Consider the following 71513-nt stretch of genomic DNA (forward strand, 5'->3'; position numbering starts at 1 on the left):
AGTTGTCAACAGGAGAATTTTTTGAAAATAAAGGAGATAAAGAAAAAAATATTTAGAGCTAGCACATCCCTACTTATTTTCTCACCATCCCACTATCTAGCATACAGAGAGCTTTTTTCTGCAAATGGAAAATTTCACATGAATATAGGCAAATTGGAAACCTAATTCAGTGATGACACTATTTTCGCACTTTTTAAATTTCTTATGGTATTGATAAAAGATATATTTGTTCTAGTAGTTGTCTTTATATATTAATAGTGCCTTTACACACCTTTCTTCTTACCACTTTACTGTCTGCTTTTCAGTCTTCACTGGAATGCTTTGACGGACACATATTAGCTATATAACAAGAAATAGTCTTTTACCATTTTCCCTTTTCTCTCTTTTTTCCTATATCTTAATAACATTTTTTCAACTTTATCAGAACCTATGACTTTTGCATGTTTTTTCTACTCACATTTCCACTCTAGTTTTAGTCTTAATTCTACAATAAAATATATTAAATTGCCATCATTAGTCCTTTTGCTAAAATTTCCCTAGTTGTTTGTAAGTTTGATGAAGCTACTCTTCTGGTAGATACCTCAGAAAAGATTCCTGAGTACAGTATTATTCCCTGAGTTCCTGTACATGTAGAATTATTTTTATATAGCTTTGATTCTTAATGAATAGCTCAACTGAAAGTAAAATTCTTGGCTTGCACTTTCTTTCCTTGAGTTTCTTAAAAATGTTGCTTCACTGTTACTTTGCTTTGTACATTGCTATTGAGAAAGCTAATGCCAGCCTAATTTCCTTACCCTTCTAAGTAATACTGTCTTTTTGCATGGAGGCCCTGGGGAAGTTTTACTTTGTCTTTAAAATCTAAAAATTTTACTATACTATTAAGAGTCTAGAGTTGATTACTCCATTCCATTGTTCCAGGCATATCATAGGCCATTTCAATATTTAGATTAAGGTTTTCTCTTATTTCCAGAAAGTTTTCTTGAAATATAGTTTTAAGCATTAGATCTGTTTCATTGTTTTATTTTTCTTCTTCTTCAAATATACTTTCATTTATTCTTCTTTCTTGAAACATAGTTTTAATATTAGTTCTGGTCCATGAGTGGTAGTAAATCTTCTCTTTCTCCTCCTTTGCCTCCTCGTCCTCCTTCTTCCTCATTATCATCTTCTTCATCTTCATTGTCTTCTTCGCCTTCCCTCGCTCTTCCTCTTCTTCAGTTTTACAAATGTTAGATCTGCTTTGCCTCTCTTCCAATTCAATCACTTTCTATCTGACCCTTTTACTCCTGTCTTTCTCTCATTGTTACATTCTTGGTTGTTTGCCTACCTTTATTTAATAGTTTTATTAAAATTTCCAGGTACAAATGGCTTCACTAATAAATTTTACCACTGCTTAAAGAAGGAATAATAGCATTTATGTGTCTAATTCTACATAAACTCTATCAGAAAAGAGAAAATAAGGAAACACTCCTGAACTCAAATGGCCAGCACTGCCCTGATACTAAAACTCGAAAAAGACCTTTGCAAGAAAACTAAAGACCACTATTTTTTATGAATATAGGATACAAAATTTATCACCAAAATATTAGCAAATGAAATCAAGTAATCACAAGAAAGATTATTCATTATAACCAAGTGCAGTTTATCTGTGCAGTACACAGCTAGTTCAACATTCAAAAGTCTATTAATGTCATTCATCATGTCAGCAGACTAAAAAAGAAAACACGCGATCATCTTGACAGAAACAGAAAAAGCATTTTGAGGAATGCTTTTAATCAAATGATTGACATCAATTCATTATTTGTAAAACCTCAGCAAACTAAGAATATAATAGAACTTTCTCAAGCTGATAAAGATTACGCTCAAAAAAGCTACAGCTAAAGCTAACCTAAAGCTTCATGGTGAAAGATTGAATACTTTCTTCCTAACACACAATAAAAGGCATGAATGTCTTCTTTCCCCACTCTTATACAACATCAAAGTGAAGATCTTCACCATGGCAATAAGGAAAAAAAAAAAAGGCATACAGATTAGAGAGGAAGAAATAAAACTGTCCCAATTTGTAAACAAAATTGTGTACATTAAAAATCACAAAGACAGCTTGGCCAATGTGGCAAAACTCCATCTCTACCAAAAAATACAAAAAATTAGCTGGGCATGGTGGCATGTGCCTGTAGTCCCAGCTACTTGGGAGGCTGAGGTAGGAGAATCACCTGAACCCAGGGACCGAGGTTCCAGTGAACTGAGATCACACCACTGTACTCCAGCCTGGGTGACAGAGTGAGACCTTGTCTCAAAAAAAAAAGAAAATGATAAAGAATCTACAAAGGAACTACTAGTAAGCTTAGCAAAGTCATGGTCAATATATAAAAATATATAAATATATAAGTATGTAAAAATCAGTTGTAATTCTATGTACAAGGAATAAAACAATTCTAATTATAAGTTGAAGTTTTTTAAATACCATTCACAATAGTGCCCAAAATATAAAATACTTGGGTACAAATCCAAAAAAAAAATGTGCAAGATTTATATACTGAAAACTATAAAACACTCATAAAAAATTTTAAAGACCTAAATAAATGTGAGATAGACCACATTCATAGATTAGAAGACTCGATATTGTTCAGATATTAATTCTCCCAATTTAATAGATTTAATGTAAACCCTTTCAAAGTCCCAAAGACTTTCTGGTAGAAATTGATAAGAAATGCCAATGAAAAGACAAAACAATTTCAATATGCAAAACAATGTTTAAAAGGAACAAAGTTGGAGATGCACCATCCAATTTCAAAATGTACTATAAAGTTGCAATACTTAAGACTGCATAGTATTGAATAAAGGATGGACACATAAATCAGTGGTACAAAATATACAGTTCAGAAATAGACTCACATTTACTTTGGCCAATTAATTTTCAACACAGATGTAATGGCAATTCAATGGAGAAAGAATAGTCTTTTGAACAAATAGTACTGTACTAATTGGGTAGCCACATGCAAAGAAATAAACCTTAATTCATACCTTACCCCATAAAAACTAACCCAAAACAAATCATAGACCTAAACTATAAAACCTAAAACTATAAAACTTCTAAAATTACACATAGAAGAAAATCTTTGTGACTGTAGCAAAGATTTCTTAGATATGACACCAAAACACAATTCATAAAAGAAAAGATTGATTAAATTGGACTTCATCAAAATTAAGGACTTCTGCTTTGCAAAAGACACTATTAAGTGAACGAAAAGAAAAACTAGGCTGGGCACCATGGCTCATACCTGTAATTCCAACACTTTGGGAGGCCGAGGCAGGAGGGTTGCTTCAAGCTGGGAGTTCAAGACCAGCCTGGGCAACAAAGCATGACCCCAGTCTCTATTTTGAAAAGAGAAAGGAAGAAGGCGGAAAAAAAAAAAAAAGAAAAGCCCACAAACTAGGAGAAAATATCGGCAAAACACATTGGACCAGGCGTGGTGGCTCACGCTTGTAATCCCAGCACTTTGGGAGGCTGACGTGGTCGGATCACCTAAGGTTAGAAATTTGAGACTAGCCTGGGCCAACATGGTGAAACCCCATCTCTACTAAAAAAAAAAATTTATATATACAAAAATTATCAGGGCATGGTGGCACACACCTGTAGTCCCAGCTACTCAGGATGCTGAGGCAGAAGAATTGCTTAAACCTGGGGGGTGGAGGTTGCAGTGAGGCAAGATCAGGCCACTGCACTCCAGCCTGGGCGACAGAGTGAGATTCCATCTCCAAAAACAAAAAAACATGTCTGATAAAGGATTTGTGTCCTAAATATGTAAGGAATTATCAAAACTCAACAGTAAGTAAACAAACAACCCAATTTTTTAAATAGTCAAAACATTTGAACAGACACTTCATCAAGGAAGATGCATAGGCAGCAAGCAAGCATATGAAAAGATGCTCCACAGAGTACATCATTAGGAAAATGAAAAATGAGACCCTAAAAAGAAACCAGTACAGCAGGACAGAAGGGAGAAAACTAAGAAAACCAAGAGGTGATGAGGAAGCAGAGCAACTAGAGCTGTCACACGCTGCAGGTGAGAATGTCAAATGGAACAGCACACTCAGGCAGCTTGGTGGGCCAGGCCCAGGGGCCCCCTGCTCTGTGTAGCCTGGGGTGGAATTATACGGTTTGGCTGTGTCTTCACCCAAAATCTCATCTTGAATGGTAATCCCCATAATCCCCACATGTCAAGGGTGGGACCAGGCAGAGGTAATTGGATCATGGAGGCAGTTTCCCCTATACTGTTCCAGTGATCATGAGTCTCATGAGATCTGATGGTCTTATAAGCGTCTGGTATTTCCCTTGCTTGTACTCTGTCTCTCCTGCCCTGTGAAGAAGGTACCACTTCTTTTTTGCCTCCTGCATGATTGTAAGTTTCCTGAGGCCGCCCCATCAATGTGAAACTGTGAGTCAATTAAACCTCTTTACTTTATAAGTTACCCAGTCTCGGATATTCTTCATAGCAGTGAGAGTGCGGACTAATACAGGTAGCAAGCATAGGAAAAGATGCTCCACATAGTATGTCATGAGGAAAACACAAAATGAAAGCCTAATAAGAAACCAGCACATTAGGATAGAAGGAAGAAAACTAAGAAAACCAAGTGCTGATGAGAATGCAGAGCAACTGGACTGTCACACACTGTGGGTGAGAATGCCAAAGGGTACAGCACACTCAGGCAGCTTCTCATAACGTTCAAATACAACCCCACTTACTTACCCAACATCAACAAAAACTCATGTTCACAACAGAAAATCTGTATGGAAATATTTATAGCGACCTTATCCATAATCATCAAAACTGGGGAAAATCCAAATGTTTTTGGATTTTCCAAAACATCTAAACTGGTGAATGGATAAACAAACAGGTACATCCATACAATGGACCACTACTCATTGATGAAAAGTAATAAACATGCAACAACGTGGATGAAACTCAAATGCATTATACTAAGGGAAAGAAGCTGGACTCAAAGGGCAATTACATTCTGTGTGAGTCCACCTATACAGCATTATAGAAAAGGCTAAACTAATTGCACTCTAGCCTGGGCAATAGAGTGAGACTCCATCTCAAAAAAAGAAAGAAAGAAAGAAAAGGCTAAACTATAGGGACAGAAAACAGATCAGTGGTTACCAGGAAGTAGGAGCTAGAGAGGAGTGACTTAGAGGACACAATGGAATTTTGTGGATAATGGAATTTTTCCACCTCTTGATTGTGGTGACAGCTATGTGACTGCATGAATTGTCAGAACTCACAGCACTGTAAACCAAAAAGGGTGAATTTGTCTGTATGTAAATCATACCTCAATTTATTTAAGTGTATGACTTTCATATTCTTCCATTAACACCTGGAAACATTAAACTAAAACATTCCTACATAGCACTTACATAACTTATCATTATAACCTACATGCAGAAGATATTTCTATTTTCTCAGGACAGAATATTGGTTTTTCTGAACGAAGGACTGAAAACTGAAAGAAAATACTATCAAGCCCACTTTGAAACTTTCTCCTGCTGTGAGGAAAAATTGCCTATAAATTGCAAATCACTGTCCTTCATCATTTCTCTTCACACACAAATTGAGCAGTAAAATCCTCTTTCTTGTTTTAATTTCAGCAATAGTTCATTTGCTTCTGGGAAAGAATTCATCATAATCAATCTGATTATTTTCATGTTTGCTAGCAGGTTGTATGATTTGACCAACAGTCATATGGATAATTTGAAATATTTGTTTGTTCATATCAGTCTAAACATAATCCATTGTGTTCTGTAGCAAAGTAATTCTTTATGCCTGAAAAAAACAATCAGAATCATCTGTTTTAATGAAAACTCCCCTGATACAGGATAAAATTCCTGTCTTAAATGGCACTGAGTAAAACCAACCTGAAGAAATAATCACCAAATGACTGAAGACACAAAACACCTACACGTGAGCCAAACTGTGAAACAGAATAAAATATAAATCTATCACGCACTTATCTCATCTCAGAGAACTGCTGAGCACTCAAGCGCTTCTTCTTCTTTTTGCCTAAGTGGGTGGAAATGTTTTCCTTTCATTTACTGGAAACAAAAGTGATGTAGCATCAGCAGATAGACTATGAAATGAAACATTTAAAAAAAAAAAAAAAAAGATAAGATGATGCCTAGTTAAATGTAAACAAGGCACACGACCGGAGACTCCATTAGGGCATGAATTTTGCAATCAAAAACTGTATTGGGGGCTGGGCTCAGTGGCTCACACCTGTAATCCCAGCACTTGGGGAGGCTGAGCCCGGCGGATCACCTGGGATCAGGAGTTCAAGACCAACCTGGCCAACATGGTGAAACCCCATCTCTACTAAAAACACAAAAATTCGCCGGGCATGGTGGCACGTGCCTGTAGTCCCAGCCACTAGGGAGACTGAGGTAGGAGGATCACTTGAACCTAAGAAGTGGAGGTTGCAGTGAGCCAAGATCACACCACTGCACTCCAGCTTGAGTGACAGAGTGAGACCCTGTCTAAAAATAAAAATAAAAAATTGTATTGGGAAAAATGTAAATGTGGAAGGAAAAGGTCAATGATCCTATCAAGGACAGAAAGAGCACACAGCACATGCCAGGACCCACAGGGCCCAAGAGGCAAGACAGATAGGACAGTCAAAAATACAACAAGTTAGCGGTGGAACGAGGACAAGAGAAGTCAGCTCAGTCAACCAGTGAACAGGAAAAAACCAGTAAGTGGAAAAGAATTCATAAATTGTAAATAAAATCAAAAATATGATCAATGTGAAATAAATAATTGTATTTTTGGAACACTCCCTCCCCAAAAGACATGTTTTGACATATCATAAATGAAAAAGGTTAGTAGAGTGAAATGTTTTCTCAATTCGTCATTATGTTAAGAGAAAATTTGTTATTAAAAATTCCAGTTTGGACTAATTGGACTTTAGGAAGGTCCTTATGGTCAAAACAGAGAAACAGAAGCTAGAAGAAGCATCATTGAGCAGATTATTAGCCAAATCAACAATCAGCCAGGTGAGGTGGTCCCAGCCCTTTGGGTGCCCAAGACAGGTGGATCGCTTGAGCCCACGAGTTTGAGGCCACCCATGGGCAATATGGAAAAACTCTGTCTCTACAAAAAAAAAAAAAAATGCAAAACTTAGCCAGGTGGCGTGGTGGTGTATGCCTATAAGTCCCACCTACCCAGGAGGCTGAGATGAGAGTATCCATTGAACCCAGGAGGTAGAGGCTGCAGTGAGCCATGATCACACCACTGCACTTCAGCCTGGGCAAAAGAGGGAGAGCTGTCTCAAAAAAATAAGTATATAAATGAACAATCTCCTAAGAGCGCTTAACAACAGCACAAATTAGATACAATTTGTCTGTTAGACAGGTCTCAGGTGTCTGATCCCAGCCCTGTCTCAAAGTTTGTGTCTGTTCCTCTCAGACAACATAGACAAGAACACTGATCGCATGGTTATTAAAGTCGCATGTGGCATAAAGTACACAGAGATAACCAAATGATTGATTAAATTTACACCCAAAAAGCCCTAAATAACCCATAGCAATGGGGCAAATCTAACATGATGAAATTTAAAAAGGAATATATTTCAGGTTCCTCACTTGCTTCAAAAACATAAAACCCACTCGGGTCAAAAATAACTCCACTTACGTGGTTTATATAAGATATATTATGTGGCATATGTGGCTTATCAGAAGTATAAGCAAACATTCCACAGAAGTTGAGAGTATGATGTCCCAGCCTCATTCAAAAGCAAGGAAAGGGGTGGTCTGTTCTCTTCTGCACTAGGTGGGCCACACCAGTGGCTGTGTCTGGCTCTAGAAGTCACATTCCAGAAAGATGATTTACAACCTAGCTTCTGTTAAGGAGAGTTACCAGCCTAGGGGACCACTGGGTTACATAAAGAACTATAAGAACAGAAGATTGACTGGGGAAACGAGAGACCTTCCGGTATTCCAAGTTTTAGCCCATAGTGAAAGTGTTAAGATTTGCTCAGCATGGTCCCCAGAGGGTGAAATTAGGGCCAGTGGGTGGCAAATGCTAGAGAGCCAGGTTTTAGCCAGGTATAGGAAGACATTTCCAAGGTAGGTGTGGTCCCTATAATCCCAGCACTTTGGGAGGCTGAGGTGGAAGGATCACGTGAGCCCAAGAGTTCAAGACCAGCTTAGGCAACATAGTGAAACCCCTTCTCTATAAAAACATTTTTTTTTAATTAGCCAGGTGTGGTGGTGCATTCCTGCAGTCCCAGCTACTCAAGAGGCTGAGGCAGGAGGATCTCTTGAGCCCAGGAGGTCAAGGCTGCAGTGATTACACCACTGCTCTCCAGCCTGGGTGACAGAGCAAGACCCTTTCTCCAAAAAAATAAAAAAGAAAAGAAAAGCGAAAAGAGAAAGACATTCTGACAGGGGTGCCTCAAGGTAAAACAGGCTGCCTTAAGAACTGGGAGCAAATGGCCAGTTTCTGGACACATTTCTGCAGGGACTCCAAAACCACAAAAGAAATATTTTAGATGAGGGCTGATGGTCATTTGGGGTTAGGAACCTAAAGGTTCCTCTCCGTGCTGCTTGTGTGCATCATGTGCTCTTCACCCAATATGTCCTCTTTTAGACAATACAAACAGCAAAAGAGAACTTGTGTTGGCTTCTATCCTGCTGTCAAAATCTGGTGCGGGACATAACCAGTTCTAAAAGGTAGCATTAAACTTTCAGAGAAGTCAAGAAAGGACAATGGGGGCCAAGGGCAGAGGGAGGGCCGCTGGAGACCAGACATCACCCACCGCAGCCAGAGGATGGGAAGGACCCACCGAGAAGGGGGGTTCTGCCCAAGGCTGCTGCTCCCTTGCTCCTCCACGCTGAGTCCGACGGCCTTTCGCTGCCCACCCTCTGTCTGCCTCTTGCTAACTTTTTTGGTTCTTTAAGCTGTTGGCCTAAATCTCACAAATAGTGTGTTTCTGTCTTTTTCTTTTATTATAAAAACATAACAGAAAAAAAAAGGGGGAAAGACATAGAAGCTAAAAAAAACAATCACATCATGAACTAACACTATTTACCCAATACAAGTCATCTGAAATCCCCTTCTCCATCTTCGGGAAAGCTTCGCTCTGAATGCTAATGGATTTGCCCTGAAGTACCCTGGCTCTGATTTCCGGAGCATTATTTACTACTGTACATGGTCACGACAGTTCAGTCTATTTCAGTCCCACAGCGTCGCTGAGTATTTCTCTCTTCCATACCTGCTTTAAAAAGTTGCATCTCCGCCGGGCGTGGTGGCTCACGCCTGTAATCCCAGCACTTTGGGAGGCCGAGGCGGGTGGATCACGAGGTCAGGAAATCGAGAACATCCTGGCTAACACGGTGAAATCCCGTTTCTACTAAAAATACAAAAAATTAGCCGGGCGTGGTGGCGGGCGCCTGTAGTCCCAGCTACTCGGGAGGCTGAGGCAGGAGAATGGCGTGAACGCGGGAGGCGGAGCTTGCAGTGAGCCGAGATCGCGCCACTGCACCCCAGCCTGGGCAACAGAGCGAGACTCGGTCTAAAAAAAAAAAAAAAAAGTTGCATCTCATACGTGAATCAAAGCTAATCTTCTATTCAAATGTGCAAGTCTTCAAAAATTTTTATTGAAAAGTCATAGTTAAACACAGTAAAAAATGCAAAAATTATTTTAAAATATATAATGAAGAAAAAGTCTTCCTCTCAGGTCCCAATCCCCATCCACCTTCCCCACAGGCACAAGTGATGACCAATTTCCTGTATTAATCTATGCATAGATTATTTCTTTATTTATTTTTGTTCATTTTGAGATGAAGTTTTGCTCTTTACCCAGCTGGAGTGCAGTGGCACAATCTCGGCTCACTGCAACCTCCACCCCTCAGGTTCAAGTGATTCTCCTGCCTCAGCTGCCTGAGTAGCTGGGATTATAGGTGCCCACCACCACACCTGGCTAATTTTTGCATTTTTAGTAGAGATGGGGTTTCGCCATGTTGGCCAGGATGGTCTCGAACTCCTGACCTCAGGTAATCCAACCACCTCGGCCTCCCAAAGTGCTAGGATTACAGGCGTGAGCCACCACACCCAGCCTGCACAGATTATTTCTAACACGATATGCAAGTGCATGTGTATGCTCACACATGCACACATATACGTGTGCATGCATCAACATGTGAACACTCTTCTTCACGTAAATGGAAGCAACTCTTACACTGTTCCGCTCTTGTTTTTGCACTCAAGGTCTGCTGTGCTACACCTGTCACTATAACACCAATTAACTCACACACCACTAGCACGCAGAGGAATGATGTCAGAGAACCTGAAAGTTGTGTTGGTTCACAGGCAATTTTTCCTAGGCAAGGGGAGCTTAGCTTTGAATTACGAGAGCAGAATTAGAACCTTCAGCAAGAAAGGAAATGGCTCTCCACATGAAGATCTTTCAGTAGTGTCTTAAGAAAACGTAAAAGGAGTGCCTGCACGGCCCCACAGAGGGGCACCCCACCTTGCCAGTGCTCACCTTGTCGGTTCTGGGCTTGCAATGAGGTGTAAATCCTTCAGTGCTCATGTGCCTGTCATCCCCAAAGCAGCATCCCCACGCCATTTATCATTAGTAGAACTATCATCCCCTCAAGCAGTTTCAGCTCCCCTGAGCTACCTGCCTGGACTGCCCAAGTTACCTCCCTATGTACCAGGATCGCTTCTGTCAATGCTCAGGTTTGGAAGTTGCACATGTCTTGAGAGGGGTCCCAATAACACTGCCTTGTCTGTAAAGCTGGTTATGTTTAACCTGTGCCGGGCAGAGTGCATGTGATAGCAGAGAAGGCTGCATCTGGGGAATCCCCCATGAACTGGTACAGGTAACTGGTGCAGGTCACTGGTGCAGGTCACTGGTGCAGGTCACTGGAAAGTCTTCCTCACAGTTGCTCCATAAATTAGCTATGTACTTCAATAGTCTCCAACCAATACCCATCTAGGCTGCATGCAGTGACTTACTAATTAAATGATGCTGTAATTAACCTAGGAAGCTGTGGTTATGAACTGAATTGTGTTCCCCTCCAGCATTCATAAGCTGAAGTTTTAACTCCCAGTACCACATATCGTGACTGTATTTGGAGACAAGGCCTTTAAAGACATAACGACGGGGCTGGGTGCGGTGGCTCACGCCTGTAATTCCAGCACTTTGGGAGGCCGAAGCCAGTGGATCACCTGAGGTCAGGAGTTCAAGACCAGTCTGGCCAACGTGGTGAAACCCTGTGTCTACTAAAAATACAAAAAACTTAGCCAGGCATGGTGGCGGGCGCCTGTAATCCCAGCTACTCGAGAGGCTGAGACACGAGAATTGCTTGAACCTCGGAAGTGGAGGTTACAGTAAGCTGACATTGTGCCACTGCACTCCAGCCTGGGCGACAGAGTGAGACTCTGTCCCACAAAAAATAAAAATAAAATAATAAAGATATAATTAATATAATATATAAAATATAATAAATAAAATAAAAATAGCAATATGTAATCTAACATTTAAATCAAAGATCAGTGGGCACGTGAAAGGAAAAAAAAAAGCCATGTGACAAAATCACGAAGGGTAAGTGCCTGAGATGAGGCGTAGGAAAGCAGAAAGGGAAAATCCCCTGCAAGGTGGAAGCTTTACCTGCCTCACAATCCTGCTAACCGCTGGCTGTGCTTTACCTGCCTCACAGTCCTGCTAACTGCTAGCTGTGCTTTACCTAGATTCAGCCTAATGCATCATGTCACCCTGTCCCTCCTTTAACTCTCACAGTCCACACGAGAAACACTACAAAGCCAATTCACAGCAAACCCTATCAGACCGTGCCACTTTCATGTACCACCCAGTGTGGGATACATGTGCATTTTGTGAAATTATTCTGACATCTGGATTCTTTTAAAAAGAATTGTGTGGCCCACTTTTTCATCCCACAATATTACAGAAAAGAAAACTAACTTGATTCCTCCCTTCCAGCTTCAAATTAAACCTAGCGATCAATGAACTATTGTTTTATCAATCCTTCCTGGATAATGTTCACACCATAATATTAAATTAGAAAAAGAAGACATCTAATTTCCCTCACCTATAAAAGTTATATGATCTTTCTGCTCATGTTCAATTTGCATCAGTCCATTGAGTCACAAGTGTTCCAACTCCAATATAATCGTAATGTGTCATTATTACAGGAGCACCCCATTCTGAAGGAATAAGGTGTTCTGCCTAAGAGGAGTCCCAGATAACTCAAGTTTGCTATTTGAGCACAGGAACTTCATTGTGTTATTTAAATGCAGCTATTCTTACATGTATATAAATGTACATTTTTCTATTTAAATATATAGCCCGCCTGGTCTTTGGGGGATAATAAGTTCTTTGTGTTTAATAATTGCCGTGGCAAGTGGTATTTCCATTCATCATAAAATCACTTATTTCATAAGTGGAGTTCTTCCAGGAACATGACACTCAATGGAATCAGATGAGGAGACAGGCGGAGACATTCTGAGGTTCAGCGGCAGCTCTGCTCCTGCTGAACTCACGGCCCAAGGCCCCACTGGCCAGTGGATGGAGTGAGCCCCTGGCATGGTCCTACCCCTCAGGACAGTGGCCTGCTCCCTGGACTCAGAAAAGCCTGACTGTTCTTCCCCATCTCTCTCACAGCCATTGCCATTCCTCTGGCCTCAGTCTCATGACCTTAATTCTATGTGCCCAATCTTTCTGTTTCCTAGATTCTCAACATGGAAGCTGACATCTCATCTCTTCCTGCCGGCCACTTTGCTGGCCAGCCTACAGCCTGGCTTGCTTTGGCTCACAGGCCCAGCACTGATCCCATCTGTTGGGAAAGGGCTGGGAAGGGGCAAGGGTTGGTCTTCATAAGGCTGCTCCCTTGGCAATGAAGCAGTGTCACTTAAAAGAGGATGAGACACCACTAGTGACATATTCCCACCAGGGGCTTCAAGAACAGTCCCCCAGTTCTAATTGGCATGGAGTAAGCATCATTGTGTTAGCTCCAGCTGAACCCTCTGGGATCTGACAGACTCCAACTTTCTCTTCTGAGCATCCACACTTCCTGGCTGGATTCTGATACCGTTTATCTTCATCCATCACCTTTGCCAATATTTTGGCTACTTTGTTAGGCAATACCAGAGTGGAAAACTGCCACAGTCCCCTCGTGTTTAGGGGGATGCTAGGTTTAGATGGAGTTACATGACACACTTTTATTGCCAAATGTTGCTTTAGTGCATCACAGACATGCCGCGGAGGTCTGCCGAAAGGACTCAGGTGGCCCTGCTCAGACTGGAAAACTCCTCGTGGTTCAGAGTCATTTTAGGACTCCATGCCTGCCTGTGGATGGATCCCTTCTACAACATCCCCACCAAGTGGCTGTCCAGACTCCACTCCTCATCTCCAGGAAGAAGGAACTATGCCCACAGGCAACACATTCTAACTTTTAATAACTTTGTTAAGATGGTACTTTGTATTGAGTTTAAACTGAGCTTAAACTTCATGTCCCTTCAACATCCACCCAATGACCCTACTTTGCTCCCCAAAGCCAAGCAGAACAGGTTTACTTCCAGGGAAGCAACTGAGTGTAAGGAAGATCCAGTGCTCCTGTGTCTGGCTGTGACTCTGGGCAAGTTAACTACCCTTGGTTTAAAAAGAAAAAAAAAAAAGGCCAGGCGCAGTGGCTCAAGCCTGTAATCCCAGCACTTTGGGAGGCCAAGGCAGGCAGATCATGAGGTCAGAAGATCAAGACCATCCTGGCTAACATGGTGAAACCCCATCTCTACTAAAAATACAAAAAAAAAAAAAATTAGCTGGGCATGGTGGCAGGCACCTGCAGTCCCAGCTACTCAGGAGGCTGAGGCAGGAGAATGGCGTGAAACCGGGAGTGGAGGTTACAGTGAGCCGTGATCACGCCACTGCACTCCAGCCTGGGAGACAGAGTGAGACTCCATAGAAGGAAGACAGGGCTACGTCCCTGCGGAGGAGAAGAGTATACAGTGCATGGAAACCTCTGGCACACAGTTGCATCCACTACCTTCTTTTCTTCTGCATGGCAACCCTGCAAATATGTGAAAATATCTGTCATGCTGCCTCCAAACATCCTCTCGTCCAGAGTAAACATTCACGGCCTCTTTAATTGTGTCACCTAGGATATGTTTTCAAGGCACTGACCATCCAGAATGTATTTCTGTTGATCAGTGTGACTTCTGTTCCTTTTTTCTGTTTCTAGTTTTTTATCTCATCCATTCTAAACTATTGTTAGTTTAGGGACAGGCCACACCAAAGGTATCCCCCATTGTGAACCAGGAAGTGGAGGCTCAGAGGAGACCCTGCCCAAGAAGACCTCCCCATGGAGGGATGGTGCCAACTGTACCCCCAGTACAGGGGGTACAGGGACAGTGGAATTTCTGGAGCCTGTTTAGCCAACCAGCTGGACTGTCATGCTAGAGGTATGGTTGGCCTCTTCCCGGCCATCCCACTGGAGAATCCTTTGGAAGTACGGCTCCCTCCACATCCCTTCCTAATGAGGACTAAGGAGATGATGGCTAGAGCTGGGAGAAGAGTGGACAGTGACAGGGCTTGGCACTCTTCTAAGCTACCAGCTCCTATACTTGGTAACCCCATCTGCCAAGAAGAGCAGTCGGAAAGTGACCTTGGTTTCCCTAATTCCTTTCTAATCCTGAGAAGTAGTCTCTTCCCCTAGAAAGCTCCCTGTGGTGTGAGGATATGGCTGAGGCTATGCTGTGGCTCGCCCATACCCCTAAGAACAGGACGCCCTCCTGGGGGGACTGGTGTTCCTCAGGAGCCGTCTGATCGCCTGGCAAGTCTGGTCCAAACGCACAGCCCTCTTGACTAGGTGGAGTTCCCCCAGACACCACTCCTAGGAGCTACTCTGTGAGTGGGGCTCCCTGCCCCTGGGAAGTCTCCATCCCTCACGTGCTCCGGACACACCTTCCAGTCCTCTGGTCCTCTCTAGGTGGAGACAGTAGCCTCACCAAGCCTGCACTGCACACTGTCGGCTCCGCTTGCCCCAGATTAGCCTTAAAAGCCTCCTTCCTCCTTCAGGACGATGTAGGGTGCAAATAACACAACATCCATGTAAAAGCAACTTATAACAACATGGGCTTATTACTTCACATAACAAGACATCTCGCATTAGGAGGCTCAGGGTCAGTGCAGCAGCTCAGCAGCATCCCCAAGACTCAGGATCGTTCCATCTGTCTGCTCCACCAGCCTCGGCATCTTGGCTTCCATCTTCCTTTTTCCCCACATGGTTACAGAGTGGCTGCTAAAGCTCCAGGCATTACCGTCTTACACAGCATGTTCAAAAATAGGAAGGATGCTTGCTCCTCATGTAACTCCTTCTATTAGCAACAAAAGCCTTTCCCAAAGCTCCTAGCAGACTTCCCTTCAAATCTCATTGGTAGGAACCAGGTCACATGCCCACAGCCCACCCCAACACCCATGACAAAGGAGAATGGAATTGGGTAATTGATAGGGCCTCTCTTCCCTGAGCACATCGATCCTGACATCTGAGAAACGGAGGGTTCTGCTAGCAAGACAGAGAGGCAGGGGTAGGAGGCAGGCAGTGTCTGCACACCACCTTCCGGACCCCCTAGCGTCCCTACTCCAGGACAGGCGAGCTGGGTCAGAGCCTGCATGTTACTGCACAGCCAGGTGAGAACAGCTCCATGGTCCAGGTGACTTCCGGTGCCTTAATGAAAGGCTGGTCACACTAAGGCACACAGGGCCCCAAGGGTACTTCTTGTTCTTCTGTTTGTTGACTTCAGTAGACTCCTGAAGTATGCACTGCAATGACTATGAAGTTTTTCCCAGAATGTGCTCAGCCAGGGATAAGCTAAGAAATAAATGCAACAGCACAAGCTTGGAAGCTCCTGGACTTCAGAACACTTATTTCTTCACAGTCAGGTCTTTAACACCTTTGGCCACTGGGAAAAGTACTTTGGCAGAGGAATGGAATCCAGCTGCGTGGCTTAAATGTCAAAAACCTTGCATTTCTTCTATTCTGTTGAGCTGCAATGTATGTTGTGCACACTGTCTCCCAGCAATGGTGAACAGTGTATCTGGAAGAAAGTCTCATTTCTTAACTTTTGACCTTGATCTCACGTGCACTTAATGGAGCTAAGGATCTGAGAGAGTCTGAACACCAGAACTAACCGAGGGTCTGAGGAGTCCACCTGAGACACCTGGGAAACACAGGGTTGCGTTCCTGGGGCTCATGCTTTTGGAGGAAGATGCATTCAGATGGGAGTTTGCTTAAGTCATCAGCCCAAGTGTTCATGGAAATCCCCATTTCTGTTTATCACAGGTCCTGTTAGGCTATATCACCCCTAAACTATACTTCTTTTGTTTTCAATTTTATCGGGTTAGCATTGGCCCCGATTTCAATCTGTACCTGCATTTATAAAACCTACTTTTGACAGCCAACATAGTAGCTCTCATTCCCTAATTCATGTCATGTACAAATTTGATCGATGTCCTTAATCTAATAACTGATAAAAATGTAAACCAGCCAGTTAGAGAAGCCACACTAACCTCTGCAGGAAAATCCTTACTGTACAGTTTACTTAACAAGCCACAATTTCAAAAAGCCATTAAAGATGCTGCAGACTCCAAATCACAACGCTTCCATAAAACAGCCCGTTCGAGGTTGAGAGACAAGCATCATCATTTCACAATTCTTGTGAAACTAAGGGAGATACTCCAAATACGCTGTTATTAATAACTCTGCACATAGACTGATGCCTGTATTAGTCTGTTTTCATGCTGCTGACAAAGATATACCTGAGACTGGGCAATTTACAAAATAAAGGGGTTTAATTGGACTTACAGTTCCGCATGGCTAGGGAAGCCTCACAATCAAGGCAAGGAGGGACAAGTCACATCTTACGTGGATAGCAGCAGTCAAAAAGAGCTTGTGCAGGAAACTCGCCCTTACGATAACCATCAGATCTCGTCAGACTTACTGTCATAAGAACAGCATGGCAAAGACCTGCCCCCATGATTCAATTACCTCCCACTGGGTCCTTCCCACAACACATGGGAATTCAAGACGAGATTTGGGTGGGGACACAGCCAAACCATATCATTCCATCCCTGGCCCCTCCCATATCTCATGCCCTCACATTTCAAAACCAATCATACCTTCCCAACAGTCCTCCACAGTCTTATCTCATTTCAGCATTAGCTCAAAAGTCCACAATCCAAAGTCTCATGCGAGACAAGGCAATCCCTTCCACCTGTGAGCCTGTAAAATCAAAAGCAAGTTAGTTACTTTCTAGATATAATGGGGGTACAGGCATTCGATAAATACAGCCATTCCAAATGTGAGACATGGGCCAAAACAAATGGGCTACAGGCCCCATGCAAGTCCAAAATCCAGCAGGGTGGCAAATCTTAAAGCTCCAAAATGATCTCCTTTGACTCCATATCTCACATCCTGGTCACACTGATGCAGAAGGCGGGCTCCCATGGTCTTGGGCAGCTCCACCCCTGTAGCTTTGCAGAGTATAGCCTCCCTCCTGGCTGCTTTCATGGGCTGGTATTGAGTGTCTGTGGCTTTTCCAGGTGTATAGTGTAAGTTGTTAGTGGATCTACCATTCTAGGGTAGGCCCTCTTCTCACAGCTCCACTAGGTGGTGTCCCAGTAAGGACTGTGTGTGGGGGCTCTGACCCCACATTTCCCTTCCCCACTGCCCTAGCAGTCCTCACTGCCCATGAGCGCCCCGTCCCTGAAGTAAACTTTTGCCTGGGCATCCAGGTATTTCCATACATCTTCTGAAATCTAGGCGGAGGTTCCCAAACCTCAGTTCTTGACTTCTGTGCACCCACAGGCTCAACACCACACAGAAGCTGCCAAGACTTGGGGCTTCCACCCTCTGAAGCAACAGCCCAAGCTTTACCTTGGCCCCTTTTAGTCATGACTGGAGTGGCTGGGACACAGGGCACCAAGTCCCTAGACTGCACACAGCACAGTGACCCTGGGCATGAACCACAAAACCATTTTCTCATAGGCCTTCAGGCCTGTGATGGGAGGGGCTGCCATGAAGACCTCTGACATGCCCTGGAGACATTTTCCCCATCGTCTTGGGGATTGACATTCAGCTCTTTGTTACTTACGCAAATTGCTGCATTCAGCTTCAATTTCCCCTCAGAAAATGTGTTTTTCTTTTCTATCACATTGTCATGCTGCAAACTTTCCAAACTTTTATGCTCTGCTACCCTTATAAAACTGAATGCCTCTAACAGCATCCAAGTCACCTCTTGAATGCTTTGCTGCTTAGAAATTTCTTCTGCCAGATACCCTCAATCATCTCTCTCAAGTTCAAAGTTCCACAAATCTCTAGGGCAGAGGCAAAATGTCACCAGTATCTTTGCTAAAACATAACAAGAGTCACCTTTGCTCCAGTTCCCAACAAGTTCCTCATCTCCATCTGAGACCACCTCAGCCTGGACCTTACTGTCCCTATTTCTATCAGGCTTTTGGTCAAAGCCATTCAACAAGTCTCAAGGAAGTTCCAAACTTTCCCATATTTTCCTGTCTTCTTCTGAGACCTTCAAACTGTTCGAACCTCTGTCTGTTACCCAGTTCCAAAGCTGCTTCCACGTTTTCAGGCATCTTTTCAGTAACATACCACTGCTAGCACCAATGTACTATATTAGTCTGTTTTCACGCTGCTGATAAAGACATACCTGAGACTGGGCAATTTACAAAAGAAAGAGGTTTAATTGGACTTAAGTTCCATGTGGCTAAATATCTTACGTGAATGGTAGCAGGCAAAAAGAGCTTTTGCAGGAAAACACCCCCTTACAATAACCATCAGATCTCATGAGACTTACTCACTTTCACGAGAACAGCAAGGGAAAGACTTGCCCCCATAATTCAATTACCTCCCACTGGGTCCTTCCCACAACATGTGGGAATTCAAGATGACATTTGGGTAGGGACACAGCCAAACCACATCAATGGCTCTATAAATCCACCAGGAACACTTCTAGAAAATGTTGAACACCTCCAAGGCCCCACAAAACCCTCCTCTACCCACATCTTCATGGCAAGGAGCTACCATGGATCCCCCTCCGAGTGTGCCCAGACCAGTTACAGGACTGGCTACAATGGAAGGCAACTGAGAGACACAGAGCAAGAGCTGCCCTCCCACGAAAGCCACACGCCACAGAAAGAACTCATTCTTCATAAGGAAACTGAAGCTAGTGGAAAAGGGACAGACGGTAGCTGCCAAAAACCTGGCTGAAGTCCACAACATCCCATCCCCTCATCTCAGACTCACACGGGTGCTCGCTACACCATCACACTGTTTATTTTTCAGAGCACTCCACACTTACTAAGATTCACTCGTTTATTTGTTTGTCTCTCCCTTCCAGAATAAGAATTCCATGAGGCCAGGGGCTTTGTGTGTCTGTCTATTCACCGCAGAATCTCAGAGATTCTTCTCCAGTAGACACTGAATACATATCTGTTGAATGAATGAATGAATGTGCCCCAGATGTTTCTCATTTAAGTGAAAATTATCAAATTGACCATATTTTTATAAGTTTAGTTAAAGATGTGACCATCTTACTTCATTACATCTCCATTAAGACAGTATGGTATTTCAGTTACAGGTATATGACTGGGAGTTCAATTCTTCTCTGTGATAAGCACAAATGACTCAGGCTACCATTCAATATTCATTTTACAGATATATGAAGCTTGTCTACTCACATTCAAAGGTTTTCATTAATTCGTCTTTTATCTAAATCAGTCAAGTCTTTTCTCATAAATGAGAAATATTAAATAAGTGGCAGCTCTCAAGAAATAAAAAAGTGACCAGCAGAAATAATCTGCAACTTCTGTGAATAAGCTTTTTCTCAGTGTCTAAAATAACAAACACCATTTATGGACTAGGTGTCATGAGTTTTAGAAATTGGTACCCAGTCCACTGTTACACGTACCATTATCCCAATGGCAAAGACACACAGAAAGCCAAGGCTCAGAGGCAGTAAGTCATAGGTTCAAGGCCTCTTGCTGATGACAAAACTGGAATCCAAACCCACGTTGGGCTTACATTTACACATACATGTATACAAATGTACGTATATACAGCTTAGATTCAACAAAATACAGTAATTTAGTGATGGAACAAATTATTTATTTATTTATTTATTTTTTTTTTTTTTTTTTTTTTTTTTTTTTTTTTTTAGACAGAGTCTCGCTCTGTCGCCCAGGCTGGAGTGCAGTGGCCGGATCTCAGCTCACTGCAAGCTCCGCCTCCCGGGTTTACGCCATTCTCCTGCCTCAGCCTCCTGAGTAGCTGGGACTGCAGGCGCCCGCCACCTCGCCCGGCTAGTTTTTTGTATTTTTTTAGTAGAGACGGGGTTTCACAGGGTTAGCCAGGATGGTCTCGATCTCCTGACCTCGTGATCCGCCCGTCTCGGCCTCCCAAAGCGCTGGGATTACAGGCTTGAGCCACCGCGCCTGGCCGGAACAAATTATTTCTAATAAATGTTATAAAATATAAACGCCTCTCTGAATCCTTCAGAAAATTAATTTTGCCATGAAGTACAAAAAGGAAAGAGATAAAACTTAAGTATGAACAAAGTTATAGTGGACAGGAGACTGCAAACATTTGGTAATATGCACTGTCTTTTTTGGGGGGGGAGGGTACCAAATTTCTTTATTTGAAGGAATGGTACAAATCAAAGAATTTAAGTGGATGTTTTGGTACAACTTATAGAAAAGGTAAAGGAAACCCCAACATGCATGCACTGCCTTGGTGACCAGGGAAGTCACCCCATGGCTACGGGGAAATTAGCCTGAGGCTTAGCTTTCATTATCACTGTCTCCCAGGGTGTGCTTGTCAAAGAGATACTCTGCCAAGTCGGATTCGGGTGCTCCCATCTTGTGCAAGTTGGTCACATGGTCACCCAATTCTTTGATGGCTTTCACCTGCTCATTCAGGTAAAGTGTCTCAATGAAGTCACACAAATGGGGGTCATTTTTGTCAGTGGCCAGTTTGTGCAGTTCCAGTAGTGACCGATTCACATTTTTTTCCAAATGTAAAGCACACTCCATCGCATTCAGCCCGCTCTCCCAGTCGTCATAGTCTGGTTTCTTGATATCCTGAAGGAAGATTCGGCCACCTCCTTGGTTCTGCAGCTTCATCAGTTTCTCAGCATGTTCCCTTTCCTCATGAGATTGGTGAAGAAAGTATTTGGCAAAGTTCTTCAAAGCCACATCATCGTGGTCAAAGTAGTAAGACATGGACAGGTAAACGTAGGAAGCCTAGAGTTCCAGGTTGATGTGGCCGTTGACGGCGGTCTCTGAGTCCCGGTGGTAGTTTTGGCGCACCTGCGAGGTGGACGCAGTCGTCATGGCGGAGGCTAAGGACAGGAGGCGGTGCTGGAGTGGCGGCGGGGGCCTTGGGGCGGTCGGAGGGCGTAGTGAAGAGGTGACGGAGGGCTGGCTATGGGTGGCCAGCAGGGATGGGGGACAAGCGCCGGGTTCCATCCAAGCACTGTTGAAGCAGGAAACCCTGACCACACTCGGCGAAGAACGGCTGCACTGTCTTTAAAAATCATTTCTCCTTATTGAGGCATTGAGCCATATTGTTTATGATGTGAAGAGCTGTTGGCATCTTTCCTGCCCATAACCATGACCATCACTTACTCATCTTTTTATGCATCCAGGTGCATGAAAAGGCAGTAAGTACATTTTTTAAGAAAATAGCATCAAAAGCAGATTTTAAATCTACCTGTTTTTCTTCTGTTTGTTTTCTCCAACAGTTAAGGAAAGTAATGGTAATTTCTCATTCCAAACCAAAGACAATTATGCTCCTTTCTAAGGACACAGCTGTAAGTCTCTACAAGATCGGGGAAGACTAGGACATTTCGGAAAAGCACTCTCAGTAAAGTTTATGCTTGAATGGGCGGCTGGAAATGCATCGATGTTCAGGGTCTCTTTTCACGGCCTCTAAACGTGCTCGCGTCATATGCCCACACTGTGTCTATCCCCTCCCCAGTGACATGGTCTGGAGTCCAGTGTGGGAAGGGAAACCGGCAAGCAATGACTCGTGCATCATTGGCAAGTTCAAGTTCAAGTTTCTTCTCCAACTGCAGCATCTGTGGGGAATAACAGCTATTATTTTAGTGAGCAGTGAGTCAGAGGAAATGATCCCAAAATTTCTTCTGTACTTAAGAGTCCCTGAAAATACCTGAGCAAAAATTACTACTTGTTAAAAAGAGCACTCTGGGACACAAACACATGAACAAACAATCCACTAAAATACAGAAGATACACTGACAGCAGTTGTAAGAACATCTTCTAGTATTAATTATAAAATGTGCCATTTTTAGCAGATGTCTATCATAGATTTATAGTTTTCTCAATAAAATCAAGATGTGGCAGCAATTATAAGAAGCAGCAGTTTTAAATAATTTAGTTCAACACTTCAATATACCTTGTCTCCTACATTTAAGACATTATTTTTCCACAATTTTAAAGAGATGGGGGTCTTGCTATGTTGTCCAGGCTGGTCTCAAACTCCTGGGCTCAAGCAATCCGCCCACCTCAGCCTCCCAAAGTGCTGGGATTACAGGCATAAGCCACTGCGCCTACATTTTTCCACATTTTTAACATCTCTGAAATCAGGACACATCACACAACACTGTCTTAGAATTATAATTAGCAATTTTTTTTGTTTCTCAATAGCAATGGTGCATCCTAAAATCAAGATCTACAGTCAATGAAATGTAGTATAGTTAGACCATGAAAAAACACACACTATTCTACCAACTGGAAATACCATGAAATGTTTCATAATTTTTTAAAATGTACCCATAATGTACTAATAATGGATTTCTTAAGAGTTAGCCTAACTTATACCACTGTTGTACCATTTTGTTGTCAATCTACCAACAAAGAAAAGAGTTTTTACTATTTGCTAAAAGCACTGATATTTTAATTACATCAACAAATTAACAACTACTTAAAAATTTATCTGCAGGTCCTAAAAATTTATTACCACCTTCACATCCTAAAAATACTTTTTTTCTACTTTCTTCTTTTAACTTGTTATTTTGGGATAATTTCAAACTTCCAGAAAAGTTGCAATAACAGAACAAAGAAGAACAAAGAACTCCTGTATACCTATACCCAGGTTCAATAACTTTTTTTTTTTTTTTTTTTTTTGAGACAAGGTCTATCACCCAGGCCGGACTGCATTGGTGCGATCTTGGCTCAATGCAACCTCTGCCTCCTGGACTCAAACCATCCTCCCACCTCAACCTCCTAATTTTGTAGAGATGGGGTTTTGCCATGTTGCCTGGGCTGGTCCTCAACTCATGAGCTCAAGCCATCTGCCCGCCTCAGCCTGTCCAAGTGTTGGGACTACAGGCGTGAGCCACTGCACCTGGCCTATGGGTTTACCAATTTTCAACATTTTGTCACATTTGTTCTCTTCCTCTCTCTTTGAACATTTTTTTTCCTAAACCATTGGAAAAAAGGTTGCATACAATATGCTCCTTTACTCCCTTAATACTTCAGTGTGTATTTTCTAAGAAAAATATTTTCATACATAATCCCAGCACAGTTATCTTCAGGAAATTTAACATTGTATTCCAATATAGTAATTCCAAGTAACACTGCAATTCTGTCATTGTCCCAGTAATGTTCTGTATAACATTTCCCAAAGGTATGATCCTGTCCAGGATCACTTTTGCGCTTAGCCATAGCATTCCTTTGGTCTCCTTAGAGGGAAAACAGCTCCTCAGTCTTCCTTCGGTTTCTGTGACAATAACATTCTTCAGTTATTGGACCGAGCGGCCCTGGCGGTGGGTCCTCTGATGTATGCTCATGAGCAGTGCAGTGTGTGGTCTTTGGCAACACCCCACCTGCGAGGCTGTGAACTTAGCAGGGCTCCAGACACCCAGGAGGCCCTTCTGCTCTTGATGATGGCATCAGTCACACAGTCAAGGTGGAATCCGGTGTCTCCACTGTGCAGTTGCTATTTTTCCTTTTATAATGAGTAGTTTGTGAGGAGATGCTTCGGGTTGATGTGAATCCTGTTACTCATCAGACAGTCCCCACACTTGGAGTAGCACTCACGGACAATTCTGGCCTGAATCAAATAGCAATCACGGACAATTCTGGCCTGAATCAAATAGCAATCACGGACAATTCTGGACTGAATCAATCTGCTAATTCTGTCCTTTCTTCTAGACGTACAGTTGGCACTCTACCATAAGGCAGGGCTTTCCCCTCACCTGCTCTGCCTCTCTCTCTTCTTGTCTACCAATCTGCTGTAAGGACAAACACCTATATTCTTATTTCATTTGATAGGTTATAATCCATTACTGTCCTTGTGTATTCGAATGCTCGAATTGTCCTAATTTGGCCACTGGGAGGCTCTTGCCGCTGGCTTCTCTGTCCTTTGGACATGCTGTTATCAAATACTGTGAGCACTTCCTTACATTCTGGCTCAATAAAATGTTCCTGGCTTTTGTATCTTCCTTCCACAGCCCTGATTCAGCCTTTTCCTCAAAGATTCCTGATTCCTCTTAGTAAGAAGTGATATTTAGAAAACAAGATCTAAGCAAAAATTACTCCTCTAAAAAAAACAGATTAAATCAAGACCAAATTGATAGGGCTTCTATGATGGTTTTAGTCCTGACCTAAATCTTATACAAGTGCTTAGAAAAACTCTTCTACATGACCTATGGCTGGAATGAGCCAAATTCTAATTGTTCATCAGAATCAATGCCAAGATAACACAGAATAAATTCCATTAAGGATGGAGGAATTTCTATTCTTTCAATAGCCAGTATAGGATTTAAAAAAAAAAAAAAAGTTGTGTTCCTTGAGGGAAAAATTAAACAAGCAAAGAATGAAACAATATGTGTTTTTCCAAAATATCAGAGATTTCTTATGGTAATTTTGTTCATAAAAAAGATAATTGTAAACTTATTCATGATGCTATTATTCTTTTCTCTTTTATAGTTTCTTTTATTTCCAAATGATTGTCATATGCTAAGTCAAGATAAACCTAAAAATGAAAGGAGCTATTTCCATCATAAGAAATTAACTGACTAAATTACACATAAATATGCAACGAATCTGGTGCTTGATATTATACACAAAGAGAAGCCGTGATGTGTCATGTCTGCCTAATGGAATTCAAAATTATTCATACAATTATAGGTTTCAAAGTGACATGAACTCATCCTATTCTAATTATGTCTACAAAATTTTAAACATAGTTCTCAAAGGTATAAGATAACCTAGCCCTGCCATACACACACACCCCGCCCCCCAGGAACCCCGGTTTCACTGGACCACCAGGGTAACTCACTCCTGGCACTTCCTCCTCCCCAGGCTCCCCTCTCCGAGTCCTACTGGTTGCCCCTCATTTCCCAGACCTCTAATGCCAGGGTCCAGAGCTCAGGTCTTCAACGGCTCATCCTCGTGCTCCCCAGGGAATCTCAGCTACTCCCAGGCTTCACGTGTGCTGATACCCAACAAACGTACATCTCCAGCCCGTTCTCTGGCCCGAACCCCAGACTCCTTCTCACCCACCACTGCCAGCCTGATGTCATGCACACCCAAACATCACATGCACATGCTGACTTTCCTAGCCAGCTCCGCTTGCACCTTCCCCAGCATAGTTCAAGGCAACCCCAAGCATGTGGCAGGATGGCCCAGTGGTCTAAGGTGCTAGACACAAGCTTCCACTTCCCAAGGCAACTCCAAACTTCCAGTAACTTGGGCCAACACCCTGGGGCTACCTGTGACCCCGCCTTTGCCTCTCTCCCCATGTTAGATCTGCCAGCTAGTCCTGTGGATTCTACCTTCACAATGCACACAGAATTTGATGCTTCTCACCAGTTACTCCATGGCCTGGACATCTGCAAGAGTTTATAACCTGTCTCCCAGCTTGTACCCACCCCTGCCTCCACATGGCAGCCTGTGACCCTTCTCCAGCCCAGCCAGCCCTGCATGCATTCCTCTCTGCTCACTCAAGGCTTCTGTCCTTCCAAGGGCTGGTGTCCTTCCCATCCTGCTTCCTCTCTGACCTCCCCACGCACACTCATGCCATACCTGCCTGCTTGCCGCACTGCCCCCGACCCTGTCCAAGGCGCTTTTCCCTGCAAGCCCCCTCCCTAACCTCAAAGGTCACCTTTGCAGGGATCCTATCCCTGCCCCACCCCACCCTTGCTTTGCTTTGCTCCACAGCACTTTTGCTTCTGCTGTATGATGCATCTTCTATAGGCGTCTCATGTAATATCTGCTCTCCCCACTAGCATATGAGCACCTGGGGCAGGCGTGTTTTCTCTCGTACTCACTGAAATATTCCAAGTGATTAGAACAGGGCTTGCTATAGTGGCCACGCTTGTCAAATGAACGAAGGAAGGAAGAAAAAGTTATTCAGCTATGAGTTATTTTTCTTTATTAGAACATAATGATAATATTTTTGTTCATCAATTCATAACAGCCAAGCATGGTGGCTCATGCCTGTAATCCCAACACTTTGGGAGTCTGCAGCAGGAGGAATGCTTGAGCCCAGGAGTTCGAGACCAGCCTGGGCAACATAGTGAGACTCCGTCCCTACAAAAACTAAAACAATTAGCCGGACATGGTGACACACGCCTGTATTCCCAGTGACTTGGCAGGCTGAGGCAGGTGATCGCTTGAGTCCAGGAGGCTGGGGCTGCAGTGAGCCAAGATCACACATGACTGCACTACAGCCTGGGCAACAGAGTGAGACTCTGTCTCAAAAAAAAAAAGAAAAAAAATTCAGAACAGAATTTGTAACTAAAATTAAATTAGTCATTCTTTGAAGTTATGAAAGTAGATAGCTTTCTGGGAAAAGTATAAATACTGGGTATACTCAGACCACATTCATTCATTCAACGACCGTTTACCAAGCAATGCCTGTGCCAGTGCTGCAGTGCTGGAGGCCTGGGCCAGCTGGAAGAGGACAGGCCTGCTCCCTACCCCCGAGCTGATGGTGCAGTGCACACAGCAAGCACTGTCGAAGCCTTCAGACAAAGAAATGCACAATAACCCATCTAAGGACAGGGCAACAAGATACTATGTGAGTTTAAAGCAGGCCACTGGAGCTCGCCTCATTGGCATCAAGGACTGCCTTGCAGAGGCCGGGCACAGTGGCTCAAGCCTGTAATCCCAGTACTTTGGGAGGCCGAGGCGGGCAGATCATGAGGTCAGGAGATCGAGACCATCCTGGCTAACATGGTGAAACCCTGTCTCTACTAAAAAAATACAAAAAATTAGCTGGGCACGGTGGCAGGTGCCTGTAGTCCCAGCTACTCGAGAGGCGGAGGCAGGAGAATGGCGTGAACCTGGGAGGCGGAGCTTGCAGTGAGCTGAGATGCGCCACCGCACTCAAGCCTAGGCGACAGAGTGAGACTCTGCTGTCTCAAAAAAAAAAAAAAAAAAAAAATTGCCTTGCAGAGGAAAAGACAGCTGGCCCATAAATTGTCAGTGCTATTCACCAACGAAGTCCAGAGCCAGGGAGACCACAGTCAGAGGGAAGGACACAGCCCCAGGCTCTGGGAAGAGCAGCAATGGTGAGGTCCAAGGGGCCAAGAGAAGGACGGAGGACTGGTACAGAGAGCTGAGGGCAGCATGGCCCAGAGGAAGCTGGAAGGGAGCAAGGGCCACTGCACGCCAGCCTCAGGGCCACAGTGTTTGGACCTTATCCCTAAAAACAGCAAGAAGTCACAGAAGGGTTTTCACGAGAACAAGATTGGTCTGCTCTGCACTTTGAAAAGATGCTCTTGGTGCATAAGCTCATGTTAAACGTGGATGTTTACAACCCCAGGACTGGCTTGACCAGATCCAAATGGGATTCCTGCTCCTTTTCAGTTAGATACATACTTGTGTGGAACTGCTACAGCACCTCTGATTTTGAGCTACAACTGCACAGAGCTGTTAGGGATCATCAGTCTGGTATCAGAAACAGGGGTGAGGGTTTACAGCCCCAGGGATTCCTGGCTCTGGACCTCCCCAAGGCTCCCCTGGCTCACTGAGTATCCATCTGGGCATCAGCTGCCATGGGAACATCTCATGGCACGCTGGCTTTGTGGAGTCACCCAGCCGCAGCTGGCCATGGTTCACAGCACACGCCCCGCCCCCTCATGGCCTCTGCTGAGACACAGCTTAATGAAGGTTGAAAGTGGGGCCCTCCACACACAACACTCCGCCTTCCAAACCAACAGAAGTCATCCTGGCCTCCGCACCCCTGACCGACCCACCGGCATGGAGACGGCGAGTTGGCCGGATCTCTGTTATGACAGGGAACGTGGACACTTTGTGTCTTTCAGCTGCTCCCCATTTTCCTTGGGAATAGTGAAATGCTACATGTTCCTTATTTCAGATTTCTCTACATACAGAAGAATGGACATTAATCACAAAAGTATTCATAAATAATAAGACTCTTATTTCCCCTGACTGAACAGCTCCAAAAAGTGAGTCAGTCTACTTCAAACATGGTAAGAAGCACCTGGAGTTGGCTCCACAGGTCCTGGAGTGACGATGACTACCAAAGGCCACTGCTCCCCCCCGCTGGGACAAGTAACCCTGGTTTCATCATCCTGCCTCTCCACACAGCACGGAATTGCCAGTAAATGCTAACATTCTATCTATAAAGCACGGATTCAAATTAAAGTTACTTGTCTCCAAAAAGCGAACACATTCCATTTTAGAACTAAAGCCCAAACATCACAGGTAATAAATCACCATCAAAATTACATATCAATCTATGATCCCAATCAGTTTTCTTAAAAATGACCAGGGAGTGTGCCCTTCTACCTCATTTCACTTCTATAAGAAAAGGCTGGATACCAAAGTTTGGTCTTAATTTTAGGCATAATGAGAATTATAAATGTACAGGATACTGTCACTTTCAAGAATATTTTACAAGACTGGGCACAACGGCTCACACCTGTAATCCTAGTACTTTGGGAGGCCGAGGCAGGCAGATCACTTGAGGTCAGGAATTCAAGACCAGCCTGGCCAACATGGCAAAACCCCACCTCTACTAAAAATAAAAAAATTAGCTGGGCATGGTGGCAAGTGCCTGTAGTCCCAGCTGCTCAGCAGGCTGATGCAGAATTGCTTGAACCAGGGAGGTAGAGGTTGCAGTGAGCCGAGATCATGCCACTGCACTCCAGCCTGGGCAACAGAGCAAGACCCTGGCTCAAAAAAAAAGAGTATTTTACAAAAGCATTTCTAAATTATATTTTAAAATTAAAGTATATGGCATTATACTGAAGGTCTTAGTAGTAGAAATACATTTCTCAAGCACTGAAATGTCTTATACAAAAATGCAGGTATTAATAAAAAAACAAAAAAAAGTAAATTGTCTTTTTAAAAACTTAAAACCCTATCAGCTATATTGCAGCATTTTAGCAAACATCCAATTCTGCCAATTTTATGATGGCTACAATGATAGACTGAAAAGTGAAAAGGGATTTCCTTCCATGGTCTGCGCACCAGCAATACAGTAAAAGCTTCCCACCATGACCATCTTTCCAAAGGCTAAGGAGGGCCATTTTCAGTGCAGTACTGTGGCATTTTCACTTCTGAAAGTACATAATCAAAGTTCAATATGCCATTCTTTAGCAAATCAGTAAACTGAGGTAAACTGAAACTACTCAATGCTCATCCACCCAGAAAATTATCTTCCTGCCAAATGGGAGGAATGATCAATTCAGAGGGAACATCCCATTAACTTTCCAGAGCGACTTCAGCCGAGTGGAAGTGAGTGGCTGTGAAAACTGCCAACTACATTAGACACGGGGACCTCAGAAAGCAGCTTCCAAACTGGAATGTTTAAGGCTTAGTTAAATCATTGAGAATTTCATCTGAAGCCAAAGTTTAAAAGTATGACTGAATCTTTCCTGATTAAACTTCTAAGACTGAATTATTTTATTAAATCAATGAACTGAAATCCAGTGTTCCCTAAAATCTCTGGGAGGCCATCACCATCACACGGGTGAGTGGTGGTGTTGCGGCTGGAAGGGCCTTCAACATCATCTAACCCCAAAGAGAGAGCAGAAAAGTGCGTACTCACCATCTGAGGCACACCGAAAATAACAACGTTCGAGTACTGCGAAAAAGTAACCTGAACAAGGTGGGAAAACAATCGGTAGATTAAATGCAAAAAGCCAAATGTTAAGCTTAACTTGTTTCACAGAAATGGGTAGCAGTTTTCCGTTTTATCAAACGGTGGGTTTTGACAAATTCCTAAAAAGAGCGGCCCTCCTTAAGATTTCACAAGGAAAAGAATAATACATTCATGCTCTCATTCATTTTAATTCAATCCATTACACAGTTTTCCAAACGCTTCCCTGTAAGTCATCCCATCTCATCCTCAGGGCGACTCCATGCAGGGCACGCCCAAGTGGTCATGTGTCGGACAGCTAGTGACCACACTGTGACCCCACTGTGACCAGCTGGTGGCACCGGGGCCACGTGTTCCTGCACCAGTCCACTCTACACCAAACCAGCTTCACCAGAACGCGAGAGACTTCAGAACCATCTGGGGTTTTTTTTGTTGTTGTTGAACCATCCTTAAAATTTGAGTCTCCCTCCTCTTCTCTAAAATACTATGTGAAAAAAGTGCAATAAAATGGTCTTCAGTTGAAAAACCGGGGGGAAATGTGCTTTGCCAGTTAAAATTCTTATTGCCCAATAAAAGTCTTATTTACTCTATAGAGAGATCGTTTATGCACATATGGCATAAAAAAACAATGCAAGCAAAACTCAAGTGAATTTTTGTAAGCTACTGATGACAATATTACAATGGAAAATTCTTATTTAAGAAAAAGCATTTTATGGAACATTCCTAAAGCAAAATTACAGGGCATTTTTAGAGTTTTTAGAGTACAAATAAATTTGGAAGTATCTTATACTTTATGAGGATAAGAAATAACCATGACAGCATGATTCTCTAGCACCCATCTCTGTGTCTCTCTAAATATACGAATATGCATACACACACACACACAGGCACACAAATGGAAAAGTCTAATATTTATCAATAATAATTTATAGGATTTCCAAATGAGATGAAAAATCTCATTATTTTGTAAGAAACAGAAATTAGAACACACTAATTTAGTAAATAAATTCTTGGAATTCACAAGACCTATACATAAAAACTTTAAGCTTCTCTCTAAAGGAGACTATTTGCAAAATGTATCAATTTTACACATTTCATTATGCCAGAATATTCACATGGATTTTAATTATTTTTCTTTTAATACATTTTTTCAGTTCTCAGTCATACTAATTTTGAATAATAAACTTTCCCTTGGATTTCTCTAGGGCCATTCTCTGCCTTACATACCTTCCACAAATCCGAAATATAAAATTTGGCAGAACCATGCACACCTTCTCGCCAAGCGCGGTATCTGGAGTACCAAACTAGCCATGGGTTTAATTCATAACCAACTGCTGTGAACCCTTCCTTCGCAGCCGCTATTACCTGTGGAGAGAGGCAGGATTTATTCAAAATATGAAGAAAAAATGAACATATACGGTCAAACAATATGAATATCTCCTATCAATGGTTTAAACATCCAATCAAAAAGTGCCTCCTGTGACTAAGACATCATTTAAAAATGTGTCTCTAAAGTGATACAGCTTCGTGGACAAGGTAATAGTTAACCTATGTAACTTAGTTTTTTCTTGATTGGTTAAAGATTTCACCTCAAGTATCAGAATAGACATTCAGGTTCACTTTGAACACCTCCATAATTGATTCTAGGTCAGCCAACCCCCGGAGAGGTTGAACAAAACATTGCCGAAAATCCACTACATCTCTCCATCAGTGGGCTAGCACAGCAGCAGTGAAATGAATGTGTTGGGGAGGATGATTTTGTGAACAAGTAATAATGTGCAATAAAAATAATCTGTCAATGAAAAATCTGCAATTAGTTACATATTTCCTTTGTAGTTAATGACTATTCACTCAAAACTGAAAACAGGTAAAATAAAATGAAATTAATCCGAATAAAGTCAACTGTGGAATCCCACCAGCCTCCGGAGAGTGGAAGGGATATGGGGCAGTCCTGGGTTCTCTCTGCCCGTCCTGTCCTGCCCCATTCTTTAAGGGAGCATCCCTTGACTCAGCTGTTCCACCTAAGATAGTTCCCAAGTAACTATAGTGCTACAAGAAAACATTTTCTCAGAAACCACAAAGATACCGTTCAAATACGTAAAGCATACAAATATGGATTTTAAAACTTTCTCTTTGATTTCTTGATATGGTTTACCTCTGTGTCCCCACCCAAATCTCATCTTGAATTCCCATGTGTTGTGGGAGGGACCTGGCAGGAGGTAACTGAATAATGGGGGCAGGTCTTTCCCATGCTATTCTCATGATAGTGAGTAAGTCTTACAAGATCTGGTTTTATAAGGGGGAGTTTCCCTGCACAAGTTCTCTCCTTGCTTGCCACCTTCCATGTAAGACACGACTTGCTCCTCCTTGCCTTTCACCTTCCACCATGATTGTGAGGCCTCCCCAGCCATGTTAAACTGTAAGTCCAATCAACCTCTTTCTTTTGTAAACTGCCCAGTCTCAGGTATGTCTTTATCAGCAGCGTGAAAACAGACCAATATTTTTTTTTTTTTTTGAGATGGAGTCTCGCTCTGTCGCCCAGGCTGGAGTGCAGTGGCATGATCTTGGCCCAGTGCAACCTCCACCTCCCGGGTTAAAGCGATTCTACTGCCTCAGCCTCCTTAGCAGCTGGGGTTACAGGCGTGTGCCACCACGCCCGGCTAATTTTTGTATTTTTAGTAGAGAAGGGGTTTCACCATGTTGGTCAGGCTGGTCTTGAACTCCTGACCTCGTGATCCGTCCACCTCAGCCTCCCAAAATGCTAGGATTACAGGCATGAGCCACTGCACCTGGCCACTAACACATTTCTTAGAAACAAATAGTGGCTCCCTGAGGGTGAGGGGAGGAGGGGAATAGAAAGTTATTATTTAATTGGGGCAGTGTTTCAGTTTTGCAAGATGGAAAGAGTTCTGGAGATGGGTGGTGGTGACGGTGGCACGGCAACGTGAATGTACTTCCCACCCTGAACCGTACACCTGCACATGGTTAAGATGGTAAACACTACGGTATGTGTATCTTAACACGATTTTAAAAGTAAAAAAAAAAATTAAATTAAAAATATCTTAACTTTCTAACCTCCTCCTGAATATTCTAGCTCAGAATCACAAAATCAGTCTCTATGTCTGTAGGAGCTGGTGAAAGGTGAGAGTCCTGCTGGCCTTCACACTAAATGCTTCCATAGCACCAGCCTTTCCCACTGCTGCTGGAACTTTTCAGCTCATCACTGCGATAAGGCTAAGGATGGTGCCACCCTGCCCACAGAGGAACCTGCTCTGAGACACCCACTTGTCCGTCAGTGGCCTTTTGTCTTTATTTATAGGTGCCCAACTGGGGTCAAGTGAGAGAAGTTCGCTAAAAAAGTCTGATCTTCGGCTTAGTGAGGGTTAATCACTGGCTCTTTCTTATTTTAACTCTATATTACCCCCCAGGAATTATTACTTATACATGGATAAATACAGACAAATGTAGAAGCAAACAACTATGGGGTTGTTTGCATGATTTAACATGTTTCTTCTCATCATGCCACCTCTGTCGGCCCAAGTATTTAACAGACAATTTAATAATTCCCAGTTAACCGTTCTTTTTCCCCTGGCATGTCAACAGCGCACTTCCTCCTTTAAGAACAAATTACATCTGGGAAAAATGAATTCCAAACATGCTGGTAGTTTAATAGTTTGGTCAAACAAACACAAAATGAAATGAGCACTCTTTCGAGCTGTCAGATTTAGTAAGTCTTTGTGTAAGCCTTACTAAATGTAAAGCAGAAATTTTAAGTTCTCGTTCCAAACCTTAAAATGTTTTAGCAGAACTCACAATGCGTCCGTCGCCACTACCGATGTCTACAAGGGATCCTCTTCTGCATTGCAACATTTTCACAACATTTTCAATCTGCTTCGTAGTTGCAGGTACAAATGGCAAACAGACTTTTCGAAGGGCTGGCGTTATAAACGGTGTGGCTACAGCATACACAGCCACCAGGGTCCCACCCACAAGCCCAGTAAGAAAGAACCCCCAGTTGCTTTTCTGCAAACTCTTGGCTTCAAAACTTGCAGGTAGAACATGTCTTGACTGACTTTCTTCTGTAAGTGTTTCTAGGGGTATACCTAGAATGAAAGCAAGCAGAAAAGACACACATAGCACCGAATCTGAAATCCAAGAGAGTATTTTTTCCTACAATTCTCATTGACAAATAAACTCATGCTTTTTAAAGGATAATTCAGCTGAATACAAGCTAAATGCCACGTGTAGGATCCCATAATAAATCCTATTAAGATATTTTGGAGAACATTATTCAATACCACCAGAAGACTAAAATCTTTTCTTTCCAACATGTTGATTTTTTTGTGTGTCTAGGAGTCATCCTTAGAAAACAATGTACTCAAACTTATTGAGCAATTTATTAATTTAATATCCATTAGTACAAGTTTTAATCATGCACTACATATTTTTATGTTCTGAGCTAACATATGTTTATTTGTTCACTGTTGTCTTATTTTTAAAACAAACATAAAGATGTCTAATTATTACCCAATTTCAAGTAGAATTAAAGGATTCCACATCAAATTTGGTCTGGCATCTACAATCCGGTTTCACCAACACAATTTTAAAGTAATAGAAGAGACAAAAATCAGGTTTTACCAAATATCTCAAATAAGTATGGTAATAAAGAGACTTTTACGACAGATCCAAAAAGAATAAAAAATAAGATCATTTTAGTACTATCACAAACACAAAATAATGCAGACCCCAATCACTGATTACAAAGAAATGAATGGTACTTTAAATATCCTCTTGAGATTTGTCCTTTAAAATGCATTTAAATGAGATCTCAGGGTTTTGAAATTAATATTGACTTGAAATTGATTTTAAAATTGATTAATGAGGAGCACAGTACAGGAGGTAAAAACAGGACTCCTCCAGAGCCAGCCAAAGTTAGGATCCCAGCTCTGCCACCTCATTAATGAGGGGACCCTGAATCCCTTGTCCTTGCTGAACCTGGTTTCTCATCTGTAAAGTGGGGGTCACAGAGATATTGTGAGGATGAAATGAGTGGATGGAGGTAAAGCACTTAGAACAGAGTTGAATGCAATTATAGGTTTCCTATAACTGCTGTAAGAAGTTGCCACAAAATTAATGGCTTAAAATAACACCATTTATGGCCTGGCGCAGTGGCTCACGCCTGTAATCCCAGCACTCTGGGAGGCCAAGGCGGGACTCCCAAAATACAAAATTAGCCAGGCGTGGTGGTGCACGCCTGTAATCCCAGATACTTGGGAAGCTGAGGCAGGAGAATCACTTGAGCCCGGGAGGCAGAGGTTGCAGTGAGCCAAGATCGCACCATTGCACTACAGCCTGGGCAACAAGAGTGAAACTCCATCTCAAAAAAAAAAAAAGAAAAGAAAATCACCATTTGTTATCATACAGTTCTGGAGGTCAGTCTGAAATGAACTGGCAGGCCTGCGTTCCTTCTTGGGGCCCTCAGGCAGGTTTTCTTGTCTCTTCCTGCTTCCAGAGGCTGCCCACATTCCTAGGCTCTGGATCCCACATCACTCCAATCTCTGCTTCCGTCCTGACATCACCTTCTCTCACATGCCTGGCTCCCTCTTAATTTATAGGAACCCTCGTGATAACACTGGGCCCACATAAATAATCCAAAATAATCTCCCATCTCAAGCCCATTGATTACATCTGTACAGGTGCAGGAATTAGAATGTGGACATTCCTGGAGAGGACATTTTTCTTCCCACCACATCCATGAACTATGGCAATCTATTCCGGTGCAGTACAAATTTGAACCCAAGACACACAGAAAGCTGGCAAACAGCAGCGGGTCACCCTCAGGGCAGCCAGCCAATCACCAGTATCCCCCACTCAGCGCGGCTTTGTTCTTGATTCCTGAAGACCCTTAACATGAGTTGTAGAACTGATTTCATAGTGGAAAACCAACTGGGTCGGGGGAGAGGGCAGTGGGAGGAAGAATGCTACTAGTACTAGTGCTAGTGCTAATGCTAGTGACGGTGGTAAAGAAAATTGACTTTAAGAAGGTGATGGCATTTGATAGAAAGCAAAAGCTTTAAATAATTTCAGTTATAATTTTGGCATTTTACGGAGGAACTTACAGGCATACCTTGGAGATACTTAGTTCCAGACCACTACAATAAAGTGGACATTGCAATAAAGCAAGTTACACAAATATTTTTGGTTTCCCACTGTATATAAAAGTTATGTTTACGCTATACTGGAGTCTATTAAGGGTGCAATAGCACTGTTCAAAAACCAATGTATGTAACTTAATTTTAAAATCCTTTATTGCTTGACATTTTGGTCTGGTTTATCTTCAAAAAAATTGTTTAATTTTTAAAAAATAGTTTATTGCTAAGAAATTCTAATGATCATCTGAGCCTTCAGTAAGTAAAAATCTTTTCATGGGCGTAGGATCCGGCCTTGACATTAACAGTTGCTCACTGATGAGGGTGGTGGTTGCCGAAGGTTGGGGTGGTTGCGGCAATTTTTAAAAATAAGACAACAATGAAGTTTGCTGCATTGATAGACTCTTTCCTTCACGAAAGATTGCTCTGTGGCATGTGATGCTGTTTGACAGCATTTTACCCACAGCAGAACTTCCTTCAAATTTAGAGTCAATTTTCTCAAACTCTGCCACTACTTTACCAACTAAGTTCATAAAATATTCTAAATTCTTTGTCATCGTTTCAACAATGTTTACAGCATCCTCACCAGTAGTAGATTCCATCTCAAGAAACAACTTCCCTTGCTCATCCATCAAAAGTGACTCCTCATCACTGCCATTTTATCATGGGGTTGCAGCAATTCAGTCTCATTTTCAGGCTCCACTTCTAATTCTCTTGCTATTTCGACCACATCTGTAGTTACTTCCTCCACTTAAGTCTCAAAGTCATCCAAAAGGACTGAAATCAACTTCTTCCAATCTCTTATTAATGTTGATACTTTGACCTCCTCGCATGGATCATGAATGTTATTAATGGCATCTAGAATGGTGAATCCTTTCCTGAAGGTTCTGAATCGACTTTGACCAGATCCATCAGTGTGATCACTATCTATGGCGCCTCTAGCCTTATGAAATGTATTTCTTAAATACAAGACTTAAAAGTCAAAATTACCCCCTTGATCCTCGGGCTACAAAATGAATGCTGTGTTGACAGGCATGAAAACAACATTCGTGTCCTTGTATACGGCCACCAGAGCTCTTGAGTAGTAACTAGGTGTGGTATCAATGAGCAGTAATATTTTGAAAGGAATCCTTTTTCTGATCAGTAGGTTTCAACAGTGGGCTTAAAATAGTCAAAAATCGTGCTGTAAAAAAAGGTGCTGTCATCCAGGCTTTGTTGTTCCATTTACAGAGCAAGGCAGAGTAGATCTGGCATCATTCCTAAGAGCTCTATGATTTTCTTTTTTTTCTTTTCTTTTTTTTCTTTTGAGACGGAGTCTCGCTCTGTCGCCCAGGCTGGAGTGCAGTGGCCGGATCTCAGCTCACTGCAAGCTCCGCCTCCCGGGTTCCCGCCATTCTCCTGCCTCAGCCTCCCGAGTAGCTGGGACTAGAGGCGCCTGCTACCTCGCCCGGCTAGTGTTTTTTTTTTTGTATTTTTTAGTAGAGACGGGGTTTCACCGTGTTAGCCAGGATGGTCTTGATCTCCTGACCTCGTGATCCACACATCTTGGCCTCCCAAAGTGCTGGGATTACAGGCTTGAGCCACCGCGCCCAGCCAAGAGCTCTATGATTTTCAGAACGGCCAGTGGGCATTGGCTTCAACTTAAGATCACCAGCTGCATTCACCCCTAACAAGAGAGTCAGCTTATTCTTTGAAGCTTTGAAACCAGGCATTGATTTCTCTCTAGCTTCCAACAGAAGGTTGTTTCATCCATACCGAAAATCTGTTGGCCAGGTGCGGTGGCTGAGGCCTGTAATCTCAACACTTTGGGAGGCTGAGGCGGGCGGATCACAAGGTCAGGAGCTCAAGACCAGCCTGACCAACATGGTGAAACCCCGTCTCTGCTAAAAATACAAAAATTAGCTGGGCGTGGTGGCACACGCCTGTAATCCCAGCTACTCAGGAGGCTGAGGCAGGAGAATCATTTGAACCCGGGAGGCAGAGGTTGCAGTGAGCCAACATCAGGCCACTGCACTCCAGTCTGGGTGACAGAGCGAGACTCCGTCTCAAAAGAAAAAAAAGAAAATCTGTTTAGTGCAGCAACCGTCATTAACAATCTTAGCTAGATCTTCTGGATAACCCGCTGCGGCTTCTCCATCAGCACTTGCTGCTTCACCTCGCATTTTTATGCTTAGGAGATGGCTGCTCTTTCCTTAAACCTAATGAACCTACCGCTGCTAGCTTCAAACTTTTCTTCTGCACCTTCCTCACTTCTCTCAGCTTTCAGAGAACTGAAGAGAGTTAGGGCCTTGCTCTAGATTAGGCTTTGGCTTAAGGATATGCTGTGGCTAGTTTGATTTTCTATCCAGACCACTCAAACTTTCTCCATATCAGCAATAAAGCTTTTTCACTTTCCTATCATTTGCGTGTTCACTGGAGTAGCACTTTTAATCTCCCTCAAGAACTTTTTCGTTGCATTCACAACTTGGCTATTTGATGCCAGAGGCTTAATTTTCAGTCTATTTCAGTTTTCCACTGCCTTCTTCACTAAGCCTAATAATTTCTAGCTTTTGATTTAAAGTGGGAGAAGTGTGATTCATTCACTTGAACACTTGGAGCCCACTGTAGGGTTATTAATCAGCCTAATTCAATGTTGCTGTGTCTCAGGAAATAGGAGGGCCCAAGGAGATGGAGAGAGATGGAGGAATGGCCGGTGCAGCAGTAGGAACACACACACATTTATCGATTAAGTTCACTCTTATTTGGACATGGTCTGTGGAGCCCCAAAACATTTACAATAGAAACACCAAAAATCCCTGATCATGGATCACCATAATAGATAAAAAATAGTGGAAAATTTGAAATATTGCAAGAATTACCAAAATGTAAGAGACAAAAAGTGAGCACGATGCTGTTGAAAAAATGGTGCCAACAGACTTGTAGAGCTGCATAAACCTTCCATTTGTAAGAAGCACACTACTGAATGGGGCATGTTGGTTCACACCTGTAATCTCAGCTACTCAGTATGCTGAGGCCAGAAGATCGCTTGAGCCCGGGAGTTTGAGACTAGCCTGGGCAATAATAGCAAAATCCTATCTCTAACAACAATAAAAAAGTGCACTATCTGCAAAGTGCAATAAAACAAGATATGCCTCTACTTGCTAAAATGGTAGTCACGCATTTAATTATTTAAGAAAAGCTGGCCAGGCACCGTGGTTCATGCATATAATCCCAGCACTTTGGAAGGCCGAGGTAGGAGGGCTGCTTGAGGCCAGGAGTTCAGGACCAGCCAGGGCAATACAGCAAGACCCCATCTCTACAAAAAATAAATTAGCCATGTGTGGTGGCATGCACTTGCAGTCCCAGCTTTTTGGGAGGCTGAAACAGAAGGATCACTTAGGCCCAGGAGGCTGAGGCTGCAGTGAGCCATGATCACACCACTACATTCCAGCCTGGACGACTGAGCAATACCCTGGTATTAAAAAAAAAAGAAAAAGAAAAGAAAAGAAAGAAAAGTCAAGGCACATTTGTCACGCCCTCTATAAAGAAATTATCCTGTGGACTTTCCAACTGTACAGTACAGCTGTTAAGGGGATTTGGGTCACACAGTTCTGGAGTCTCAGAACTTAATTAGTTGTTTAACACAAGGTAAGTTGTTACTAAGGCATGGTTTTCTCCTCAGTAAAATTTAGAAATAATTTGTTTAAACATGATTCAAAATTGGCCAGACACAGCGGCTCATTCATGTAATCCCAGGACTTTGGGAGGCTGAAGTGGGTGGATCACCTGAGCTCGGGAGTTCAAGACCAGCCTGTGCAACATGCCAATACCTCATCTCTACCAAAAATACAAAAAATTAGCCAGGCCTTGTGGTGCACGCCTGTGGTCCCTGCTACTTGGGAGGCTGAGGTTGGAGGATTTCTTGAGCCTGGGAGGTGGAGGTTGCACTGAGCCGAGATCGGGCTACCGTACTCCAACCTGGATGACAGAGTGAGACCTCATCTCAAAAAAAAAAAAAAAAAAGCTTTTGCAATAATACTATCCTCATAGGATTCTTGGAACAGGTAAATAATGTATGCAAAGCATTTAGCATAAGCCTAAGAGGCTAAGTAATGACTATTAATTGCTAGTATTATTCTCAATACTATCATTTGCAGGGAGGGGCTCAATTTTCAACAGCTTTGAGATATAATTCATACATATACAATTTGCCCGCTTAAAGTAGACAATTTAGTGTTTCTTTTTATATTCAGATATATGCAACCAACACTACGGTCAATTTTTGAACATTTTCATTACCTCAAGAGGAAACCCCTTATCCTTTAGCTACCACTCCCGCATCCACCCTCTATTCCCCAGCCCTAAGCAACCACTAATCTACTTTTTGTCTCAAGAATCCCCTCTTCTGGGGCCCGGTACGGTGGCTCCCGCCTGTAATCCCAGCACTTTGGGAGGCCTAGGTGGGCAGATCACTTGAGGTCAAGAGTTCAGGACCAGCCTGGCCAATATCATGAAACAACATCTCTACTCAAAAAAAAAAAAAAAAAAAAAAATTAGCCAGGTATGGTGGCGCACACCTGTAATCCCAGCTACTTGGGAGGCTGGGGCAAGAGAATCGCTTGAACCAGGGAGGCAGAGGTTACAGTGAACCAAGGAGCCAAGATCGCACCATTGCACTCCAGCCTGGGAGACAGAGCAAGACTCTGTCTCAAAAAAAAAAAAAAAAAAAGAATCTCCTATTCTGGACTTAAAGGAATGGAATTGTATAGTGTGTGGATTTCTGCAACTTTTTTCACTTAGCATGTCTTCAAGATTCATCCATGTTGCAACTTGTATCAGTTCTTTATTTCTTTTCACGGCTTAATAATATTCCATTGTATGGATATGCTGTATTTTTGTTTACGCATTTGTTCACCAAGTTTATTAAACAAACACAAGTCAGATGACCCAAATTGAATTTCACCTGTGTAGATATGTACCTTTCAATTCAACCAGCAAAAGATACAATAAAAAGTTCCTGTTTTTCGCAGCCTCCCATCTAGGCCGATGAGAGGTGGGGTCCAGGACAGGCAGACACATGTCAGGTTGTGAGAAATGCTGTAGCACAAACAAAACGATACAGGCATACAAGAGAGGTGGAGAAAAAGACTGATTCCAACAATAGGACCAGTAAGGTGTTGGCAGAGAGAATATTTGAGCTGGAGCCAAAAGCAGCAAGCCTTGGAGCCACGGTGTGGAAGGCAGGGAAAGCCTTTCTGGAGCACAGAATGAGAGAGAAACAGGAAGGCAGAGAGAGAAACAGGAAGGCAGAGAGAGAAACAGGAAGGCAGAGAGAGAAACAGGAAGACGGGCCTCTGAACACCAGGCTCAGTGTGTATTTTATTCTACGCGCACTGTGATGAAACTTTCTGAGCAACGTCACTATAATATTTGTGTTTTTAAGAAAGGCAGCACAGGGGCAATGAGTCTCTTGATGAAATCGTTCTATTTTCTGTCCCAAGTTTTCATGCCTGCAAGTCTTGCAACGTCACAAACATTTGCATGGGGAAATCAAGATCCGTACCCACTGCTGGAGCTCTGGAAGCAGTTACTATGTACATCCAGTATAGGAGTACATCCAACATAGGACTACATTGCTAGCTCCATTCAGCAAAAACAATTCATTCCTTTCTGAGATGGAGTCTCACTCTGTCGTCCAGGCCGGAGTGCAGTAGCACAATCACAGCTCACCACAGCCTTGACCTCTCAGGGTCAAGCAATCCTCCCACTTCAGCCTCCCAAGTAGCTGGGACTACAGGCACATGCCACCACACCCAACTAATTTTTTCAATTTTTTTTTTAAAGACAAGGTCTCCCTATGTTGCCCAAGCTGGTCTCAAACTCCTGGGCTCAAGCAATTCTCTCGCCTCAGCCTCCCAAAGTGCCTCCATGCCAGGCCCTGTATTGATTCTTACCAGTGAAAATCAGGCCCTGAATATTCAAAACTAAAATCAAGACTCTTTCTACAAATCCTGCTAACGGAACGTGTTCAGACTCCCAGACTATCCAATATACATAAATGGCAAGAACTTCCTGTCAGGTGTTCTTTGGAACAAGGAGCCATTCTATTAAATAATGGCGGCAGTGGCCACTGGCTAGTTTCTTTGAGCACTTAGTAGGAGTCCATCCTTGAAAATCAAACACAGGATGAGGTTAACTTCTACTGTGTCTAGGCCCTGCTTGCTTATTGACTTCTAATATTGGTCAAAAACTTCAATTTTCAGTGGCAGCTTTGCATCAGCTGAAGCTACAGGCAGTGACAGACGTACAATAAGGTACCCAAGGTTCTTATCCAAGTTCAAGCCAAAAGAAAAAGGTCAGGAAGAGAGAAGGAGCCTGTTTGGAATAGTAACCAGCCACATGTCTAAAGTGGGCTTATATCGGAATGTCACAACTTGTAAGGACTGTTCATTGTGCACTTGTATATGCATACCTGTTTAATAACTACAACATATGTTATGTCCCTTTAGCATATATTCTTATGTCCTTACAAAGCCTTTCTTATACTAGTCTAATGTCATTTGTGTCCTTTCGACATACATGAGCTATTGATACTAGGAAAAATCCCCTCTTGCTCCCCAGTATTTTGACAGGAAATAAACTACATAGAGGATGCCATAAGACATTCTATTTTTCACAACAATCGAATGAGCCAAATGAATTGCAGAAGCCACCAATTCAGGAAACACTGAATTGCCAAAGCTAACGTGAAATAACGTGTCCTTGAAGATGTCTAGCGCGTTTAAGTATGCCAAGCATTAAGAGTTAACTGGGCCGGGCGCGGTGGCTCAAGCCTGTAATCCCAGCACTTTGGGAGGCCGAGATGGGCGGATCACGAGGTCAGGAGATCGAGACCATCCTGGCTAACACGGTGAAACCCCGTCTCTACTAAGAAATACAAAAAATAGCCGGGCGAGGTGGCGGGCGCCTGTAGTCCCAGCTACTCGGGAGGCTGAGGCCGGAGAATGGCGTGAACCCAGGAGGCGGAGCTTGCAGTGAGCTGAGATCCGGCCACTGCACTCCAGCCTGGGCGACAGAGCGAGACTCCGTCTCAAAAAAAAAAAAAAAAAAAAAAAAAAAAAAAAAAAAGAGTTAACTGATCACCAACCATCCAATGACAAAATCAGTCCTCCCTGTTTTGTTTTGGAGACAGAAATCTCGCTCTGTCGCCCACGATGGAGTGCAGTGGTGGATTATAGCTCACTGTAAACTGAACTCCTGGGCTCCACCCATCCTCCTGCCTCAGCCCCCAGAGTAGGTGGGAACACAGGCGCCAAGTCAGTTCTTGACTTTCAGGCCAGGGTCAAATGTTATAGTGCATGTATCCATTTCAACATTTACTGAGTACCTAATAAAGTCTGGGAATAATACAACTTTATTAGCTAAGTCCCTGCCTATGGCAGTAGCGGAGAAGTAAGGTTGGAACCCCTCAACAAATAAATCTAAACCTATCAAATATTAAGTCATGATCTTGGAGGGCGCACGGGAAGGCAGCATAAGAGATTCAGAGGACAGCTGCGGTTACCTAGATCTTTCTGAGGCAGCATAATACAGGGCTTAAGAGTGGGACCCACCGGGCACTGCGGTTGCTCATGCCCAGCACTTCGGAAGACCTAGACGTGCACATCACTTGAGGTCAGGGGTTCGAGACCAGCCTGGCCACTATGGCAAAACGCCGTCTCTACTAAAAATACAAAAGTTAGCGAGCTTGGTGACCTGTGCCTGTAGTCCCAGATGCCTAAGAGGCTGAGGCACGAGAATCGCTTGAATCCGGGAAGCGGAGGCTGCAGTGAGCCAAGACCGCGCCACTGCACTCCAGCCTGGGCTAGTCTTGTCTCCAGAAAAAAAGAGTGTGGCACCCATTGCATCAGGCTGTGCAACTCTGTTTCTTACTAGCTGTAAAACCGTGGCAAGTTACTGGGCCATTTGTGCAAAATGTTAATTGATTTACCAACACTTAAACACAGCTTGCTAAGGGCCAGGCACCGTTCTCCTTGAATCTCACAGCAGCCCTGTAAGGTAGGCACTACTGTTACCACCGTCACTTTGCAAACAAGGAAACCGAGGGACAAAGAAGTTAAGGGATTTCCCCAAAGCCACAGCTAGAAGAGCGGCAGAACTGCGATTCCAATCCATCAGTGTGCCTCCACTATCCCTATTCCTTAACATCGTGCTAAAGGCTGAGTCACTTGCCCTAAGGAGCCCACAACAGTCTCTGGCAGAGAGGAATTCGCACCGGGAAACGCGCCCGCCGCCAACGATCCCCAGAACCGGCGCGGGCACGGCGCGGCGGCCACAAGCTCTGGGTACCGAACGCCAGGCTGGAGGCCAGGGCAGCCACCCGCCCGGCCACCGGCTCGACAGTGGAGACCTCAGCTGACCGCGAGCCCCCGGCCCGCCCGCACCCCTTCTCACGCCCACAGGAGCCCGCCACGCCTTTCCCGCCTCACCTCCTCCTCCCTCCATCGCGAGATTTCCAAGTGGTTTTGGAGGGGGCGGGGGGGGGAAGGAAATGGGTCCTACCATCTTCTCGGAGCCGGAGTTGGAAGAAATCTTTAAGTCAATGAATTCCTCCTCGGTACCCACTATCAGAAACTCTCAATGGTAAAATTTTAAAAACTGACAGATTCAATCTGCTCTTGGCTTGTGTGTCCTAAGATTTCCACTAAGTGTCTTCAAATCTCCCCCCACGGCTTCCTGGATAATAGAAGTTCCCTAAGGCCGCCGATTCCAGAAGATACTGTCTGGCGTGAAATTAGTCTCAGTTAAAATATAAGTCCCGCGCGTCCTGTGCTGCGCGTGCGCAAGCTTTTGGGTCCTCCCGCGAGAGAAAAGTGCGTTCTCGCTTCCGTAGCGGTCTCCGCCGGTTGGGGTAAAGTAACTCCGGCTGCTCCACCATGGCGTCTATGGGGACCCTCGCCTTCGATGAATATGGGCGCCCTTTTCTCATCATCAAGGATCAGGACCGCAAGTCCCGTCTTATGGGACTTGAGGCCCTTAAGGTAATGGCACAGGGACCTGTTCGCGGTGGGCTGAGGGGAGGCGGCCGAGGCCGTGGCTCTGCGCCTGCGCGAGCTTAGGAGCCGCTGTGCCATGTGCTCCCCGGAAAGGTCGAGAATCCCCGTCTCCCGGCAGTCTCCGGCCGCGCACCCGGCTCACTGAGCTCGGGAGAGGCTAGCGCCTAATCCTGGGCTCGGAATGTGGGGGCCAGCCAGGCTGGGCCGCCAGCGCCCTTCGGAGCTGGGCGGGGCCGCTCAGTCCGGTCGCCCGCGGGAGCGAAGCGGGACCGCCTCCCTGCCCGGCCCCTCCAGCCTGACGGCCGCGTGGGGCTGCGCTCCTGTGGGAAGGCGCCGGGGAGATGCTCCGTCACCTGTTGGTTAAGGCGCTGCTGCTTAACCCTGCGCTGGTCCACCCGCAACGGCCCTTCCGTATTCTTTGTCACTCGTAAAGGTGTGGTCACTTACAGGGTATTTCATTTCTGAGTGCTTTTTTGCCCACCCTTGAGGAAAAATAGCGAAGAGTGAAAAACGGACGCACAAAACCGTAATGCAAGGCGGTGTGCGGTGAGAAGGACAGCTATGGAGAGAGTTCTGATAAGCGTAGTGCTGGAGGACAGCGTTAGATCAGGGGTGAGAGCATTCTAGGGAGAGGAAACGTAGAAGTAAAGGCTTGGGCAAGAATGCGCATGGCACGTTGTAGAGTGGAAGAGCCACCCGGTTTTAATGGAGCACTGAGGCTATTGAATGCCCAGAATGGAAAATACGACGTTTTCCTTGGGGAAGAAGGGGAGCCACTGAGGGGGTTTTGAGCAGAATTTAAGTAGAGCTGCACTTCAGGCAGCAACGCTTGAGATGGACCAAAGGGAATAAGGAAGCCCACAGGGGTTAAAGAAGCCAGGGCAGGGGTGCAGGTAAGAAAGGGTCATCTGAGCACCAGATGTTGACAGAAAATGCAGAGGAAGGGACACTCCGAGAGGGCCTTCAGGGTTTGTTATAAAGTGAATTCCTAATGGACCGTTCCACCAGGTCTCAGGTGTCCCTGTTCACTTAATGTCTTGGAGGTTGACTTACGCAAAGTTAGAAACAATACAGTTCCCCCATGGACTCTTTGTTTGACTTAGCGCAAGTTACACAACGTCTTGGAACCTCCTTTTCCAGTGGAGGTGATACGCCTCCATAAAGCTGAAGACTTGACAGTGATATTCAATGGAGTGACTTAGAGGGGCTGCACAGTGGGTGATCTATGGCAGGCACTCAGTATTTGTTTCCTTTCTAGAAAGAAAAAAGTTTCAAGCTACTTGTATTATGTATCCTGTTTTATTTTTCACTTACAGGGACCTGCAGGGAAAGTAACATCCAGTACACACACGCAGTATAACAACATATCTAAAGCTATAGGTTGTTTTGCATCAGCCATTTTGTTCTAACTGCATGCATTTGTGCCCAGAAGTCTCACACTCTGAGATAGTTGTTATTTTTCCAAAACTGGGGACTTGGTCCCAGAGCAGTTGAGAAATTGTTCTAAAGAGCAATTGCAAGCAAAGATCAGCACCATGGTTCAAGGCCACCTCTCGGAGTCAAAGCCAGTGGTCTAGAGCAGCATTCTCAAGCTTGACATTATTGACATTCGAGGTCAGATCATTCTTTGCCGTGGGAGCTCATTTGGACAGTAACGTGGGTGTTTAAATCTCTTTGGATGCTGTGGGTAGGCATCCTTTGAGTGTTGAGGCTCAGCAGTGTAGGGATATACACTTGCTTCCTGACCTCATAAAACGTCCAGCTAACTTGAAGAACCAAAATATATAGAAATTGAAGGCAACAGTGAAAGAAATGTATGGGCCTTGAACGTTTTGATGGTAATGGTCACGATTCTTCTCTGGTCATTTAGAGCTTTAAAGGTAATATGTATTTTGTTGAGATTCTTCAGTTGTTTAACACTTAACTGTATAATATTTCACCTTTAAAATGCAGGCATTGACCAGGCGCAGTGGCTCAGGCCTATAATCCCAGCACTTTGGGAGGCTGAGGTGGGTGGATCACAGGATCAGGAGTTCGAGACCGGCCTGACCAACATGGTGAAACCCCGTCTCTACTAAAAATACAAAAATTAGCCGGGTGTAGTGGCATGCACCTGTAATCCCAGCTGCTTAGGAGGCTGAGGCAGAAGAATCGCTGGAACCTGGGAGGCGGAGGTTGCAGTGAGCCAAGATCATGCCACTGCACTCCAGCCTGGGTGACAGAGCAGGACTCTGTCTCAAATAAAGAAAAAAAAAGTGCAGGCATTAGTTGGCTTAGGAAGGAATCATATTCTAAAACCGTATAATCTAAAACAGAGCAGGCTAAGTTTCCAGGCCAGCCAGCATAATTCTGTTTTGTCCATAATATGTATTATGGTTTGATGTTTAGACTCTTCCCTCTGGAAACACACAGAACTAGCAGAAGGAAGAAAAAGGTTTTTTCCACTTTACCGTGCGGTAGAGCAAAATATATCTCGGGATTTCGGGATCTCTCCTATTTGCCAAATTCTTTACATCCTTTTCTTTCTGCCTCTTGCTTTCTCCTAAAAAAATAATAATAATAATAATTTCACTCAATTTGGTAGCTAAATGTGGGGAAAAAAAAAAAACAGGTAACTTTTTTATTATCACTTTGACAGCTACTTCACCTTCCTTAAGAGGGCCAGTTGCGGGCCAGGCGCGGTGGCTCACGCCTGTAATCCCAACACTTTGGGCGGCCAAGGCGGGTGGATCACCTGAGGTCAGGAGTTCAAGACCAGCCTGGCCAACATGGCAAAATCCTGTCTCTACTAAAAATACAAACAAAAAAAAAAAAAAATGAGCCAGGTGTGATGGCGCATGCCTATAATCCCAGCTACTGGGGGGCTGAGGCAGGAGCGTCGCTTAAGCCTGGGAGGCGGAGGTTGCAGTGAGCCAAGATCATGCCACTGCACTACAGCCTGGGCAACAGAGCAAGACTCCGTCTCAAAAAAAAAAAAAAAAAAAGCCAGTCACTAACTTTGATCTATAAATATAATTATTGGGATTTCAGGTGGGTGGAGGAAGATTTTTAACGCAAGAACATTTTTTCTTTTTATTTTGTAACGGGGTCTCATCATGTTTCCCAGGCTGATCTCAAACTCCTGGCCTCAAGCAATCCTGCCTCAGCCTCCCAAGTAGGTGGGGTTACAGGTTCTAGCCACCGCACCCAGCTCAAAAGATTATAACTCTGCAGTAAATCCAGTAAATCATAGTGTGACAATGAGGTGTTGTATGTTTACAATTGGACTGTTTCTCATGAGTACAGGCCCCTTCTTATCTGCAGATGTGGAACCCACAGATATAGAAGCCTGGATGCAAGGGACTTGAGCATCTGTAAATTTTGGTGTCCTCAGGGGCTCCTGGAACCAGTTCCCCATGGATGCTCAGGGATGACTGTGTTTCACAGTGATCTTGCAAGGCCTGTAAGGTCATGGTCATACTGTCCCTGTTCTCAGCTGTAAATGAGCTGGTAAAAGAATCTGTCTCATTAATGTGTTGAAAATTCAGTGAGATAACACAAAGCACTGAGTTCTTTTTCTTTTATATAAGAATTGCTTATTAAAGCTGGAGTTATAAATGTTATAATACTTAGACCTGTCTGTTGCCCCTTAAATGTAGAAGCTTCTAGAAAACAGAAACTAAATCGTAAGTGATTTTTAATCATCAGATGTGTGCTTTTAACCATTGAAATTGTATGTAACAGTGTTTGCTTTTTCTGTTTGTTTCATTAGTCTCATATAATGGCAGCAAAGGCTGTAGCAAATACAATGAGAACGTCACTTGGACCAAATGGTAAGAGTCCACCATTCCATGTTTTTAGCCAAAGATTTAAATCATAAAACTGTCAATACAAACCTCTCTACAGAAAGGTGGAGTATTGAGGGCAGCATCTTACTTCTTTAACACAGCGAAAATTTTGTAGTGTATCTCAGGTTTCTCAAACATGGTTATAATCGCGTGTAGTTTTAGGTCGGGCCTTTTTTTTTTTAACACGTTTAATATCATTTCATTAGCATTTTCCAAATCATAGTTGTCTTGAGATTAATACCATACTTAATGATGCTCCATAATTTTTTGCCATTTGTGTTAGCCAATCTCAAAATGCCTTCACGCAGCTATTATTTTGTGTATGTTGAAATATTTGCATATAATAAATTGCATAGATAAGAGCTGGGTGCAGAGGTCTTTTTTTATAGTTTGTGATATTGGTTGCCAGTTGTTTGCCCAAAGCCTACTAAATGTTGTCTTTTTAGGGCTTGATAAGATGATGGTGGATAAGGATGGCGATGTGACTGTAACTAATGACGGGGCCACCATCTTAAGCATGATGGATGTTGATCATCAGATTGCCAAGCTGATGGTGGAACTGTCCAAGTCTCAGGATGATGAAATTGGAGATGGAACCACAGGAGTGGTTGGTAAGAAAAGACAAAACATCCTTCCTTTCTCATTTAAGAGATGTCATTTAAGACTACAGGGCTAACATGCCTGCCGAGATTGTTGTCTCTGAATCAGAGCCTGAGGAGACAGACAAATCCAAGGTGAAGAACACGCTACAAAACAAATGCCCGGGACCGTCAAAACTGACAGTGTTAAAAAAGAATAGAAAGAGGCCTGGGGATTGTTAGGCAAGGAGAAATCTGTAAAGATTGATTGGGCGCTGATTTTGTTTGTCTTTTAAGCTCTAAAGGAGGTTTGGGAAAAGTAGAGGAATTTGATTATGGATCATGTACTACAATGCTGAGTTTCCTGAGCGTGACCGTTGTATTGCATATGTGTAGGAGAATACCCTTATTCTCGGCTGTTTGCCTCAATACTTAGGAGTAACATGTCATGGTTTCTGCAACTAATTCTCAAATAGCTGAACAGAAACAGTTTGTACATGTAGAGAAAATGTGGCAAAATGTTAATAAGTAAACTGGTACTCATTTTAGTATTGTACCTTGTTTTTTGTAGATTTGAAATCTTTAAAAAGTTGGGGAAATTGAAGACAAAATATCAGTAAAGTTCTTTTCTGCAGATGAAATTTGAATTCATTCATTTAGCAAATATTTACTGGATACCATTGTATGCCAGGCACTGTTCTTGGTGCGCTTGGAGAGCAGTAGATTTAAACAGAATTCATCTATGTGACCCTAAAATGAGGAGAAAGGAGGATGGGGGTGGGGGGAATAAATAATAAACAAATGTTTTAGTCTTATCACCAGGATGAATTTCACTGAATAGACCTTGGCGCATGAAACATAATAGCTTTTTACCTCTTAGAAAAATGTTCTTTTTACATTATATTCTTGTTACATTGTTTACATCACTGAGGGTTGAATGTTCGTCTATAAGGGGACATGTGTCCTATTAGACCTTTGCTAGAACCAAAACAAGAGGCTTTCTTTTAAAAATAGATAGCTTCTGCCTCTAAGATGACTTCCAGCTTAATTCTGGAAGCTTTTTCTTTCCATGACAGCATCTAACTTGTGCTGATTATACTAAAAGTGAAGTTTTGTTGTTTTCCTAAACTGATTGTCTGCTGGTTTGTTTGCAGTCCTGGCTGGTGCCTTGTTAGAAGAAGCGGAGCAATTGCTAGACCGTGGCATTCACCCAATCAGAATAGCTGATGGCTATGAGCAGGCTGCCCGCGTTGCTATTGAACACCTGGACAAGATCAGTGATAGCGTCCTTGTTGACATAAAGGACACCGAACCCCTGATTCAGACAGCAAAAACCACGCTGGGCTCCAAAGTGTACGTTTTGGTAGACGATACGATCACACATTTGTAGAGGCAGCTTGTTTGCCGTCTCTTAAAGGCAGCACAAAATGACCACTGGTGGATTTGTGTTGATTTTATGATTTCTTTCAGTTACTTGGTTTTGCTTTGTTTTTATTGTAGATGTAGATACATGCATTTTGTATTGTAGTTGAGAACTGAGTTTCTAAGTTCATGCATAAATCCCCTTGACAATATTTGCAAAATGTAGTTATTTTAATTTAGTAGAATAGATTGTGTTAAAAATCAGTCAGGGCTGGGTGCAGTGGCTCCTACTTGTAATCTTAGCACTTTAGGAGGCCAAAGCAGTAGCCTGCTTGAGCTCAGGAATTCAAGACCAGCCAGGGCAATATAGTGGGACCCCATTGCTACAAAACAAAAAACCAGCCAGGCATGATAGTGCACTCCAGAGGCTAAGGTGAGAGGTTGAGGCACAGCAAGCCATGATCATGCCACTGCACTTCAGTTTGAGCAACAGAGCGAGACCCTGTCTCCAAAAAATACTAGAAAGGGTCCTACCTGGAGCATATGTGAATTTTCTTTTTTTTTTTTTTTTTTTTTTTTTTTGAGACGGAGTCTTGCTCTGTCGCCCAGGCTGGAGTGCAGTGGCGCGATCTCCACTCACTGCAAGCTCCACTTCCCGGGTTCACCATTCTCCTGCCTCAGCCTCCCGTGTAGCTGGGACTACAGGAGCCCACCACCGCGCCCGGCTTATTTTTTTTTTTTTAAATACATTTTTAGTAGAGACGGGGTTTCACCTGTTAGCCAGGATGGTCTCGATCTCCTGACCTCGTGATCCGCCCGTCTTGGCCTCCCAAAGTGCTGGGATTACAGGCGTGAGCCACCGCGCCCGGCCAGGATATGTGAATTTTCATAACACTTTCTATAATTTCTTTGCTGGGGAGCCACTGGGGGGGGGGGTTCCCCTTTTTATTCGGCAAATTGCCGATCCAAAATTATGATTTAGTAAAGAGAGTCTTGAAAGTGACTTGTCTCTGGCGTTTTCAGTGTTTGCATACTACCCATTTGCCAGGCTTACTGCCGGGTCTTTTGGGCACTGAGACACAGGTCTCCCCCCAGGAGACTCTAGGCAACCTCAACCAAGGGGTGCACTGATAATGAACCACGACAAAGACTTGAGGTCTGTTGCCATAATGTAACAAAAATCCAGTGTAAGCTGCTTTATGGCATTATATTAAGTCAGTGAGGTTTTCAATTGTGTGCTTGTGGTGGTTAGCAAAAAGGAAGGAGGGGTCTTCTCAACTCAGAGTAGTCAGAAAAAATGTAGGAAAAGTGTCTGCTTCTGTTGCCTTTTCCCCTGAGCAAAGCCTGTGTTAAGGCAGAAGCCTTCAGCAGTGCTTGCTGTCCTCCTGTAACCACAGATCTCAGCAGAGACTAGCTCCCTAGGCAAGAGTGAGTACTCTACGGGTAGCCTTTGTCATAAGTGTAATACTATTTTCTCATGAAAGGAGGACAGCATCATTACTTGAAGTGTACAAATCTATTTTCTTGTTGCTTTATAAGTTGGCCCTGTTCTGTTTACGAGTATTAAGTTGTCTACTTAAGATAAAACGTTTACTTTCATGGTTCTCTTTTATAGATAATCTACGATTTCAGACATTATTTCAAGTGCTAGGTTTCCCTAGTTGTTTTTCTTGACTCTAAAATGAATTTATTGAGCAGTCTATTCACATGTTTGAAAGCTTTCAAAAAGGTAACATCCTTCATCTGTAATGGATGTTGTGGTGAATTCTTAGAAAGTGAGCAGCCCTGTCCAGTCCTTTCACCTCCCGATTAGTGCTACGCTTCATTGATATAAGACTGACTTTTCCTGAGTGATTACTTACCTTTCTCATTCTGTTCTGAACTTGTGAAATAGTAACAGTATTCTGTAGAAGTCGTGCATTCTAAGACCTTAGATCATGCCAGACTACAGTGGTTTCTTGAGTACATTCATAATGGAAGGCAATAGTAAATTTCAGAGTTAGCGAAAATAAAGATGTGATTTTTTTCCCATGTAAGTATACGGTCCTCTTTGGGGCTCATGGATCACAGGTTAAGAATCTCTGCCCCAGCCTGTTGAAAATGCAGGTTGAGATGGCATTCCCTTTTAGAAGACTCAAAATATTTGATTTATATCTTTGAGTAACATTGTATCATGTGGCCTGCTTTGGTTGTAGTAGTTGTGAAACCAGTGAAGTTTGTTTTGTGGTGTTTTCATCAGGGTCAACAGTTGTCACCGACAGATGGCTGAGATTGCTGTGAATGCCGTCCTCACTGTAGCAGATATGGAGCGGAGAGATGTTGACTTTGAGCTTATCAAAGTAGAAGGCAAAGTGGGCGGCAGGCTGGAGGACACTAAATTGATTAAGGGCGTGATTGTGGACAAGGATTTCAGTCACCCACAGATGCCGAAAGTAAGCCATTGCATTTCACAGCTTTGCACTGTTGGTTAACTCTTAATTCCACCAATTAAAATGTCTTTATGTTCCCCCATAGAAAGTGGAAGATGCTAAGATTGCAATTCTCACATGTCCATTTGAACCACCCAAACCAAAAACAAAGCATAAGCTGGATGTGACGTCTGTTGAAGATTATAAAGCCCTTCAGAAATACGAAAAGGAGAAATTTGAAGAGATGATTCAACAAGTAAGACTTACCAGAGTCCTCAGTGGAATTTAAACTCCCAAAGGGTACAGTTAGTTAGGTTTGGTTAGTAAATATGTGTAGTCTTCCTTCAGTTCTAAAACATACACAGGAAAAAAACAAATCACATAGAAAAGCATAAACAGGGAAGAATTCTGATTTTGTCTTAAAATGGTAGCATGTTCAGGCTGGGTGTGGTGGCTCACACCTGTAATCCCAGCACTTTGGGAGGCGAAGGCAGGCTGATCATGAGGTCATCAAGACCATCCTGGCTAACACGGTGAAACCGCATCTCTACTAAAAATGCAAAAAATTAGCCAGGCGTGGTGGCAGGCACCTATAGTCCCAGCTACTCAGGAGGCTGAGAAAGGTGAATCGCTTGAACCCAAGAGGCAGAGGTTGCAGCAAGCTGAGATCGCACCATTACACTCCAGCCTGGGTGACAGACTGAGACTCTGTCTCAAAAGGTAGTATGTTCAGGGTCCTGAAAGAAGTGACCCTGTTAACTAAAGCCATGTTTTCAGTTGTACATATTATATTTGCTCTCCTGGACAAATTTAATGTAGCTTACCTTAAGATTTCTGACTATACATTTTAGACAAGAGTTAATGAGTAACTGGAGTTAAACCAGAATGCACTTACAGTAATCCCAATTCTTTGCTCGGTTAAGTCTAGTTTGGGTTCATGAATACCTTAGCATAGGTGTGCTTTCTCTCTGACCTACCAACTCCTCTTTGGGGGCTGTGTCCTTGGGAGTTGAAAACACCGGTACTCAAGAAGACAGGAACATGTTGGTTAGAGCATTATTTATCATAGCAAACCAACTAGAGACGATTTTCATGTCTGTTCCTGGGAAAGTCATTGTACTTACTCATTGATGATACAGTTCTTTGTGCCTACGACGTACCAGGCTCTGTTGTAGGCACTAAAGGTACAGCAGGGAATGAAGCCAAGCTCGTGTTCTTGAGGCACAAATAGGGGAAAGATGGGTACAGCTCCATTACAGACACTGGTCAGAGACGTGACCTGTAAGGAAAGGCCAGCATTGAGTGAGAGCAGCGCCCCTAGGGGAGGAGCATTCCAGGCTGAGGACAGAAGGGGATGCTGTTGAGCCAGGAACGTGTTGGCTTCTACAAGGAACAGCCACCCTCAGGGATTGGAGCATGCTGGCAGGAGCTTATGCATAAAAGGCCATCAGTGGTCATGAGAATGGTGGCTCAGCTGCGCTGGCAGGTCAAAGATAAACTGAGAGGCCAGGGATGTTACTGGATCATGCTGGTGAGGCGCAGGTTGCTGAGAATGAGAAAGGAAGGGGGATGGGGCTAGATGCTAAAAATGTTCAAGAATGAGAGGCAGGGACCCAAAGAGGAACATTGTAGGTGACTGAGGAGCAAGAAGGACCCGTCTCCTGTTTTGAGCACGTGAGAGGGAAAGCAGCTGCCATCTGAGGAGGGTTGCAGGTGCAGGCTGGTTTTCAGGGGTTGTATAAGGAGGCTGCTGTTCTGGACTGAGTTCAGAGGGTCAGGGAAGGAAGAGAGGGAGAGCCAGGCAGTAGCAGGTGGTCTGGGAGGCCTGATGGAGACAGGTAGGTGAGAGTTGCGGGGCATGGCGTGGCAGTCCCAGGTGGGCACCAGAGGTGGGGTGGGCAGCCGGATCGTTGCCCTCCTATTTGGGAAAAGTCACTTTGCCCTTTGCAGGTCGGGGTGAGGGTGCTCCTTACAGGAAGCAGGGTCGCCTCTGTGGGCGCCTGATTTAGTTTGTATCTGTGGATCCACTGAGGATTGTCCATCTAGGTGAGATGGGCAGGTTGCAAGTGGTTCACAACATTGTGTGTTTAAAACATACTCAGATGAAACTACTCCGTAGGTATTGGTGACAGGACAGAGCTGTTAGCCATTTCCCCCGTGGTTGGGAAAGGTATTAGCTTTGTTTGTTGACATTTCTGTTGACTTCGCATCGTTTTAACAATAGGGTTCAGCATGAATTACTGCTTGTGGTTTTTAAAGCATCTTTAGACAATGAGGTGATCCCCATTGATAAAATACTCACTATTTAGAATTTGGAACTGACAGAAAAGTGGACACTTGTCTATTTCCTTCTTTCTCCTTCCTTTGGTTTTGTGTTCAAGTGCACATGCCTTACACACAATTGTGCCTCTCCTTTTTTCAAACATTATAGCAAAGAATAAATACCCACTTTCTCTTAATACAATTGCGGTGTTTCTTTTCCAGATTAAAGAGACTGGTGCTAACCTAGCAATTTGTCAGTGGGGTTTTGATGATGAAGCAAATCACTTACTTCTTCAGAACAACTTGCCTGCGGTTCGCTGGGTAGGAGGACCTGAAATTGAGGTAGGTTGCTCCACATGAAGAGACTTTGAGATGTAGGGGTTCACCTTATGTGTTGAGGGGTGTTTTGATAGCCCTGCCTTAAATAACTGCATCATACCAAGGCTGGGAGATGAGGGGAGGGTGAGCTGGGAGAGAGGAAAGCGCTGGAATCTTTGTTACTGTTTGGTTAACAGTGCTGTGTGTTTCTGGTGTTCCCTGGCATTTTGAAATTATCTCCCTGTGTTGTCTCACTTGGCCCTATCGTTGACTTACTAAGGCTGGAAGACCTGGTCTCATCCAGATACTAACGGCAGTCCCGGGCAATGCTGCCTTGGTGGTTCTCACTGCAGCACAGTGCAAGGAACATGCAGGCTGGGTTCCCAGAGAGGGAGGGCTGCACAGAGGGGAGATGAGGGCATGAGCTTAGGGGACAGGCGCAGGGTGATAGATCCAGGCAGCACCAAAGCCCCAGATCAAATCGCCCAGCTCCTCAAGAGCCTTGTTACGTAACAAGGTGCTTTGGGTTGAACTGAAGATGTTTTGGTCAAAGTGGGGCAGCAATTCTAGTGAACAAGGGGGTCTTAGATCAAGTTTTGCTCATTTGTGCCCAGTTTTGAAAGTTAACTTCACCAGTACTGTCTTCATCCTTCTCCCTGACCACCCCGATTAGCTGATTGCCATCGCTACAGGAGGTCGCATCGTCCCCAGGTTCTCAGAGCTCACAGCCGAGAAGCTGGGCTTTGCTGGTCTTGTACAGGAGATCTCATTTGGGACAACTAAGGATAAAATGCTGGTCATCGAGCAGTGTAAGAACTCCAGAGCTGTAACCATTTTTATTAGAGGAGGAAATAAGATGGTGAGAATTCAACTATTCGTCCTATACTATTGCTTATTTTGCTTCATGGTCTGGTTTTTTTGCCTGTATATATTTAACAGAGACACAGTCACCCTAAGAAAAATAATCATGTTTCTCAAACAGTGATGTATCATGGTTAATTTCACGAGGCACATTTGCCTTTCTGCTGTCCTTATAGTGTACAATATACACTATGAGATTTTTATATCTTTTTAAATACTTAAACACAGTTTAAATATTCGAGTCTTGGATTTTAGAATGTTGGGTACAATTACCTTAGGGGTTGGTTAAACTGCTAGTCCTAGCAACATAAGAATCATTTTAATAACAAATTACAATATGGTATTCCCAAGGATGACTTACATCTGTCCCTAAGGTAGAAAAAGGGAACCCAAGTGAATAACCATCGACGATCTTTGTTCTTTGAGAATGAGTTGTAGCACATTGTGATAAATCTTTGCGAGGTTTGTCGGTTTTTGACTCTTGCTTAACCGTGTATCCTAGAATGAGTCACTGGCCACCTCTGCCTCTTGAATTTTATTAACTACGTTACAGGAAGGAAAGCTAGAAAGATACAGATCATCCGATAGTGGAGGCCATCTAACTATTAGAGCACAGCCTGTCTGTCTTTAAAAAGGTGCCAGATACTTGCCTCTAAATTGAATAGATCTTGATCACATTAATTTAGGCAAAGCTGTTTTCCTTAGATCATTGAGGAGGCGAAACGATCCCTTCACGATGCATTGTGTGTCATCCGGAACCTCATCCGTGATAATCGTGTGGTGTATGGAGGAGGGGCTGCTGAGATATCCTGTGCCCTGGCAGTTAGCCAAGAGGCGGATAAGGTAAGGGATATGTGCAGACTTAGTGAAAGACTTGGGCCTCGCCGACAGTGGAGGCTCTGAGGCTGCAGAACAGCGAGGTGCTGGATGCAAAACGAACAAAAGCATCGTGAGCTGTGTGTAGGTGACAGGTGTTTTAATCTAAGTTAATTCCCATGTTCCTGTATTCAGATTCAGGTTACCATAAACTAGCATTTCTCAGCTGTTTTCAGCCAGTTCATTCTTAAAATAATAAATCTCTGGTCTTTTAATGTTATGTGAAATTCAAAATTAGTAGTATAACTTAAAGATAAGTCGTAAAAGCTGCTGTATTTTGAGACATCTCTCATGTATGTATACCCTCTGCCCGTATTCTGTAGTGACATTATAATATTCTGATAGATACAAAAATAGAGACAGCCTATTCTTTTTTATTTTTTAAGTTCTAGGGTACATGTGCACACCGTGCAGGTTTGTTACATGTGTATACTTGTGCCATGTTGGTGTGAGAGACAGCCTATTCTTCAAAGTCTTTGTGAGCTGACTTTTCCAAGTATGTGATACAGTGTTTTCAGGGTGCTGCTGGGTTGTTTTGTTTTGCCAAGTGCACTTACCATACCTCCGTACCTTTCCAGTGCCCCACTTTAGAACAGTACGCCATGAGAGCGTTTGCCGACGCGCTGGAGGTCATCCCCATGGCCCTCTCTGAAAACAGTGGCATGAATCCCATCCAGACGATGACCGAAGTCCGAGCCAGACAGGTGAAGGAGATGAACCCTGCTCTTGGCATCGACTGTTTGCACAAGGGGACAAATGGTGAGGAGCTGTCACACCTCTGCGTGCGGCGTCTGATTTAAACTGAATAATCATCCACTGTGTGTACTGTGAGATGGTGGTATCTTTTTAAATATGTAAAGCCACTTCAGGTGTTCAAATCCTGGATTTTAGAATGTTTGATTGATTGCCATAGGAATTGGTTAGACTACTAGACCTAGCAACATAAGACTCATTTTAATAACAGTAAACTACATACGGTACTATCACCAAAGATGACTTAGGTTTTAATCTCTGGTTTTGGGGAAGTAATGCCATATTGCTGTTTTTACACAAATGTCTGTCAGTGGACAGCGTATAAAACAGCTCTGAAGTGGGCTTTAGTTCACAGGTCACTGTGTGGTTAATCCAGCACACTGGAGTGTTTTCTAAATGTAATACTATAACCTCTGTAGCCCAGCTCCCAAAAAGATATGGTGACTGTAGCTTGTTGAAACAGTGGTCCCAGGCATTTCTGTACTGAATCAGGCCATGTCTGTAATCCATCCACAGAATGTGACAGTTTGTTTTTGCTTAAAAGTATAGGTGGTACATTCTGCTTTCCATGCTCATATCCCAAGAGTTTCAAAAATAGCAACTCTTTGTGAGGCAAATATTTAATGTTTCTAACTTGAATGCTTGGTTGTGCTCAAATTTAGCATTTCTAGGGCCGGGCTCAGTGATTCATGCCTGTAATCCCAGCACTTCAGGACGCCAAGCTGGGTGGATCACCTGAGGTCAGGAGTTTGACACCAGCCTGACCAACATGGTGAAACAGCATCTCTACTAAAAATATAAAAATTAGCTGGGCCTGGTAGCGGATGCCTGTAATTCCAGCTACTCAGGAGGCTGAGGCAGGAGAATCGCTTGAGCCCGGGAGGCAGAGGTTGCAGTGAGCCGAGATCACACTATTATACTCCAACCTGGGTGACACCTGTCTCCAAAAAAAAATTAGCATTTCTAGATCTTTCTTGGAAATATCTTACATTTCAGCTATGGTCGGATTCACTTACTTTAGATTTCCTAAGTTAGGGTATGGTTACTTTGTGGGATAAGATGTTACTGAAAAATTTCACCCTGTAGCTAGTCATTGAAGAAAGCCCTCTCTCAACAGCTCTCTCTACCAGGTTCGAGTTCCAGAGTGTCCTTGGAAATAATGAAATTACATTCATCTGAACATGAAATAGAACTGAAATTAGTGGCCTCCTGCTTGGCTTCCAGGAGCTTGTATTTCTTAAGTCTTACTGTGATTCCATAAACCAGAAAGTCAGAGCTTGTTATTGATAGTTTATTGTATGCTATTTTAGGATAATCAATTTCCTTGTATTTTTCAGATATGAAGCAACAGCATGTCATAGAAACCTTGATTGGCAAAAAGCAACAGATATCTCTTGCAACACAAATGGTTAGAATGATTTTGAAGATTGATGACATTCGTAAGCCTGGAGAATCTGAAGAATGAAGACATTGAGAATACTATGTAGTAAGATCCACTTCTCTGATTAAGTAAATGGATGTGTTGTGATGTGTCTACAGTTATTTATTGTTACATCCTTTTCCAAACACTGTAGATGCTATAATAAAAATAGCTATTTGGTAACCATAGTTTCACTTGTTCAAAGCCGTGTAATTGGGGTACTATCTCAACATGCTTTTGTATTCATTGTATTAAAAGAATCTGTTTAAACAACCTTTATCTTCTCTTCAGGTTTAAGAAACATTTATTGTAACAGTAATTAAATGCTGCCTTAATTGGAGGGGTTTGGGTGGATTTTTTTTCCCCCTCAAAATAAGCTGTAGGGACTATTTTAACAGCTTAAACATGAGCTCTCAAGATGCACTTTCGTATTGAGAGGAATATGGGCTTGATCCTCTTCCTATCTAAATGGGTGGGCCCTTTGTAGAGGGTCCACCACAGAATTACGGGATGCCTTAAGTGCTGTTTCTAGGTTGCTCACAGCCTAACCGAGGATATTGTTTAGAGCTGATGGAGACCCATGTGAGCCTTTGCTTTCCTCTGGCCCTGGCCCTACCCTGAACACAGCTCATGTGCAGAATCAGAAGCAGCATGTGCAGAGCTGACCACCAGCACAGGCTTAGGGCAGTTCAGAACCCACTTGTTTTCCTATCAGGGACACGGTAAGTGGAGGTTAAAGTAAATTACAGGAAATAAGGGAGAAATCTTGCAGTTACCATGTTCAGATAGAGTGACTGAAATTAATTGTGCTTACTAAAGTAGTACTAGCTAACAGTGTTGGGCCAAGACATGCTCTGAGAACTCTACACAACCCAGTGAGGCAGATACCCTTTCCTACTGCTCACATCTTACAGGTGAGTACTAATAATTTGCCAGCATCTCACCACCAGCAAGTAGTAGGGCCAGGTCAATCCCAGGCAGTCTGACCCCAGAGTGGCCCAGCTCATCCCCTACCCCATTCTGCTATTTGCTTGTGATTCTGTAGATTTTCTAAAATAGTGTTTCTTAAAGAGCATCATGATGATAAAGCTCAACGTGATGAACTTTATCACTAGTTATGCCACCTTAACTAGTCAGATTCCCTAGAATTAGGAAGTGGTAACTCTTGTCTAAATTTGCTTAAGTGATTAATTTGGGTTATCCTCTCATGTGAACCTGGAAATTTCCCAGTCGTAACTATTGGGTCATTGTGTTTTCTCTGTACATTCATGCATTGGATGTTTTGCTAAATAACTCCTGTGGATTTAGGAATGTGTGCTAATAATTGCATTCTTCCTAATTTTCACGTTTATATGGAACTAGGCAGTTAAGTATTGAAAGCGTTAAACTGAGTTTATTTACAAGGACTAATTCTAGCCTACAGAGAACATACGGCAGCCTTCTTTGGACCAGAGTCTTATCCGAGGGGTCTGTGGTTGTATCAGAAGAGCCACTAAACCAATCCCCCTTTCCAAAATTGAACCTCACAGACATTCCTGGTGGTTTTTTGTGGTTGAGAAACTGGTCAATGAACAGAGAAACTTAGAGATGTTTTACAAGCCTTTCATCTTTAATGAGTTTCATTTGTTGATTTGTACTAAACCTCTTCCAGGTGATGTATTTTATCTTTCACATTCCAAATCACTCAAGTTTGATTTTGCTGGTACTTTGGCCACACCCTCTCCTTCCCCATGTGGAGCAAAAGCAACTTAGGGTGCTTGACCCAAAGGCTGGATTCCCATGTAAGTCCCCATGTTTTACTGCTGGTTCCCAATTTCTACACGTGCTGGATTCATTGGAGGTTTGTTCAATGTCGTGTTTTTAATTTCAGCCTACTCAATCTCCATGTGGGGGTGGTTCCAGGATGTCCTGCAGGTACCAAATTTCATGGATGCTCAAGTCCCTGATAAAAATAGTGTGGTATTTGCACATAACATACATCCTCCTGTATACTTTAAATCATCTCATTATTCATAATACCTAAGGTAAATGAAATGTAAATATACTGTATTTAGGAAGTAATGACAAGAAAAATCTACATGTTCAGTACAGATGCAATATTTTTCCCTGAGTGTTCTCAACCTGAGGTTGGTTGAATTCAGATGAGGGTCAGCTCTGTAAGCAGCTGCTGTGAAGCACAAATGCCACTGGGAGGGCTGAGAGGCCCGTCTTTCTTTTACATGGGACTGAATTTCTTGAATCTCATTTTCTTTCTGTAGCTGAAACAGCTGCAACAGATTAGGGGTTGGGGGGCCAGAGGAAGGTGACATGGTAGTAATTGACTAATTTGTAAGCATGGAGAAGTTTCTCCAACGTAGTTGTTTCTTGCAGGCAGCCTTGGCAGGACGGGGTCATCTAAAAGCACCAGAAAAGTGGGGACCAAAGGCAAATGCCCGAGAAAGTGTTGCAGGGCAGGAAAAGTGGGGAAAACTGGACAAAGTAGTAAAGATGTAAATGTGTGTGCCCTATCACTGCTCTAAACGGTTTATGTACATTAAAACTGGTTTTCAAAGTCTGCTCCGTGGATCCCTCGGGGTCCAGGGCCCTTTCAAGGGGCCCACGAGGTCAGATGTATTTTCCTACACTAAACTTACTGCCTTTTTCAGTGTGTTGACATTTGCACTGATGGTGCAAAAGCAATGACCATTAAAACCACAGCTTAGTGTGAGTCAGGCAGCGGCATCATACACTTTCTTTTTTTTTTGAGACGGAGTCTCGCTCTGTCACCCGGGCTGGAGTGCAGTGGCCGGATCTCAGCTCACTGCAAGCTCCGTCTCCCGGGTTCACGCCATTCTCCTGCCTCAGCCTCCCGAGTAGCTGGGACTACAGGCGCCCGCCACCTCGCCCGGCTAGCTTTTTGTATTTTTTAGTAGAGACGGGGTTTCACCGTGTTAGCCAGGATGGTCTCGATCATACACTTTCAAAAAGAAAATCATTTTTTTGGCCAGGCGCAGTGGCTCACGCCTGTCATCCCAGCACTTCGGGAGGCTGAGGCAAGAGGATCACTCTAGCCCAGGAGTTAGAGACCAGCCTGGGCAACGTAGACCCTGTCTCTACCAAAAATAAGTTAGCTGGGCCTGGTGGCATGCTCGTGTGGTCCCAGCTACTTGGGAGACTAAAAGTGGGAGGATCCTTTTGAGCCCAGGAGGTTGAGGGTGCAGTGAGCCATGATCACACCACTATAATCCAGCCTGAATGACAGAGCAAGACACTTTCTCAATAATAAAGGATGAATCTTTGACGTTGCATAATGAAATGTGTCAACAACTGGAAGATCTGCTCACCAGACCAATATTTGCCAAATATGCACATGATGTTACAGTGTCATGCACAGGTATAAGACCTTTTCAAAATGCAAGATGGACCAGTGTGACAGAAGAAAGTGTATTTAGTCTATCACTTGCTTGGTTTTGGTGTAATATTGAAGAATATCCAGTTTTGTGAAAGGCAATTAAAATACTACTCTTTTCCAACTACATATCTGTGTGGCCAGATCTTTATATTCCAGAACATGCTGTGGCTAGGCACAGTGGGTCATGCCTGTAACCCCAGCACTTTGGGAGGCTGAGGCAGGAGTATCGCTTGAGCCTAGGAGTTCGAGACCAGTCTGGGCAACAAAGTGAGACTCTGTCTCTACAAAAAAAAAAAATTTAATTAGCAGGGTGTGGGGATGTGTGCCTATAGTCTTACCTACTTGGGAAGCTGAGGCAGGAGGATCCCTTGAGCCCAGGGGTTTGAGGCTGCAGTGAGCCATGACCATGCTGTTACTTGCATTGAATCTGTAGGGGTCTGCAACAGCCTCAGTTCTCACCTCCTCAGAAGAAAGAATTCGACTGAGGAGCGTAATGCAGAAGGAGAGACCAAGGCAAGTTTTAGAACAGGAGTGAAGTTTGGTTAAAAAGCTTTAGGCCAGGTGCAGTGGCTCACACCTTTAATCCCAGCACTTTGGGAGGCCAAGGTGGGCGGATCACTTGAGATTAGGAGTTTGAAACCAGCCTGGCCAACATGGTGAAACCCTGTCTCTACTAAAAACGCAAAAAAATTAGCCGGGCGTAGTGGCAGGAGCCTGTAATCCCAGCTATTCGGGAGGCTGAGGCAAGAGAATCGCTTGAACCAGGGAGGCAGAGGTTGCAGTGAACCGAGATCACGTCGCTACACCCCAGCCTGGGTGACAGAGGAAGACTCCGTCTCAAAAACTAAAACTAAAAATAAGCTTCAGAGCAGGAATGAAAGAAAAGTGTACTTGGAGGAGGACCAAGCAGGCGACGAGAGAGCCAATGAGGGCTGGGCCTTTAAACTTGCAGTTTTATATGTTGGCGTACTTCCAGGGTCCTGTGTTACTTCTCCCCTGATTATGCCCCTGGCGAGGGCTGTCGCATGCGCAGTGGCCTGCCTGCACTTGGGAGAGGAGCAGGGCAGTGTGTTTAGTAAACACACTGAGTTCTACACATGTTCACTTGAGGCCTTCTTCCCTTACCAGTCTAGCATTCCGGTTAGATGACGCCATTTTGCCTCTTAATGCGCATGCTTGAGCCCATCTGCCCCACTCCTGAGATCTTGTCGGGAAGCTGCTCATCACCAGTTTCAGGTATTCTCTATCTATCGGGAGCCTGCCCTTCCCTGGCACCAGCTGTGACCAACTATTATTTTAGGTAACAGTTAACAACCGCCTGACCATCACCTGAGGGTCAGCTGGCATCACCTGAGGCGGCAAAGGCTTAGGGGCCACTGTTTCTGCCCTGCTTATGCCTGACTAGCTACCTACTGTTAACACTGCCACTGCATTCCAGCCTGGTCAACAGAGTGAGACCCTGACTCAAAAAAAAAAAAAAAAAGTGTAAAAGAATCCTGAAACCAAAACATTTGATCCTCATCATAATCCTAGTCATTGACAAGTCCAAGAGACACTGCATAATTTGAATGGACCACTCCCTTATGGAAATAAACTTTTTAACTTTATATAGTTTTCAGTATAAGCAGCTGAAAATGTCCACTTAGCAGGCTCTCTATTTATCACATGATCTTGACGCCTACTGCAAAAACACAACTGAAGCCAGCAGTGTGGACTTTCAGCTCATAGGCTCCCACTTCGCTGGCAGCAGCTCATCCTCCCTCACCTCCTGTGAGAGGCAGAATTCTAAAGCTGTGCTCCTAAGAGCCCATCTGGTTATTCCTTCAGGCACTGATCTAGATACTGGGAGAAGGGACTTTGCAGATTTCATTAAGGTTGCCAGTCAGCTGACCTTAAAAGAGAGCAGTGATCCGGGAGGGCCCAGTGTAGTCACACAAGCCCAGAGGGGCTCACGGATAAAGGTGAAAGATTCAGCAGGAGACTCCAGATGGCGGCCTTGGCCGGGCGCAGGGAACCGCACCTGTAATCCCAGCACTTTGGAAGGCTGAGGCAGGTTGATCACTTGAGGACAGGGGTTCCAAACCAGCCTGGCCAACCTGGCAAAACCCCATCTCCACTCAAAATATAAAAATTTTCCAGGCATGGTGGCACATGCCTGTAATCCCAGTTACTCAGGGGCTGAGGCAGAAGCATCACTTGAACCCAGGAGGTGGAGGTTGCAGTGAGCTGAGATCACACCACTGCACTGGGTGACAGAGGGAGACTGTCAAAAAAAAAAAAAAAAAAAAAAGGATTCCACACGCCATTTCATGGTTTAAGTTGCTCTGTTTGTGAAAATTTGTCACAGCAGCGATCGGAAACTCTTACGCTTCTGTCTTGCCTCAGTGGGGGAGGGGAGAGGGAAGGGTCCCCTCCTTCTGCCCAAGACAATTCCAGTGTCCCATTGATTCCATCTCTCAGAGCTTGTTTCCTCATTTCTGCGTCTGAGAGTGTCTTTAGTGCTCCTCAGGACACATTCTGGACTTATAGCAGGATTGCACTGCCTGGATTCCTTGTGGTTGGATGGGGTTCTGTGACTGGTGAGGGTCTCAGAATATAACACCCCAAAATGAAGGCTTCAGAAGCAGCTCTCTCTGACCTCCTTCCCTCCTGTTTCTGGCCCTTCATTCTGCCCTGAAGCTGAAAACCAGAATGCCTCTTCCCCTAGGTGGTCACAGAAACCAGAACCTCCTTCCCCCAAAGCCAGCCACAAAACCTGAAAGTATTACTCTAAAACCACCCCCTGTTGCCACTTCCCTGTAAAAACTGGCCATAAAGAAATTATCTGACCTATCTTGTTTGCCTGTAATTCATAAGACTCCCATTGCAGAGAGGGTCCTGTCTGATAACCACAAGGAGGAAATGCTGCCCTGGGAGGCCAAGAAGAGTCTCACCAGGCCTTGCTGGGGCTCCTACTCAGTCCACTGGCATTAGATTAGACCCTTTTTCTCCAATTGTTTTTCCACATGCTGCCCACACTTCATTGAACCTAAGCATAAAAATGGACAGTTTCGTGGCTCATGACTGTAATTCCAGCACTTTGAGAGGCTGAGGTGGGAGGATCACTGGACCCCAGGAACTCTAGACCAATCTGGGTAACATAATGAGACCTCATCTCTATTAAAAAAAAACATAAGCCGGTGTGGTGGCATGCACTGGCAGTCCCAGCAACTTGAAAGGCTGAGGCTGGAGGATTGCTTGAGCCCAGGAGTTGGAGGCTGCAGTGAGCCATGATCACACCACTTCACTGCAGCCTGGCTCTAAAACAATCGACCAATCAATAAAGTACCATTTCCCCTGTATCTTTTGGTCATCGTTCTGATGGCTCCCATGTCACCTAAAACTATGATCAAATAAATTTGTATGCCTTTTTTCCTTTTAATCTGCCTCTTGTCAGTGACTTTCAGAGGGTGATACGGAAGTTTTCACTTAACCCCTACACTGCTGCAGACCAGTGCCCTGTGGCAGCAGCATGATTTCCAGGTTAGAGCATGTACATGCCAAGGCAAGACCCTCCAAGTCTCTTTCTTCTGAGCACACAGCACAGGGCACTATTCAAGGCAGTGGCTGCCCCCATCCGTGGGGACTCCCTGGAGGTGATGATGATGTAAGTCCTCTGCCAACACGCAAGGGACATGGAACATGGTGAGAATCCAGCTCTTTGCTGGTTTAGACCCTGAGAATAGGCTCCTCCTGTCTGTAAATCTCTTACCTGCACACACAGCCTCCCCTCCTCTGTTAGCACTTTCCGGCATGAATCTCACCTTAAAAAGCAAACACCAGCCGGGCGCAGTGGCTCACACCTGTAATCCTAGCACTTTGAGAGGCTGAGGCAGGAGATCTCTTGAGTTCAGGAGTTCGAGACCAGCCTAGGCAACACAGTGAGACTCTGTCTCTTAAAAAAAAAAAAAAAAAAAATTGCCAGGTGTGGTGGTAGGTACCTGTCGTCCCTGCTACTCAGGAGGCTGAGGAGGGAGGTTTGCTTGGGCCTGGGAGACAGAGGTTGCAGTGAGCAGTGATTGGACTACTGCACTCCAGCCTGGGCAACACAGCCAGATCCTGTCTCAACAAAAAAAAAAAGAAAAAGAAAAAACCAAAGCATAGGAAAACAAAACCCTTCACCTGTGTCCCCTGGAGCCACTCCTTCCTGTTCACTCCGTTTCTCTGCAGCACTGTTGTCAGCACCCCTTCCTCTCCTGCCTTCCACCTTCTGCCCCCTCCACCCACAGTGATGGTCTGTGGACCCCGCCCTTCATAGAAACCACCTGTGCTGCAATCACTGTGTCCTGCTGCTGCAAATCCCTGGGGTGCCCTCTGAGGTGGAGTCCTCTTTCTCACACACACAACCTTTTCCTGTCTTTTTTTAAAAAAAATTTCTCTTCCTTTTTGAAGCTCCTCTGGTGGTTCCTTTCCTGGAGCTCTGCCCTCTAGTTGCTCCTATATCCCTGGCTGCTCCCCACCTCTGGCCGTCTCCCTCTGCGGTTGCCACTTAATATGCATTCAGGGAGAACCACCCTGGGTCCACCAGCATTTATTCAAGGGAGAGGTGTGCTGATGACACTTCACCTACTGTTACCAGTGTGAATCTGAAGGGTCTACATCAAATCAAATCCTTGCCTCCTCGAAGAAAAGAATTCAGCTGAGGGGCATAAGGCAGAGGGATAGACTGAGGCAAGTTTTAAAGGAGGAGTGAGAGTTTATCAAAAAGTTTTAGAGCAGGAACGAAAGGAAGCAAAGTACACTTGGAAGAGGGCCAAGTGCCCTGCTCAGTCTGTGACTTGGGGTTTTATACATTGGCATGGTTCCAAAGTTTGCATTTCTTTTCCCTTCCAAGGGAAGACTCAAACTCTTCCCTTGGACCAGGCTGTCCACCATCTTGCCTCTCAGGGTGCATGCTTGGGCCTGCTTGCCCAAATCCTGAGATCTTACCAGGAAGCTGCTGATCACCAGCTTCAGGTGTTTCTATCTGTGGAGAGACTGCCTTTCCCTGGTGCTGGCTGTGACCAAGTATTATTTTAGAGAGCCAGTTTAACAACCACCTGACCGTCACCTGATGGCCACCTGACATTCCTGGGGAGGTAGACCTCTCCTGCCCTGATCATGTCTTCCTGACTACCTACCCTAACAACGCGCCCCTGCAGAGTTATGTTATTTTACTCAGTTTATAGCTTTTACTGAGTCAGAGGGTCAGAGAAGTAAGTTGCCCAAATCCACAACAAGGTAAACATGGAATGTGGACACATCCAGCTCTTCCCTCCCGAACCTCCTCTTCTCACCCTCATCTTCCTCACACTCTCCCTCTGCCATGCCTGCCACAGCCACCTGATGGATGACTCCCAACGTTACACAGCCACATGGGTCTCACGCAACTGCCCCCCACAACAAGCCTCCACACTCCTCTTCATAGCCCACCAAAGCCCAGCTCTGTCCAGAGGCAGCGCACCCATCTCTGGCTGAGTGAGTCAGGGTCTAATCCAATCCGGTCACCAACTCCCCTTCAGCTGATGCCCAGGTCCTCGGCCTCTCCCACGGCACAGGGGGCACACAGCTGGGGGATTTCCCTCCCTCGCTAAAACAGAGGTGCAGGAAAGAGCTCCTTCCTTCCTTCCCTTCCTGCTGTGGCTGGGATTTGTAAGGCCCTGGGGCCCAGAGAATGCAGGCACCAACCCCAGGTCCTGACACCAGGAAACCCCCAAACCACCTTGGATCTCTGGAGGACTGTGGGAGAGACACTTAAATGTTACTCTCTTAGCCACTGTCAGTCGGGTTTTCTGTTGTTTACAGGCCAAGAAAACTCAACTGATACTCGAGGCTGAACCAAAATTAAATTCTCTTTCCTCACAGCCCGCTTCTCTTCAGGATTCCTGCTGGATAATCATCTCTAAGCCAACCTCAGGGTCTTGCTTCTTGGTGTCTTCTCAGTCTCTGCAGTAAAAGCAGCTGCATCTCTCAGCAACTCTCCACTCTGCTGCCTCGGTCAACGTATTATTCTGTTCTCACGCTGCTACTAAAGACATATCCGAGACTGGGTATGTCTAGTAAAACACACTGGGTATGTTTTACAAAGAAAAGAAGTTTAATTGACTCACAGTTCAGCATGGCTGAGGAGGCCTCAGGAAACTTACAAGCATGGTGGAAAGGGAAGCAGGCATATCCTTCTTCACATGGCGGCAGCAAGAACTGCAGAATGAAGTCGGGGGAAAGCCCCTTATAAAACCATCAGATCTCGTGAGAACTCACTCACTTGCATGAGAACAGAAGGGAGGTAACCGCCCCCATGATACAATTACCTCCCACCAGGTCCCTCCCATAACACGTGGCGATTATGGGAACTACAATTCAAGATGAAATTTGAGTGGAGACAAAGCCAAACCATATCAGTCAGGCTCACATCTCTGCTTCCTGCTGCTGTGCTCCTTCCCTCTCCAGAGGGGCCCAACTTTAATCTTTCTAAAATGCAAATAACATTGATAACTTCTGCTGCTCTCACCTAAAGGCCTGAAAAGCACACCCCCACCCTGGGACTCAGAGGGGCCAGCCCCGTGGAGACTGGCTGCCTTTTTACAGAAGAAGGGGTAGGTGTGATCCTGAGGCTGCAGGCATCCTTCTTGCTTGGTCTTCCAGAACACGATTGCACTGAGTTTGCAGGTTGCTGGCGCCCCAGGACTGACAAGACTTTACCCACGCTGGCCAGGCACTGGGATGAAAACAGCCCCAGTGTGGAACCCAAGGAGAACTAAGGTCTCACCTGATAGAGGGAGCTGCCTGCAGGGCCCAGGCCTGAATGGGAGGGAAAACAAATGGCCTTTTTGGTGTCTGTGGACATGAAGAGGGGCTAAGTGTAGGCACAGATCTAGGCTTGAGCAGTTTGTCAAGTAAATAAATTATCTGGCTGTAATTGAGAAAGACCATGTTAACCAAAAAGCGACCAAGGCAGCTGTCAATCCATAGAGGTTTATTTTGCCAAGGTTGAGAACACACCCACGAAAACAACCACAAGCCACAGAAACATCCGTGAGCTGTGCTTTTTCCAAAGGGGGTTTGGGGAACGGCAATATTTAAAAAGGCAAGGGCAAGCAGGAGGGAAAAGACGGGGGAGGGAGACAGTGAGGCAGACGCTCGCATTCTTGTGAGGCTCTGAGTCTCAGTAAATCTACATTTTACACGTCAGAAAGCAAGCAGAGGAAAAGTCAATTATGCATTTGTCTCAGGGATGATTTCTGGTCTTTGTCCTCTCTGTGAGGATCAGCTGGTAGTTGACATCGTCAGGGTGAGATCCAAAAAACTTGTTTCAGGGCTAGTTTAGACGGGGTGGATATAGCCTGAAAGATCTAGCTGCTCACAAGGAATTTCCAGGTGAGCGCTTTGGGAGGGAGGCCATCTGGGGAGATGTGTGGCCTTCCGTGGTTGTGGGATCCTGGCTTACGGATGAGGCTGTAACACAGGGTTGTGACATTGCAGCTGTCTATCTGGGAAGGAAAGGAAGGCAGTATCGCACAGTTCCCAGGCCAAACCTTCCCTCTGGCATAGTGACTTTTGGTCCTGAGAGTCTATTTTCTTTCACAACCGGCTGCAGGGCTGTCACAAGGCGGACAAACAGGATTAATGGAAAGTCAACAGGGTGCCATCGGGATGTGATGCGAATCTTCCTCGCCCAGTGTAGACCAGCACGTGCGGCCAGTGACGACCCTGCTACAGGGTTAGTGCACCTGGGGAGGCCAACTTTTCATTTCATTTTAATTCATTTAAATTAAAAAACTGAAGCAATGTAAAATACTCCTCCTGGGCCAGACACCGTGGCTCATGCCTGTAATCCCAGCACTTTGGGAGGCCGAGGTGGGCGGATCACTTGAGGTCACTTGAGACCAGCCTGGCTAACATAGTGAAACCCCGTCTCTACTAAAAATACAAAAATTAGCCAGGCGTGGTGGTGGGCACCTGTAATCCCAGCTGCTCGGGAGGCTGAGGCAGAAGAATCACTTGAACCTGGGAGGCGGAGGTTGTAGTGAGCCGAGATCGCACCACTCCACTCCAACCTGAGCGACAGAGC

General features: G+C 44.1%; 2 protein-coding genes and 1 pseudogene across 6 annotated transcripts; 1 reads left to right on the forward strand and 2 right to left on the reverse strand.

Annotated features, from left to right (window-relative positions):
- Window positions 1-20670: 20670 nt before the first annotated feature.
- LOC141406958 (ferritin heavy chain-like) lies at window positions 20671-21576 on the reverse strand (annotated as a pseudogene).
- Window positions 20671-45097, reverse strand: ATPSCKMT (ATP synthase c subunit lysine N-methyltransferase). 5 transcript variants are annotated; one of them, XM_073993145.1, is made up of 5 exons: window positions 44875-45097; window positions 33998-34287; window positions 31412-31549; window positions 30134-30184; window positions 20671-22163 (listed from the first exon to the last, which is right to left on the reverse strand). In XM_073993145.1, exons 2-5 carry the CDS (start codon window positions 34052-34054, stop codon window positions 21993-21995), a joined length of 417 nt encoding a protein of 138 aa, XP_073849246.1. In that variant the 5' UTR covers window positions 34055-34287; window positions 44875-45097; the 3' UTR covers window positions 20671-21992. The 5 variants fall into 5 exon arrangements, with proteins under 5 accessions (XP_073849246.1, XP_045249474.3, XP_073849245.1 ...); XM_045393539.3 differs by lacking the exon at window positions 44875-45097 and adding an exon at window positions 44802-44833 and having other exon boundaries at window positions 31456-31549; XM_073993144.1 differs by lacking the exon at window positions 44875-45097 and adding an exon at window positions 44588-44833.
- A 98-nt stretch (window positions 45098-45195) lies between these two features.
- CCT5 (chaperonin containing TCP1 subunit 5) lies at window positions 45196-60306 on the forward strand. The gene is made up of 11 exons (XM_045393533.3): window positions 45196-45353; window positions 49120-49180; window positions 49642-49806; window positions 50928-51126; window positions 53375-53567; window positions 53650-53799; window positions 56028-56147; window positions 56797-56982; window positions 57690-57827; window positions 58439-58619; window positions 59951-60306. The coding sequence occupies exons 1-11, from the start codon at window positions 45249-45251 to the stop codon at window positions 60076-60078; spliced, it is 1626 nt and encodes a 541-aa protein (XP_045249468.1). The 5' UTR covers window positions 45196-45248; the 3' UTR covers window positions 60079-60306.
- The last annotated feature ends 11207 nt before the right edge of the window (window positions 60307-71513 follow it).

Source organism: Macaca fascicularis, chromosome 6, assembly GCF_037993035.2.
Source record: "Macaca fascicularis isolate 582-1 chromosome 6, T2T-MFA8v1.1".
In the NCBI taxonomy this organism is placed as follows: domain Eukaryota; kingdom Metazoa; phylum Chordata; class Mammalia; order Primates; family Cercopithecidae; genus Macaca; species Macaca fascicularis.

Bases quoted from the DNA above. Each gene is read 5' to 3' on its own strand.
- ATPSCKMT (XM_073993143.1), bottom strand. The intron at 31,550-33,997 runs GTGAGTTCTGCT...CTCTCTCCACAG, and splicing joins GTAGTGGCGACGGACGCATT to GTAATAGCGGCTGCGAAGGA. The intron at 22,164-31,411 runs GTATGTAAGGCA...TATTCCCCACAG, and splicing joins ATATTTCGGATTTGTGGAAG to ATGCTGCAGTTGGAGAAGAA.
- CCT5 (XM_045393533.3), top strand. From the start codon at position 45,249: ATGGCGTCTATGGGGACCCTCGCCTTCGATGAATATGGGCGCCCTTTT. The intron at 49,181-49,641 runs GTAAGAGTCCAC...TTGTCTTTTTAG, and splicing joins AACGTCACTTGGACCAAATG to GGCTTGATAAGATGATGGTG. The intron at 53,568-53,649 runs GTAAGCCATTGC...GTTCCCCCATAG, and splicing joins GTCACCCACAGATGCCGAAA to AAAGTGGAAGATGCTAAGAT.